This window comes from Aegilops tauschii, chromosome 5 (assembly GCF_002575655.3).
Source record: "Aegilops tauschii subsp. strangulata cultivar AL8/78 chromosome 5, Aet v6.0, whole genome shotgun sequence".
NCBI classification, from domain to species: domain Eukaryota; kingdom Viridiplantae; phylum Streptophyta; class Magnoliopsida; order Poales; family Poaceae; genus Aegilops; species Aegilops tauschii.
The window spans coordinates 156,520,750-156,592,838 of NC_053039.3; positions in this window are offsets into that span (position 1 = coordinate 156,520,750).

Consider the following 72,089-nt stretch of genomic DNA (forward strand, 5'->3'; position numbering starts at 1 on the left):
TGTAGGGCTTGAGGCTGTTGAGCCATGTGCGCGCCGTGCCCTGCAGCATGAGGGGGACGTACTTCACGGCAACGCGCCGATTGCCGTTGGCTATGCTGACGGCCGTGGAGTAGTCGATGAGCCAATCTTCCGGCTTCACCGAGCCGTTGTACTTGGGCGTGTCTCTAGGGAGCGAGAACCCTTTGGGGAAGGGCTCGTCGCGGATGCGGGGGCCAAAGCATGGCGGGCCGACATCGTCTTCTTCTTCTAACGCCAAGGATCGAGCAAGGTGGTCGATCCTGTGGCGGGCGTCGTTCTCGCCGACTCCTTCTCGGCGGCCGAGTCGGTCGCCAAGAGTCGGGTGTGTGATAGGCGGCGGAGTGAGGCGTCTTTCTCTTCGAGGCGGGGGAGGAGGCAGATTTCCTTGGTGTTCAACCGCTCGAGGGCAGCCCTCCGCGTCGCGCTCGATGGTAATGCGAGTCCGGCTGCGGCTGGCAGCCGGCTCCTTGTCTTTCTTCTGGCGCGCGCCGCTCGCAGTCGGCGAGTGGGACGTCGCGGCGTGCTCCCGGCGCGGAGGATGACTATCAGCACGGGCGCCGGCTTCGTGCCGTTCTGCAGCCGCGTCGATCAGCTGCTGGATCCGTCTTGTCATGTAGGGGAGCTCGTCGGCTCCCAGCCCATTGAGCTCTTCCACGGCCGCCTGGGCGGCTCGCAAATTCTCGAGCGGGGTGGCGTAGACGGGGCGATCTGCCCCCAGCATGCTGGCGACGGCCGCGCCGCGCTTCTGGACGAAGCCGGCTCGGCTCGGGCCGCTAGGCGGCGGCGTACCGAAGGCGGCGCGGTCGACTTCGCGCTGGTGGGCCTCGGTGAGGCGTCTCATGGAGGCTATCTTCTGGCCCTCCGCGATGAGGGCAAGGCGGCGTGCCTCCAGGGTCTCGGCGTCGGCGTCGGCCGGGATGGGGACGGAGAGGTCGTGCATTGCTGCTTGCAAGGCGTCGTGGGCATTCTCGCCCGAGTTGGCGACGTGGCTGATGACCAGCTCTTCGGTGATAGCACTGCTGCCGCTGTCAGCTCGAGGGAGGGGGTCGTCGAAGACGACCACGTCGGAGGGGTAGGCGTCAAGCCATGAAGTGTCGGAGTCGACAAGCATCGGGTCGGTGGAGCCAACCGACTCGACATCTGCAGCAGGCTCGCTGGAGACGTGAATCTGGTCGAGGAGGCTGATGAGGCGGCTCTCGGGGTAGTCCGTGCCTGCGTCGGACGCAGTCTCGTCGGAGATGCGAGTCTCGCCGAGCAGATCGGCCAGGCAGCTCGCAGCGCAGGCGTCGTCGACGCCTTGCAGCGCGTCGAGGCAAACGCCATTGGGCGCAGCAGGCTGGCTGCGCTCGCGGGGGGAGGAAGAGGGTTCCCGTCCAGAACAGGTCTCCGGACGACGGTGCACCTGGCCCCATGGTGGGCGCCAAATGTCGGGTGGTTGGTGCGACATATGCCAACGGATGGCTTATCATTGTGGGTGCCAATAAGACATCGCCGGTGCCTGGACACGGGATGAGGCGAAGACATGCATGCCGGCGGATCTTACCCAGGTTCGGGGCTCTCCAAGGAGATAACACCCCTAGTCCTACTCTGCGGGGGTCTCCGCATGATCACTAGATCAACGAAAGGCAGCTACAATTGCTCCTAGAGCTGTTGGGTTCAAGGGAGAAGAAGAACAAGGCTAGCTCTTGCTTCTCTCTATCTCTATGGTGTGTGTGCTGTGTTCAGAAGCTAACCCTTTGCATGGGTGTTCCAGGGGGTTTATATAGGCCTACCCCCCGGGGGTACAATGGTAATCCGACTGGGCGCTGGTCCCAGCCGTCAGTGTCTACGCTCGCCGGCTTCTCCGCCGGCTGTTGGGTCCCGCCGACTGGTGGGTCCCGCCGGCTGCCGGCTTCTTGGTCGACAGGCTGGCCCCACCGCCCAGGGTCTTGTCGGCGGCTGCTTACTGTAGCCTCGCCTCTGATGACGAGGGCTTTGTCGAGGTAAGCGTGGCTACAGTGGGCCGCCTCGGGGGCTCTCACTGTAGCCTTACCTTGTCTTGTCTCCTTAATGGGGCTCCTGCTTCGAGGAAGGGAGTAGCCGGCTTCTGGGGGCCGGCTACGCCCTTGGCCGACTAGGAAAGGCCGGGCCACCTTCACGCCTCTCTCTGGCTGAAGGGGCCCGTGGGCCGTACGGGAGTCTGTCGTGGATGACATTGAGGCTAGCATGGCTACAGTGCCGAGCCGCACGGGAGACGGCCGTCCCGTACGGCCTCCTGTAGCCATGCCCGCCTCGGGCTTCGGGGGTAGTGGGCCGCACTGTGGTGACACCCCGTCTTGTCACCGTTATGTGGGAGTAGCTTTGGTGGTTGTGGTCTCGGCCGGCTTCTTGGAGTCGGCGTTCTTCTTGGCCGGCTTCTTAGAGTCGGCTACCCCGTAGTCGTCCCGGGGAGAGGTTGCTGAGGCTGGGTCGCCTTCCGAGAGTCGGCTTCAGAGGTAGCCGGCCAGGGAAGGCGGCCCAATGCTTGGAGTGTTGGGAGGCCCAAAGGCCTGATAATTTTTCTGAAGAACCACGGGTAGTCGGTTAGGCTACCCGTGGTCATTTACTCCGACAAGGTAGAACCGTCCCGGGGATACTCAATAATTCAAGTAATGTAAATGGTTAGTCCATAATAATATTAAGCATAATCTCCATATGTCACAGGTCATAGATTAAAATCTAGTCTAGCCGTTTCTCCAACCGAAGGCCGTCACTAGATTCTAGTTTAACCGTGTCTCCATCCGAATACCGTTACTATGATCTAGTTTAACCGTGTCTCCATCCGAAAACCGTTACTAGACCCATCTCAGTCTGTAGTCCTTACTCATGAACATGGCTATCCGAATGGATATATCCTCTGCAGAGGGTGTACTCTTTACCCACGAGTAACGGATTTTCTTAGTCCATCGGGACTAATTCCGTCTACGGCCTTTTCATTGAAAACACGCCTGACCTGCACACACCAGCTTAACTTACCGATGTCTGGAATCACCCACGACACCTGCCAAGCAAAACTCTAAGTGGGGAGGCTATAACCTCGACGTAGCATGGGATAAAATTTATATTCGCGCGCTCTAAGGGGTGCCCCCCTCTCGGTCCCAACCGGAAACACCCATGCCCCCGGACCAGGTGGCAAGCCTACCGGATGCACCCGGTATCTTCCACCATGGCCTCTCTGTACGGTGTGTGCTTTGGAAAGGGGTTGACAACTTACTGAACCATACCCTGCCTGCGGTAGGGACAAGTGGTAGTACAAAACAAGTAGTGGAAACTACTAATCAAGGCTCGACCTATGGTCAACTCAGGAGGAGCAAGTATTCTCCGAATGTTTAGCACAACCAATATTTCCCACTAACAGATAAACTCACCACCCATCGAGCCTCACCATGCCATACCGGACATACCCGTCTCAACGAGGAACTAGGGACAAGCTCGTGTCTACCCAAGACCACGACTTTCCCAGCTTCCTTCCGGTATGCATGAGAAGCTCACGAGGATGATCACTAACACCAGCATAACCATTACTAACAACAAAACATCTCCAAAACGCACTCATGCGAGAGAATTTATCGTTACATAAAGATAACGTATACTCCAAGTCCAAGTGGTGTTGTAACCGTACCAAAACACCACACAAAAATACTATGCCAGAGTTCAGAATGCTTGCCTTCAAGAGTATGCAAAGGGTGCACTTTTTGAAAGCCTTCCCTTCTCTCCAAAATCCTATTTTGAGAAATATTCAAATAACAAATATTTCAAACACAGTACAAAAAGTTGTCTCAAATATTTTTGAAATAAATCTTAAAATAAACTAGATGAAATTTGAGAGAGGTAGGAAAAAGAATCAACTCATTTGGAGTTTTATCTTGAAAGTTATAGCCAGTCAAAGATCAGTCAAACTTCTGTTTTTAAATAAAACTAGATAAGAAAACGTTTCGGAAAAAAAATACGCTTTCGCAGCAGAGGAGACGTACTCGGGACTTTGGGCTATCGCTTAATCAGAGAAGACGGGCGCGCGGGTCACTGACAGTGGGTCCAGAGGGCCCACTGGTCAGGTTTGACCGTTCTTCCCTCTCCCTCCTCTTCTCTGCCCGACGGGAGCGGGACTCCGGCGATCGCCGGCGACGAACGGCGGCTCCTCGAGGGCACCTGAGGGCAGGGATGGACCCGCCAGACCGGGGTGGTCCTCTCGGTGGTTGCTGGGTCGACGGTGGTGGAAGGAGTTGCCGGCGGTGAGCTCCGCGGCGGAGGGGGCTATGGGAGTGAAGTCAGTTTTGGGCTCCGGTGGTCCCCGATCGAGGCTGAGGCGTTGGGCGGCTCTGCAAGGACAAGAGGAAGCTAGTGGTGGCGCTGGATGGGCGGGGGAGTGGCTGGCTGCGACGTATTGCACCGGAGCTCGGCGGCGGCCGAACCGGCCGGAGTTGGGGAAGCTGGCCTCTCCCGGCCAATCCACTGCTAGGGGAGAACTAGGGAAAAGTCTGAGGTCGCCTGAGGTCTTGTACGAGCTCGGGGATCCCTTAAATAGGCACCCGGGTTGGACCGCGGCGGCTGAGGATAAGATCGCCGGCGACAGCCGTGCTGTAGCTGCAGGGCGACGTGGCGGCGACGAGCGCGTGCCGACGGGCTTCAGGATAAGCCCGAGCTATTCATATGGGCAGCTGGCACGCTGGTGTGGTTTGGGCGGCGCCGTCCATGGCAGAGGCTCGCTGCTGACGCCGGCGTGCCGCCAAAAGCTCTGCCAGCGGCGCTGTAGGGGCGCCAGGGGTGGCGTGGAGAGTGGGCGAGCATAGTGCGCGGTTCAGCAGGCGAGCAGGGGCCAGGGACGGGACGCGACGAGGGCGGCAGTGCGACGCGGCGGCTCAGTGCGCGCGCGTGCAAAACGTGCGCTCTGGGCGCGCCCAGAGCACGCATGGGACATGCTCGACGAAATGCCAGGGCGGTCTAGAGCGCGAGGGTGAGGCTGTCAATTAACAGGGCTAGGATAGAGATAGCTAGGAGTCTGGTGGACAAGGTTGCTGGGTCATTGGAGCAAGATCACAGTGCAAACTAGGAAATATGCCCAAAACTGACTGTGCACACCAAGTGTTCGACAGAATGCCAAGTGCCTCTAGGTAACTCTTGGAGTGGCCAAAATCTCCAGATCAGGGTCTCCCTGGGTGTAGGTGATGATGGCAAGATCATATGGGCAGAACCAGAAACTTGTTAGTGCAAGTTTTGCAAAACTCCAGTTTTGGACAGAAGGAAAAATGGTCTCATTGCATGCCTTAAAATCCTCCAAAGGGTCCACTCTCCTGGACTTAAGGGTTTTGTAGGGAGGGTTATCAGTAGGAAAAAGCTCATGGGGACTAGAGCAAAATGAAATAGGGTTGCAGTACAAATCACCAAACTGGACCAGAATGGAAAGGAGGTTGATTCACTCAAATGTTTCAAAGAACAACACTGGGTTTTTAGCATGAAGATGAATTGTATGCATCTACTGACATCTCCAAACATTTGGAAGAATTTTTAAAGGAATATTTAAATAGGTTGTAGTGCAAAAATGCCTACTGGACCAGATTTGAAAAGTTGATGTAGAGCTCAAAATCTCCAATAACCAAAAGATATTTTTGCATAAACATGATGTGGAAACCTCACATGACATCCCCAAATTTTGGTGGAAATTTTAAAGGCATTTATCAAATGGTTGCAGTGCAAAACAGGCGCCAAATTCAAAAGAAATCATTTTAAAGGAATAAGGCTCTGAGAAAACAAATCTTGCAATTAAATCCACTGACAAAGAATTGTTTTATTATAAAGAGTATTCAAGTCCAATAATCCTTTTGGAAAGTTTTCTCTTGAGGTAAAAACCCTTAATATCAAAAGGGTAAATCAAGACTAATGGAAAAGTTTTATTTCCTGGCAAAATTTTAATTAGAAAAACAAGGGCAAAATTTTGGGGTGTCACAGGTGTTTGCCGTTGTTGGTGTCTCCAATGATTCGCAACCTCAAAGTCATGAAGATGTTGGTTGATGGCAGGGCTGGAATGAATCTGATTTCCCCTAGGTCATCAGCAAGCTTCAGATACCAGAGGAATAGCTCAAGGTCACGGGCACGTTTCGAGGAATTAATCACGTCAGGAGTCATCCTAAGGAAAGATCACATTGCCAGTGACATTTGGGGGAGAACTGAACTATCGAACTGAGAAGGTTGTGTTCGATGTGGTTGACCTCCCCCTGTCGTACAATGGGATTCTTGGACGCCCAGCTCTGGCAAAATTCATGGCGGCATCCCACTATCACTACTGCAATCAGGATCTTTGTCGTCAGCCAGCTCTTTGTCGTCCGCTAGCTGACAAAAAAGAAGGTCTTTGCCATGAGCTTAAAGAAAGCTGACGACAAAGAAAGAGCGGACGGTAAAGAGGGTGTTTGCCATCAGCCTGCTCTTTGTCGTCCGCTAGCTGACGGCATAGAAGCTTTGCCTTCTAGTAGCAGACGATAAAGAGAGTGGGTGGCGGACTACCGAGAACGACCTAATGACCACTTTCTTTGTCGTCAGACGGCAAAGAAACTGTCCATTTTAACGGCCGTTTCCTCCCGGCCCCACCCCACTATGTAGTCTCTTTGTCATCCGCTCGCAGACGGCAAAGAATTGTGCCATAAGAGAAATAGGGCCGGCGCCTGCACCCCACCCCTCTCTCCCTCCCCTCTCTCTCTCCCACCCTGCTACCCCGCCGTTGCGCCCCACCGCTCTGTCGACCTGGCGCCTCGCCGCACGGCCCCGGCGCCCCACCCCCTGATCCAGTTCTGGATTGTGCCGTGCATCGACCAGATTGTGGACTCCACTTCAGGTTGTGATTTGCACTCCTGTTTGGATGCATACTCTAGGTATCATCAAATCTTCATGTCCAAAGAAGATGAAGAGAAGACCTCGTTCATCACCCCATGTGACCAAGGACAGGTCGACCCTCATTCAGGATTTGGAGGAGACATTTGCTAATCTGCGCAAGACCAACTTGAAACTAAATCCGGAGAAGTGTGTGTTTGTTGTTCCCTCCGGCAAGCTACTTGGGTTCTTTGTGTCCCATCGTGGGATCGAAGCCAAACGCGACAAGATCAAGGCTATCGAGTAGATCCAGGCACCCAGGACAGTCAAGGATGTGAGGCGTCTGATAGGGTGCGTTGTCGCGCTTAGCAGATTCATCTCCAAGTCTGCAGAGCGCGCTCTACCGTTCTTCAAAATCTTGAAGAAGGCAGGGCCCATGAAGTGGACCCCGGAAGCAGATGCAACTTTACAAGAGTTGAAGGCCTACTTGTCGTCTGTGCCCACTTTAGTTGCCCCAAAACCACAAGAGTTGTTGCTGTTGTACCTAGCGGAAACCAATCAAGTGTTAGTGCAGCCCTAGTAGCACAACAGGAAGTAGAGGAGTCAGAGAGTGAGCAAGGCCCGGCCCGGCCGGATGAGGATCAGGACAGAGAAGATCACGACAGTAGGGGCAACCCCAAGGACGAGGTAAGGAAGAAAGGGGTGCATCGCCCAGTGTATTTCGTCAGCTCCCTGATACAGGGGGCTCAATCGAGCTACACTGGCATGCAAAAGTTGATTTTTGGCCTCGTCATGGCCTCAAGGAAACTGCGCCACTACTTCCAAGCCCATGAGATCATGGTTGTCACCTGCTTCCCGTTGCAAAGGATACTCCAAAACCCAGAGGTTACCGGTAGAGTAGTGGAGTGGGGTTTGGAACTGTCCAGCTTTGGCCTGAGTATTGAGAGCACGTCAGCAATTCAGAGCAGGGCATTGGCAGATTTTATTGCAGAATGGACGCCAACCCCTATGAAGAAGTGCTGGAAACAGTTATCCCCGGCAAGGAAGTGCCCCAAGAGTGGATTATGTATTTTGATGGAGCCTTCTCCCCACAAGGTGCAGGTGATGGTGTGCTTCTCGTTGCCCCTATGGGGGAACACCTGAAGTACGTCCTCGAGATGCATTTTAGCCAGGAGGAGGCAACCAACAATACAGCAGATTATGAAGGGCTCCATGTCGGGCTCAGAATTGCCGCGGAATTGGGAATCAAGAAGCTGATCATTCAAGGAGACTCGCAACTTGTGGTGAGACAAAGTCAACAAGGATTACCAAAGTCCATTGATGGAAGCATACGTTGAGGAGGTGAGAAGATTGGAGGAGCGCTTTGACGGATTGCAAACAGAGCACATACCCCGTGCGGAAAACAACATAGCTGATCATCTGTTAAAGTGTGCTGCGTAGAAGCTTCCTTTGGAACCAGGGACTTTTGTTCTCTCTCTTACTCAACCCTCCGTATCCCCAGCAACAACGGCCCAGAAAGGTGGAAGATGGACTCCGGTAAGGCTCTCCCGATAGAGCCTCCCAGGGCTCCTAGCAGGGACACTGCCGGAAACAACTCCCCGTCACTTGCCGGACTGCGCCCTCCAGCCCGGCCAATAGTCCCCGCAAATGAGGAACGTGCCCCCGCTGAAGAGGAAGTGCCGCTAGTCCTTGTTGCCGAGCCCAGGCTCCAACTTGGGCAAGGCACATAGTCCATTTCCTCCAAACCGGAGAACTTCCCGATGACCAAGATAAGGCTGAAAGAGTAGCCCGGAGGGATAGTATGTATCAGTTTTTCGATGACACTCTATACAGAAGGAGGCCCAACGGTGTGAAATTGAAGTGCATCTATCGGGGAGAAGGAATGAAATTGTTGGCTGAAAAACACAAAGGCATGTGCGGCTCCCACATTGGATCAAGGGCATTAGTTGGGAAAGCATTCCGGCAAGGATTCTATTGGCCCACAACCTTCCAAGATGTGGTCAAGCTAGTCACCAAGTGTGAAGCCTGCCAGTTTCATTCCAAGAACATCCATCTGCTTGCACAAGCTCTTCAGACAATCCCTTTGTCATGGCCATTTTCATTCTAGGGGCTCGATATCCTCGGCCCTTTCCCTTGAGCTACCGGGGGCTTTGAATTCTTGTTTTTTGCTATCGACAAGTTTACAAAGTGGTCGGAAGTAGCCGCCGTGAGAAAGGTGACTGCTCATTCAGCTATCAAATTTTGAAAGAATTGGTGTGTCACTTCGGGGTCCCTACCCGGATCATCACCAACAATGGCACCCAATTCACAAGCCGCGCCTTCATGCAATATGTTCATGCCCTTGGAAGCAAGATCTTATTTGCCTCTGTTGCACATCCCAGAAGCAATGGACAAGCTGAGAGGGCGAATGCTGAAGTGTTGCGAGGACTCAAGACGAGAATCTTTGATATGCTACAAAAGTGCGGCAGGCGATGGATCGATGAGCTCCCGGTAGCTCTCTCGTCCCTCAGGGTGACACCAAGCCAAGCTACCGGGCAGACTCCCTTCTCCCTAGCCTATGGGGCAGAAGCAGTTATTCCCACGGAACTCATTTGCGGGTCACCTCAAGTGCTTGCCTACGATGAAGTAGTGCAGGAACAACACCGACGTGATGATGCTGTGCTTCTCGAGGAGAACCGTCTCCGGGTTGCTACAAGTGCTGCACGCGATCAACAAGCCCTACGTCGCTATCCCAGCGGCAGGGTTCATGCCCGGTGTTTTGAGGAAGGTGACCCTATCCTTAGGCTCGTTCAGTCCACCAAGGGTACAAACAATTTGACGCCAAAATGGGAAGGCCCTTACTGGGTAGTTCGAGTCACCAGACCTAGCGCAGTCCGTCTGGAGACCGGAGATGGCATTCAATTGCAAAATTCATGGAATATTGAGCATCTCTGCATGTTCTACCCGTAAGGCACGGCTCTCGGGCCCTGCCCGGCAGCCACCCTTTTGTACAGGACTTGCCTCAGTTGCATGTAACCCCTTGTACAAAGCCAGGCGCAGATCCTGAGCAACAGAGAAAATGAATGAAGCGCTGGGGGCCCCCGACAAGTTGCATGCATGCATGAGCATTTCATGAGCATCGCATGCATAAGCATTTCATGAGCATTGCGTATGCATATAGATAAGGTCGCATCTTGCATCATTTCCATCTGCATAAAACGGCAGGTTCCTGCTGTGAACTTGGCCTTTAAAGGGAGATGGAATGATGAACCTGCACAGGAATCTTCGGCAAGCCAAACAGATAAGTTCTATCTCCTATCCATACATGTTCTGTAAGCAAATGCTTGTGCATAGGAAAACCTCGCCGCTTTTTGAAACTTAGGTGCTCCTAGTCCTTGACTCGAACGATGCTTCGATCAGGATGGTCGTAGTGTCCTTTGACGAGAAAAGGATTGGCGGGGGGCTGACCCCTCATCATAATTTGTGCCCGGCATGCTTAGTCCCCGACAACAAAATAGAGGGTACCGGCAAGATAGCCTGCCGGCGGAAACTCATTTATTTAAAATAAAGAGGCAGTCCACCTTTGCATGGACATATACATGCACGAGTTCCTGGTAAGGTTCATCTTTTTCATTAATATGATGATCAAACAAGTACAGACCTTACAGGACACAAACATGGACTAGAGAGATTACATTATTTGAACAAAAATTTGGTGACTTCGCCTCCGCTGACGGCGAATTCCTTCTGTGATCCCTTCCCAGCGCCATGAGAGAAGAAGGAATGGGGCACGGCCAACAACCGTGCCCCGCACCCATTGCGGGCCTTGACAAGGTGTCGTTCGTGTCGCCTCTCACTAGAATTGAAGCTACGGGCGACCCGGCGACAGGTGCACCGAAGTCGCCACCTCCAGTGCTATCATCGCGCCGCCCGAGCATCCCTCTGGGACCCGTGCAGAGCTCTAAGCTAGGACCCAGGACCTAGCCCCGGGATCTTCTTCTCAGCATAACAAGCAGAAAGCAGAAGATAGAGGAGAAGGGATGAAAAGATGAATGCCTCCGCTCTCCCCTCACCCATCCTTTTATAGGCGAGCCGAGGAAGAGAGTTGGTCCGTCAACGGGCGACCGCCACCCTCCTCCACTATTTCAAGAAGGCCGGGCCCCCGCCTTGATGCTCTCCCGCACCACGCGCCTCTGTTACCTACCCCGCGCGATGCATGTAGCTTACGTGGCTAAGGATAAGGGCGTGGTGGGAAGAGTGAATTAGTAGTTTCTACCCCGTGCGTTAAACTCATTCACGGGCCATTACAAGAGTGGCCCCACCATGATTGGCTTTACACGACGCGCGGGAAAACCGGAAACTGGCCCGGGGCCAAGATTAATGAAGAAGAAAAGAAGATCTCAAGGGGCCAGACACCTCCACGCCTCTACCTGTGGACTTATTAGGGCCTACCCCGACGATGCCCGATGGCACGTTCGGGATAGGCCCGGGGGCTTCTATCGGTGCAACAAACCCTGGATCCGTTGCCTAGACTGTGCACAGGCATGAGAACAAGATCACAACTCCAAGGTCAGAACAAGGCATAAGAGAGATCAGGTCTTCAAGGGACCAAAATGCAGCTCAAGAGACCAAGACTAAACCAGAGAAGCAAGATGCTGCCAAGAGAGAAGCCTCCCTTGCCGGGCAAGCAAGGCTGGCAAGGACGGGGTCGACCCCGAAAGCAAGCCTCCAGGTCGCCCCGGCAGGCCTGCCGAGGCCTACGAAAGCAGAAGCACCTCACCACACCACCTCATAACGACGCAAGTCATCGATCAGTGAGGTGTCAAGCCACAAAGTTACTAAGTGGTAGCCAATTACCACATGGCAGCCACTTCCTACAGGAAATACCTACAAGTGACACCCGTCCTGCACGTGTTGAGCCAGCAGGCGTGAAGCTGGCAAAACAGCCCGGCAGGGCCTGCTGGGCAGGCAACAATGTGACGTTGAGCGGTGCATTTAGTGCTCTCTGTCAGCCTGCAGAGTTTGGTATGATAGCACTGTTTGCTACCTAATTAGTGCATAATGACTGATTTGCCACTGTGGTGACCCATTTTTCTATAAAAGGAGGCCCAACGCAAACGTAGAAACGGTTAGCAAGTCCACCCTTTCACACATTCATTCGCGCATAGCCGTTTTTGCCTTGAGGCAACCCTACCGGGAAAAATGTGTTGCACTCACCACCATTTTTCCACCATCAATCCACCAAAGCAGGAGTAGGGTTTTATGCCTCGCGGAGGCCCGAACCTAGGTAAAGACTGCCTGTGTGATCTCTGTCGTGTTGTTCGACGCTTCTCTGCTCTCTGTGCAACGTGTCATCCCCCCACCGAACCAGCAAGGGACTCTTGGTCCCATAGGTGGCCGTGGTTTCCCACGACATGCATTAACATTTTATTAGTTTAATAGATGGTCAATGTTTGACACAAAATACTAGTAGTACTACTACATTATTTGCGTCGGGTTCCTTGGCTAATGTTTCTTGTTGTTGGAGAGGATGAGAGAAGAGGCATAGGGATACTGTAGATAGGAAGTCTTGGCGATCCATTATTCCCCATCTTGGTCAGAGAGAAGTACTTATTCACCTAGTCAGTGAAGTGACAATACACGCTGTAGCAGATGGGACACTTAATTAGTAAGCTGGACCAGTGTGTTGATGTTACTAAATCATCCTTACCCTGTATTGCCATCATGTTTGCCAGTGGAGCACGCTTCCGCAAATACGCCAACGCACCTCTCTCTTTCATTAGCTAACATATGGGCCCTCTTGAGGTGTCGGATCACGGGTTCAGGCAAACCCTTGTGAGGTTCGAACTCTGGGGTGCGCATGAAGAACTCTCTCTCCCTAGCCCACTCGCTCAACGACCCACGGCCTAGCTCGATGAACCCAAAGAACAAGAGACTCCGAGGTTTATACTGGTTCGGGCCACCGCGTGGTATAATACCCTACTCCAGTGTGGTGGTGGATTGCCTCGAGGGGCTGAGGGTGAACTAATACAGCGGGTGAATAGCCTCCGGAGGAGAGGTGTTCTTGGGTTCGATGCGCTGGTGAGTGTGAGTAAGATCCGAATGATCCGTCCCTTCCTATGGTGGTGGCTATTCCTATTTATAGAGGCCCTTGTCCTCTTCCCAAATGTTAGGCGGGAAGGGATCCCACAATGGCCAAGTTTGAAGGGGGACAACTAGTACAAGCTATCCTGACAAAAGGTGGTCTCCGCCTGCCAAAGGCTCTGGTGGTGATGCTGTGGTGGGCTCCGCGATGACTTCCATCCTGCCATCCTGCTGGTCTCGGTCTTGTTGCACCGATACGGAAACCATGCCTGATGCTATCGGATCTAAGGTTCCGGCAAAACCCTCAAGGTTGGAACACTGAGGTGCGCACGAAGATCTCCCCCTACCGATCCACGCCCTAACCTCGCTAAGATCTCAAGGACTAACTCGACGAACTCGCAACACAAAGGACACAAGATTTATACTGGTTCGGGCAACCATTGTGGTGTAATACCCTACTCTAGTGTGGTGGTGGTGGATTGCCTCTTGGGCTGAGGATGAATAGTACAAGGGGAAGAACAGCCTCCTGAGGTGAGGTGTTCTTGTGCTTGGTGAACTTGTGTGGGTGAGGATTACTCAAGATGAGTTGTCATGCCTCTCAATGAGTTATCTCCTATGGTGGTGGTTGGTCCTATTTATAGAGGCCCTGGTCCTCTCCCCAAATATTGAGCGGGAAGGGAGCCAACAACGGCCAATTTGAAAGGGGACAGCTAGTACAGCTTATCCTGACAAAAGCAGTCTTCGCCTGCAAAAGGCTCTGGGGGTGATGCCGCCTTGGGCTCCATGGTGACCTCCGTCTTTCCGTCCTGTTGGTCTTGGTCTCATTGCACCGATATGGAAACATTTGCTTGACGCCTCGGTACTCCTTGCCTGCGCTTGCCTCCTTAGCACCAAAGAGGAAACAAGGACACTGCGCATGCTGGCGCCCGCCTGGCGCCCGCCTGGTCTCGGTCGTCATGGCTCACGTCACGAGAACCTCGCGAGGTTTGCCTTGCCTTGATCTCTCCGCCCCTCGCGAGCCAACCTGGTGAGGCAGCTCCCGAGGAGGTCTTGTGTCGTCCGCCTCGCGAGGGTCTTGAATGCTTGTTGGTGAAGATGGGCCGTACGGGCCGACTCGCAGAGCCACGCCGTGGGCCGCAGGTAGGCAACTCTGGGGAGCCCCGTTCCCAGAACGCCGACAGTAGGCCCCAGGCCCAAGGCGCGCTCGGGCTTGGCTTCGAGGCGAAGCCAAAGGGCAAGTGCGGAGCGCCGCGGGCCCCAATAGCCTGCGGCCTTGGTCGACGCGTGGCGGTTGATTGGACATGGGCATCTCCGCTTCCCCACGCAGCCTTGGGATCCGCCTGGCTATGCGGCCACCGCAACCTACACGGTTATTCTTCCATCACCAGCGCCATACTCCCCCAATTCCTCTGCTTCCCCGGGACTCTGCTCCTCTTTCCAATCTGACCTAAGCCCTACTCACTCCATCGCCATGGCGCCGAAACAAGCGGATAAGGGGAAGAAATCTCTGTCTTTGGCCAGTGCGCCTCCGGCCGTCGAGCCCGCAGTTGGCCGATTGCTGGTGCTCAACGATGAGGCGATGGGCAAGGTGCGTCCCACGCTCGCCTCCAGTTTCAATGAGTGCGGAAATATGGTGGCTTGGCCTGCGTCTCGTGCTTGCATTGACCGGACAGCCACCGAGGTCCCATTCTTCATCGACGCCCTTTGGGATGGCCTGGTCCCTCCTTTCTCCGCCTTCTTCAACGCAGTGCTTGAACACTATCAGATCTAGATGCTGCATCTTGATCCCCAATCCATGACCCTTCTTGCCGTCTTCGCCTTTGTGTGTGAGGCCATGGTGGGCATTGCCCCTTCCGTGGCCCTTCTCCGCCACTTCTTCTCGTTGCATCTAATTGACCCCCGGCAGAGCTCGGGATGCCTGGGCTTCCAGGCTGTGGCTGCGACGGAAGGTGTGGGGATTGACTTCGAGCTTCCTCCATCCACAAGCGAGTTTCCGAGACGGTGGGTTTTTGTTGATGTCGGAGTGCTCATCCCTCTGGTCCATTCTCCGTCAGCGCCTGCCGTCCCCAACTCCAGTTGGGGCCACGAGAAGCTCGCGAGCCCTTGCCTTGTCTCCGTCTGGCTCAGGCTGAAGAGGCTGAAAGACCTTGGCTTGATTGCGCCTATGGTGGTGAAGGAGTTCGTCCGTCGTCGAGTCGCTCCGCTTCAGCGCCATTCTCGGCCGATGTGGTCCTTGCTCAACAGCAAGGACCATATGAGGCTTCAGGAGTCCGGGCTCCCTCTTGAGATGCGGCAGACGGTGCTTGAGGTCCTGGAGGGCGTTCCATTGCCGGACGACATGCCTGGGAAGAGTTGTCTGTTGTACCGCTGCTCGAATAAGGAGGAATTCGTGGAGCACATGCCTTCCTTTGACGAGTGGGGGCTGCGCCCAGATAGCCTGGTGGGGCCCCGCGAGAACCCCGTCAACGTGGTTCCCCTCTTCGTTGCTGGCGCCGAGCTCACCCCAAGTGTGGATGCAGGGACGCGAGCACCGTCTGAGGCCGGTGGCCCTAGTACCGAGGTGCTGATGCCGCCTAGGCTCCCGAGGCGTCGTCCTCGGGAGTCCGTCATTCTTGTCCTGGGGCGGCAGCTGTGGGGGCGATGTAGCGCGTGACTCCTGAGGCTGAAGCTCCTGAGACCCCGGCAGGCCACTGCGAGATGGCGCCCGACGACTCTCCTCAGCTTGGCACCCCTAAGGCTGTCCCTTCAAGCGCTTCTCCTACTGCACCTCGTGCTGGCCACCATGTCCAACACTTTGGTCGGCTCTGCATGGACTTCGAGGAGCTCCAGAAGAGGAAGGGGTCCCCGAGCGACAGCGGTGGTATCTTCAGGCCGTTGAAGCGGAGGAAGTACATCGCCATTAACGGGTAAGTACTGTATCTTTGTGGCTTCTTGAGTGCTACTTTCCTCCCTGACGTTGGTCCTTCAGGGTTCCTTCCGCCACAGCCGCTGAGTCTCCCGAGAAGCAGTCTCCTCTCTCCTCGTCTCCCCCGCTGACCTTGAGCGCCCCGAGCCTGCACGCCGCCTTTAGTGCGGGGTCGGTTAGAGGGGCGCGCTCGCCTCCATGGCGCCTTGAGCTTACGCCCTCGTCGTCCCTCCTTCACGGCCTTGCCTAGAGCTCAGCGAGCGTGCCGAGGGCTCCTCCTCTTGTCGTGGACGGCGGTTGGATGGCTTCGGTCTCGGGCGCCTCTTCAAGCAGCGGGCCTCGACTCGTCCGGGCCCCTTGCGAGGCCTGGCTGGCCTCCGGGCGTGCGCCAGCCCACAGCCCCCTGCTGGGAGGGGCGTGCCTCTTCAGGCCCCGCCTGCAGCCCCCGCGGTGGAGGACGAGATGGGCCATGCGCTTGAGTTCGAGCATGGACGGAGCGTTGTTCGTCATGAGCTCTTCCAGGAGGCGATGGGCGCGATGAACTGGCTTGGTGAAGAACTCGCGGATGTCGACGCACGCCTCAAGGCTGAGGGTCTTCGGTTGGGGGAGGAGCGGCATAAGTTGAAGGTGGCTATCAACCTCGGGCGTCACCAGCGCGAGCTTGATAACGCGAAGGCTGAAGCTTCTCTCGCAACCTCGCGTGAAGCACGCTCCCGAGCTCTGGAAGAGGCCCGAGAAGCTGACCGCCGCCACGAGGCCGCGGAGAAGCGCACGTGGGAGCTCCAAGCCTGGAAGAAGAGCGGCAAGTGGAGGCGCGCAGAGCCGCCCTTGCGTCGCTGACGGGGACGCCCGCCGAAGAAGAAGAGATCCGGAGGCGCGAGGAGGCGTTGGCACTGGAAGCCGTGGAGCGTAGCCTCGAGCTTGAGCGATTGGAGACGAGGGAGCATCAAGTTGCCCAAGCGGAGGATGCCGTTGGCACACGCGAGGCCAACGCCCGGGAGGAGGTCGATCGCCGGGTGGCCGAGGTTTGCGCGGGTCTTGAGGGTAGGCATGACCTGAAGTTGAAGCTTGCGGAGGCTGAGGCTGCAGGTAGGACCGCTGCCATTAGGCCCAGGCTAGTTGAGGTGGAGAGGCGCGAGGAGGCCACAGCAGCCACCCTGGTCACGGCGCAGGCGGAACTGGCCTCCGCGTGCGCCGAGCTGCTCTCTCTTCAGAAGCGGTTTGCTGACGCCGAGTCTACTGCGCGGTAGAACAGGGAGGAAGTGCTTCAGCGGCGGACGCTGGAGCGCGTGCATGCTCCCATGCTCCAGGACCTTTGGAACCAGGCCAATACTGCCCTGGGCCACATCTATGATGAGAATGCCCCTCGCCCCCACGTGAACGACTACGCCAGCCACCTCCGTCTCTTCGCCGACGTGGTGACGCACCTGGAGAACCGCTCCGAGAGAGCTCGCCTGCTTGTCAAAGAGAGGAGCCGCAGCCTGCTTGGGCGCGCATTCTCCCGTGTCTTCAGCCATCTTCAGAACACCTACCAGGACTTCGACTTTGACGCCGCCATTGCTCCAGTCCCGGAGGCCATCCGGGGCGACCTGGCGCGGTGGGTGGAGGATAACGTGGACAGGCTGGTCAGGGCCTTCTCTTCTGACGACGACGCAATGGTGGTCACGGCGGATGAAGGCGACGTGGTCGATGCCGGTGTTGACAGCGCCGGAGGAGGTGATGGTGATGGTGGCGATGGTGGCAGCGATGCCAGCGGCGCGTCTGAAGGCGATGCAGCGAGTGACATGTTCGACTGATCCCCGCGTTTCCCAGCTGTTTGTCCTGCACGCAGAGGCTTGGGCGTGGCCCTAGAGGTTGTAAGAGCATTTTGAGAGGGGGATCCCCTCGTGTAAACAAACCGCAGCCTTTATTCTTTTATGTCAAGCTGAGTGTGCACCTTTGTGAATCCATGAGTCTGGTGGCAAGTTTGCTGTCGTGGCTTACCTTAGCCGGGGTAGGCCCCGAACTGGATCGTGAGGTCGTGAGCTCTCGAGGAACTCCGGAAGAGTCTGCTGATTCGCTCGAGAGGGCCTCGCGAGAATTATGTGCTGATCGTGGTATCGATGCGCGCGGCGCATGTGCGGCGCCCAGCCCCGCTCGCGAGGGGCCCGCAAGGCGGAGGCAGCGACCGTGAGCTTCGAATTAAGGCAAGAACCAGATAGCAATAAATCGCTCGAACGAGAAAAAGGCACCCCCCGCGCGCATCAATGAAAATTCAACTTCAACTTAAATCCAAATCCAGAAGGCAAGGCTACAGAAAAGGGATCCAAAGCAAATGGGCACGTCCGGCGTCTAGTCTAGTCTTCTTGTCTTCGAGTCTTCTCACCAGCGCGGAGCTAAGTGCTGCCACTGGGACATGGGAGGGAGCACTCGAGGCCCGAGGGCAGCACTCCTGAGACTCCGGGGCGTGTACAGCCCCACTCATTATTACGTGAGAGTGTCACGGGCGGAGACCTTCATAGGCATGAGCCGTACTTCATATCGCCAGACGAGGGCCCCGCCTTGCGCCTCCCTCGGCCACCGTTGGGGGTGACCGGAAACAAGGACGGCACCAAAGGGGCAAAGGGGATGCCAGCGGCACCCTCGGCGACCACGGGTCCTCTGCCGGGGGTAGGCTCTGAAGCACCTCCCCGGCAGAGGGCCTACCTCCGGGGGACGCCTTGCTCCGCGCGGCGCTAGGAAGGGCCTTCGTCCCGGCTTCCTTCCTGCAGTCCCCAGCGTGCCCCCCTGGCGGGAGGGAGGCCGATGAGCTGGGACCATCATATGTTGTTGCGACCTGATCCTCCTGTGCACCATGGTTAGCATAAGCCTGCTCCTGAGCAATTAGTGGTACCCTGTAGCTATTGTCGCCGGCGCGGTTGGTGAGGCTTCCGGAGGGCTCCTGAAAGGTGCCGGCTTCTAGCACCTCCTCCTCCCAGCCTGGCTCGAGGAACGAGCCAGGGTCATCTTCCAGCATGTATTCCTGGTCCACCATGCGGGGCACGTAGGCCTCTGAGGCCGCCGCCTCGAAGACCTCGTCGTAGTGCCCCACGCTCCATGTCGCCCGACCTAGCGTTCCGCCTCGAGGATGGTAGGGTTGCATCCCGCCCAGATCGTAGGTGGCAGCGCTCGTGCCCGCACCCACCGGAGGTGGCACGGGCGCGAGCGGGCGTACAGCTCCGCTGGTTGCGCCGGTGTCGATGAAGCCTGGTGGTGCGCCTGTGGGCACGCGGGCGCGGCGTGGTCCGCCATGCGACCCGTCCGCAGCTTGTGGCATGAGCAGAGAGCCGAAGGGTGGCGCTCCTGAAGCCGCGGCGTCCAAGAGCTCGGCGACGCGCTCTAGCAAAGCATCCCGGCCGCTCTCCATTAACCGGCATCGCAGCAGCTCTCGAGCCACTGTGAGCGTGGCCCTCATGTTTTCCTGCTCCCGTCGGGTGTGCGACGCCGTGGCGGCAGCGTGGCTTGAGGCCCTCGCGGCCGCTCGCACTTGTCAGGGAGTAAGAGCAGAGGGCGAGTGACCGCGCCGCCCACTGATGACCCACAAGTATAGGGGATCTATCGTAGTCCTTTCGATAAGTAAGAGTGTCGAACCCAACGAGGAGCAGAAGGAAATGATAAGCAGTTTTCAGCAAGGTATTCTCTGCAAGTACTGAAACTATAGGTAACAGATAGTTTTGTGATAAGGTAATTTGTAACGAGCAACAAGTAACAATAGTAAATAAATTGTAGCAGGATGGCCCAATCCTTTTTGTAGCAAAGGACAAGCCTGGACGATTTCTTATATGAAGGAAAACGCTCCCGAGGACACATGGGAATTATCGTCAAGCTAGTTTCATCATGTTCATATGATTCGCATTCGGTACTTTGATAATTTGATATGTGGGTGGACTGGTGCTTTGGTGCTGTCCTTACTTGGACAAGCATCCCACTTATGATTAACTCCTATTGCAAGCATCCGCAACTACAAAAGAAGTATTAAGGTAAACCTAACGATAGCATGAAACATATGGATCCAAATCAGCCCTTTACGAAGCAACGCATAAACTAGGGTTTAAGCTTCTGTCACTCTTGCAACCCATCATCTACTTATTACTTCCCAATGCCTTCCTCTAGGCCCAAACAATGGTGAAGTGTCATGTAGTCGACGTTCACATAACACCACTAGAGGAGAGACAACATACATCTCATCAAAATATCGAACGAATACCAAATTCACAATACTACTAATAGCAAGACTTCTCCCATGTCCTCAGGAAAAAACGTAACTACTCACAAAGCATATTCATGTTCATAATCAGAGAGGTATTAATATGCATAAAGGATCTGAACATATGATCTTCCACCAAATAAACCAACTAGCATCAACCACAAGGAGTAATCAACACTACTAGCAACCTACAGGTACCAATCCCAGACTTGGAGACAAAGATTGGATACAAGAGATGAACTAGGGTTTGAGAGGAGATGGTGCTGGTGAAGATGTTGATGGAGATTGGCCCCCTCCCGATGAGAGGAGCGTTGGTGATGACGATGGCGATGATTTCCCCCTCCCGGAGGGAAGTGTCCCCGGCAGAACAGCTCCGCCAGAGCCCTAGATTGGTTCCGCCAAGATTCCGCCTCGTGACGGCGGAGTTTCGTCCCGAAAGCTTGCTTATGATTTTTTTTTCAGACGAAAGACTTCATATAGCAGAAGATGGGCACCAGAGGGACACCAGGGGGCCCACGAGGTAGGGGGCACGCCCAGGGGGGTAGGGCGCGCCCCCACCCTCGTGGCTAGGGTGTGGGCCCCCTCTGGTATTTTCTTCGCTCAGTATTTTTTATTATTTCCAAAAATAACTTCCGTGGAGTTTCAGGACTTTTGGAGTTGTGCAGATTAGGTCTCTAATATTTGCTCCTTTTCTAGCCCAGAATTCCAGCTGCCGGCATTCTCCCTCTTCATGTAAACCTTGTAAAATAAGAGAGAATAGGCATAAGTATTGTGACATAATGTGTAATAACAGCCCATAATGCAATAAATATCGATATAAAAGCATGATGCAAAATGGACATATCACCCACGCCCCGCGGTGTTTGGCGGTGCGCGTGCCGCTCGCACTTGTCGTGGAGTAAGAGCAGAGGCGAGTGACCAAGGAACCCACGCCCCGTGGTGTTTGGCGGTGCACGTGTCGCCTGGGGCGCGGGGTTGAGGTCTTCTTGGGCAGACGGCGCCACCCGGGCCGGCCAGGCCACCCAGCGGTCGGTATTGGCTCTTGAGTCGCCGGACATCGGAGCCGCGGAGCACCGAAGGATCAACGAGCGGATCGACTGGTGGAAGAAGAGCTCCGGCGCACCCCTACCTGGCACGCCAAATGTCGGATCTAGGGCTGCGGCAAAACCCTCAAGGTTCGAACATTGGGGTGCGCACGAAGATCTCCCCCTACCGATCCACGCCCTAACCTCGCTAAGATCTCAAGGACTAACTCGACGAACTCGCAACACAAAGGACAAAGGATTTATACAGGTTTGGGCCACCGTTGTGGTGTAATACCCTACTCCAGTGTGGTGGTGGTGGATTGCCTCTTGGGTTTAGGATGAACAGTACAAGGGGAAGAACAACCTCCTGAGGCGAGGTGTTCTTGTGCTTGGTGAACTTGTGTGGGCGAGGATTACTCAAGATGAGATGAGATGCCTCCAAATGAGTTATCTCCTACGGTGGTGGCTAGTCCTATTTATAGAGGCCCTGGTCCTCTCGCCAAATACCGAGCGGGAAGGGATCCAACAACGACCAATTTGAAAGGGGACAACTAGTACAGCTTATCCTGACAAAAGCAGCCTTCGCCTACAAAAGTATCTAGGGGTGACGCCGCCTTGGGCTCCATGCTGACCTCCGTCTTGCCATCCTGTTGGTCTTGGTCTCGTTGCACCGATATGGAAACCTTTGCTTGACGCCTCGGTACTCCTCGCCTGCGCTTTCCTCCTTAGCACCAAAGAGGAAACAAGGACACTGCGCGTGCTGGCACCCACCTGGCCGCGGTCGTCATGGCTCACGTCACGAGAACCTCTCAAGGTTTGCCTTGCCTTGATCTCTCCGCCCCTCGCGAGCCAACCTGGTGAGGCCGCTCCCGAGGAGGTCTTGCATCGTCCGCCTCGCGAGGGTCTTGAATGCTTGTTGGTGAAGATGGGACATACGGGCCCGCTCGCAGAGCCACGCGGTGGGCCGCAGGTAGGCAAGTCTGGGGACCCCCATTCCCAGAACGCTGACAGATGCGTCAGGACTCCTCGCCTACACTTGCCTATTTAGCACCAAAGAGGAAACTGGTACACTACGCCCGCTGGCGCCCTCCTGGCCTTGGTCGTCACGGCTCACGTCATGTGAACCTCGCGAGGTGTCCCTTGCATAGATATCTCCGCTCCTCGGGAGCCAGCCTGTCGGGACCCCGATTCCAAGTCACACCAATCTAGCATGTAACACCTCATATCACTTTGCGGCCTCACGCACGGTACTCCCACGGGTGTCACCTTACCATGGCCCGGGACCGTTTGCGCCTTTTGGCTCACGTATATGACAATGTCGCTAGCATCCATATGACAGAGAACCCGGGCCGACATGGCTAGTCGTGAACCCAAAGCGGCACTAACGTATGGGGACAGGCATACATGAATCAACATCGAACGTGTCGGTCAGCAGCGTGCGAATCCGGGCTATAGCACTGGGCTAACAGGACTCCGGGAACCCGGGCTATAGCAGGCTAGGCAGGACTCCGGATGTCACCGCGTGACATTTCCCCGAAGGGACAGACACAGGAACGATATGAAACACATGCCGGCCAGTCAAGTGTCCAGAGTAGTAGTGCTGGGCATGCAGGACTCCGGTGAACCGGGCTGTAGCGGACTACTATGGCTCAAGGAGGCACTAGACTACATTTCCCCATAAGAGAGGCTGCTAAGGATAGACAACTAGATTGTCGGATCCCACACATACCAAGCATTTCAATCATACACACAATATGCTCGATATGTGCAAATACAACATGGCATCACAACAAGACTCTACGACTCAGAGTATTTATTCATTAGGCTCTGAAGAGCTAGATATTACAAACATGGGTCTCATGACCCAACATTCAGAGCATACAAGTCAAACACATGCGGAAGCTTAACATGTCTGAGTACAGACAACTATAAATGAAAAAGGCTGAGAAGCCTGACTATCTACTAGATCCTGCCGAGGGCACAAGATCGCAGCTGAGGTAACAAGCTAAACGTCGAAGTCCACACGGAACTACTAGCGAGACTGACGTCTCTCTGCAAAACATAAAATGAGCAAACGTGAGTACAAATGTACCTAGCAAGACTTACATCAGAACTATCTACATATGCATCAGTATCAAAGGGGGTGGTGGAGTTTAACTGCAGCAAGCCAGCTTTGACTCGGTGGCTATCCTGAACTACGACTGCAAGTAACTCTTTTGAGGTGGCGCACACGAGTCCACAAATTCACCATATCAATACTCCACTATGGATCCGCTCCCGTCTCCCTACGAGAACGCCATCCATAGCACTCACGCTTATCTTGCACATTTTAGAGTATCCACTTTCACTTGTCTATGAACTGTTATAGGCAACCCAGAAGTCCTTTACCGCGGACACGGCTATTTGAATAGATCATATTAAGCCTGCAGGGGTGTACTTTGTCACACACGCTCTCGCCACTTACCACCATGTACACATCGTGTACCTCGGCAACCTTCAAGCGGAAGCCTGGCGAGGGAGTCGGCCACGACCTGACTAACCACACAAGTCTCTAGTCCAGGTTTATCGCCTATTCGGGTTCCATCCGCAAGGAGATCCGGCCGGGGTGTCGCTCACGGCCCCAAACGATGTGTGCAGGGTTCCCGAGCCCACCATCCGGGTGCCACTCGGTACACCAGGCCACGTGTGCCTAGTCTGTCCCAAGCCCACCTGTACCGGGTGCCACTTGGTAGACTACTAACACTACCTACAAACACCAGAAACTAGTTGCAACTCCTGGACAGAGATCAAGTTGATTAATAAGTCAAGAGGGGTCGGGTTACCGGAACCCAATGTGTGGTAGTAACTGTTCATGGATCACAAACAGAGAACTCAGTTCCTGAGGACGTCTTCAATGAGACAACCCGCCATGTACTCCTACATGGCCTCTCACCGCTACCTTTACCAAATCGTGTTCACACCCTTAGCTCTCACACAGTAGGACATGTTCACCATGTTCCAATTCATTCCCGATGAATCAGACCTGACACAACTCTAAGCAATAGAAGGCATGACAAACAAGCATGAATGAGTAGGCACATCAGGGCTCAGACAACTCCTACTCATTCTAGTGGGTTTCATCTATTTACTGTGGCAATGACATGTCATGCAGAGGATAAAGGGGTTCAACTACCGTAGCAGGTAACAGATGAATCGTTGTTGTCCTAATGCAGTAAAAGAGAGCAGGAGCGAGAGAGAGGGTTTGTATCGGAATGGACAAGGGGGTTTTGCTTGCCTGGCACTTCTGAAGATAGCAAAACTCTTCATCAGTGTCATCGATCAAATCGTCGGAACGTCGTCTACTGAGAGGGGACAAACACCGGCAACAGAGAGGAAACACAATCAATGCAATGCAACAATATGATGCATGAATGTGACATGGCAATATGCTGTGAATTGAGCTAATGCAGCTAGCAACAAGTGCAAGGGAGTCCATTTGAACCAAAGGTTCAAATGCAAACTCTAGTTTGAGCATTTAAAATGCCATTTGAATGTTTTCACTTATACAGCAGGTATAAGTTGTTTTTTCATGCATGAAAGTAGCATAAATGGATAGATTGGATTTTTCTGATAATTGTTCATATATAACTTGTTTGATTTGGAGCTACGGTTGAATTTCTATGAATTTTAGAAGTTTGCACTATTTTCTGGAATTTCCTAATAAACTTAAATTCAGAAAGTGTTTTACTGCGTCAGCATGACATAGGTGTGACGTCAGCAGGTCAACTGGGTTGGCCAGGTCAAACCTGACCTGTGGGACCCATACGTCAGTGTCTCAGGCTGGTTTGGATGGATGACAGGTGGGACCAGTCAACGCTGACTTGGCCAAAGTCAAAACTGACACGTGGGGCCACTAGGGTTAATCTAAACTAAACAGGAAATAAATCCCGAGGTTAATTAGAGCGTGAGGCCCAGTGTCAGTGGCACGGGGCGGTGTTTAGTGGCTGATTAAGCCAGCCACATCAGTCGGCCGCGGACTAGCCGCCGGCGACGTCAACAAACGGCGGAGGCACGCCGGAAGCGCTACTCCGGCGACGGTTTGGTGCGCGGGGGGGCTCTACGGGTTCCTGGCGTTGTGGCGCTTCTAGTGGTGGCGACGGGTGGTGCCGGGGTGGCCAGAAAATGGCCGGCGACAAGCTTTAGCGGCGGCGGGGCTCGGTGAGGTGCGGCGTTGCGGCTAGAGCTCACGGGCGAGGGGTCTGAGCAAGGCAGCTACGAGGGGAGGTGCTCCGGAGCACGCCTGTTGCAGGGGGCAACGAGCGGGGCACGGGGAGCACGCGGGCTGCAGCCATGGCGGAGCAGAGCTTCGGCCGGAGGTGGAGCCGTGGCTAGGGAGCGTGGAAACGTCGGGGAAGAGGGATAGTCGACGGAGGAGCTCACAGTGATCACGAGGAAGGGTTCGGCTTGCTCGTGGATGAACTGGGGCAGACGAATCGGCCGGCGGCATCTCGGATGCCCGAGGTTGAAGACGATGGCAGTGACGGCAGAGCAGGCCTCCCGGCGAGGTGTAGTTCGCTGGAGAGGGCGAGGGTGTCAAGGCAGAGCCTCTGGACTGCTCAAGGGGACGAGGGAGAGGCGATGGCCGCGGTGGTGCTAGTCGGCGGTGACAGGAGTGTTCGGTGAGGTGGGGGAACGGCGAGGGAGAGAGCCAGGGGAGAGGGGGAGGGCTCGAGGGAGAGGCCGAGGGGGTTCGTGGCGTCGCCAGACGCGAGGGGGAGGCAGGAGGTGGCAAGCAGGGGGTGGCGCGGCTCCGCGGTGCGCTCTCCACGCAGCTGCCTCACCTTCTGGCAGAAGGTCGAAGAAGCTGCTGCGCTGGCTGGGCTGCACAGTGTTGGGCCGGCTGGAGCGCCAGGTAATTCCTCTGTCTCTCTTTTCTTTAATTGTTTCTGTTTTCTATTTTCTGTAATTGTGTTTGGCTTTATTAAAAATGCCAGAGCATTTCCAAAAATTCTGAAAATATTTGTGGGCACTGTTGAAATTATTCCCAGCAGCCCTCAACTAGTTTCAGAATTATTAAAGCATTTAAAATATTTATAGGATTTAAATGCCCCAATTCAAATACAATATGAGTTAATTCAAAAATCCAGAAATGACCTAGAAATATGTTTATCATTTTTGGCAGAGGTTTTTACCTTTATCAGAAATGATGAACATTTCCAAAGGCATTTTGGGATCATTGAAAATATTTCATTGTGATCCTAGTTGGATTTCATTTGGTGCTAGGGTTTGAACATCCCCATTTCAAGTTTAGGCAAAATTTAAACATGATGCACACATGAAGCTAGCCTAGTGCATAGCAAGGCTAGGGATGTGACAACTCACCCCCACTAAACAAAAATCTCGTCCCGAGATTCAAGCGTAGGGTAAGATGAAAGGGGAACGCAAACTAACATAATCTTCACGATCCAATTGTTCTTCTCAAAGATGTTGATTCATTGCATCATCTTGATCTTGACATCTTTTCTTTCGAGAGCTTCATCCAACTATGATGACGGAAGAGAGGAAAACTCTACAGGATCGATCTTCTTGAAGATCGGGCACTCAAGATCAACTCATGGAGTGAGACGTTGGAAGAACTCTTGAGTTGAGACACTGGATGGAAAGAAAACAGATGAAAAAGGTTTCAAGTAGCGAGGAGAAATTGACATGACTCCATAACAGAGCACCTTAGGAAAGGTGACTCGTAGAATTATTCCCTGAAGTGGCAAAAAGAATTACTTTTGATACAAAGATCGTTGAAACTCTTCATACCAGCGTAAGGCAATTTACAAATGATCGTTTGAAAGAATTCAAAATAAGGGCACACTCAATTTGGAAAGGAAACTATGGTTATAGAACAACTCGGCAAATGGAAGGCACATTCCAGTTGATACCAGGGATATAACCTAGTGACTGAGCGTGCTTTCAAGAACTTGAGCATTTCCATATTCATCAAGGTTTTACCAACATCCGTGCCGAGGATCCTGGCAACACATCATACTACCATGATGCATGGTGATGGAGGATGCAGGTGCAAAGGAGGGCAACACTTTCTCAGATTTTTCCTTAGCAATGCCAAAGAAGCAAATCTGGATGATCGACCGAGAGACATTTAGCACTCCGCTTCTAATGTTCTCCTTGATGTTCTAGCTACCATTGTCATGCTTAAAAGCTCAACATGGCCATCAAGTAAAGGTCGGACTTCGGGAGCACAAGAATCCATAAGGAAAACTACGGAAGTAAATCCTACGAAATCCTTATGGGGAGGTGGCCAACTTTCTCAATCAAGATACTACAATAATAGGTCTTCCAGCTGGGTGTGTTGGCCACGACATCCACTTACCGGTAACAGAGAGACAATTAGTATAGTTCTTGGGAAACGTTCAACCATCACATCTGCCTGAGATTCAGATCTGGTTGGTGTCGGGATATTCCAGACTCATCTAGTCTAGAAAGAAAAATGAAAGTCTGCAACGCAATTCGACGAGATGACGTTGCGAGATTCTCGGGGAATGAGCTACGATAGCAAGCTCCAAAACATGAGCTGGTTCTGCTAGAAAGCTGTGATCACGCTATCCAAGACAAGCATGACCACGTGGTAGTCTTATAATAAAACACTATCGAGTTCAGGTGGGGAACCATCATCGCGGATAACGAAGTCCTTGCATAAGTCATATGATTAGCTCTTATGAAGGAACTTCTTCTCCTTGAACAAATCAGTTAGTGGCTTGAGGTGCTAGGGAATACATGTGGAGTGGAGGTAATTAATCTACTAAACCATGGTATACTTTGCACATGCATGACTGACTTGGGACGATTCCAGAGGAAGCAAAACTAACTTTCTCAAATTCACTGCGGCAACTTGCACCTAATGCACGTGAACTTGGAGAAAGTCACTTCTTACACCAAACATGTATTTCATAAACGGGACATGAAGATAATGCTTACAAAAGTTTCCAACACTAGCTTGATGTTCAACATGAATTAAGGAGGAGACAAGATGCTGTTGATGGGCTCAATAGCAACTCATCGGAATTCCCATATCACTGGACTTCCACCATCATGTGAACACGGTGATAGCATTGGTCAGACCAAAAGATGTAATGGTGTATGCTCGAGAGATCAACCACGAGTAAGACAACATCACGAACATCGTTGGTTCTAATTTGACTTGACGATAGCCCATACTCAAGTCAAAGTTTTGACAAGGCAATAGATCCAACAACTGATCACGAGGACCAATCGATGGAGATATCATCTTTCTTCAACACACACACACAAAAGAGATATCCCTTACCATGAACTAAGTCAGACAAGCTTTATCTTCCAACTCTCCAAGTTGTTGTTTAGCTTAACCAAATAGCTCAGGGGTATCCAACACAGATTCTTGGAGAAAGAGTGGTTTATTGGAAAACCATTTGATCACGAGCTCAACATAGCGGTCAAGTGACAACCTGGTGATACTTCCGAGAAGATATTCGGAAAATCACGAACCACCGATATGTCACTAAGCTCGAGAACAATCTTGCTTTTCAGGCAAGACGATATGATCAAATAAGCAAGGATTGACAAAATCCTAACTCATTGATTGAAGAGTGCACCAGAGATAAGGACTAGGTAGCACAATCTATCTTAGAATGATGATTCAATAACCAACACGCTAAGAATGAGAATATTGTCCATTTACTACCAAGCAACGAGGTTTCTAGCAGTATTGATTTCACACATCACGATTCACTTGTCGGCATTCCGGTTACAATAACACGGGAACCGAGGAATTAACAATGATGGTAAGAGGTATTACTACGTCAAGAATTCATAAGAGGTGGTGCAATTCTCATGACATTCTTGACATAAAGATGGTAACACTCCAAGGTAGAACAGAACAAAAACTGGATTGGCATTTTGATCTGTGGAATACAACTACTTTGACCCAATCCTAGATATGGACGAGGTACCAGAGTTTGTTTCTCCTAGTCATTCCGGAATAGAATGGCTTGACAGACCACAAGAATAATAGGCATCGATGAACACGATCGCACACATACCCTTGACTACCAATTGATAGATGAAGGTCGGAATACAGCTAAAGAGGGACAACTCAAAAGAACATATGATTATCTGAGTTGTGGATGCATGGATTAGTATGTCGAACAAGTTCAACATATTTCTTCCGGATAACCCATGCAGAAGGAGAAGGACTGGCAGATTCACAATCTGAATGGAGAACTCGTCATGAGCACTCTGGTTGTGATCTTTCGGTTCAAGAGAACTTCTGCCATAAGCAGTTCATGGTATTGGAAGAACGATATACCACGGACCTCGAGGACTAATGCAAAGGTTACTAGTATCCTAAAGGTACGAGCAACACTATCAACACGAGGTAAGTAGAGTGAATCTTGGGTCAAGGACCCAAGAGTAGGATACCTACTACTAAATGGCATCACGGGATGCTTTCGAGAATAATGGCCAGAATCGTCACACCGGGAACACAAAACATGGCTAGATTACTAGGTGACTCCCTAGAACACCTAGGGTCATAATAATAGCTCCAACATATATACCGAGGCAATAGAGTGCCTCAACGCACCGGTAGTGTGCTTAATCTGGCCCAAAGGGACGCAAAAACAGAGGGAAAGGATTTTGCAAATGCATCAGATTGTTTAGAAACCTCGGATGACTCGGACAGCATAACGGCTGTAAATGCTCAAAAGATTTGAGACATCCTACAAAATGGTGGTATAACCACTCAACATCACAATATAAAGATTCCGAGACCAACTATGATCACACGAAAGTAGTAGAAACTGAACAGAGACTTAAATCCAACAGTCCTATGAGTCTACGGATTAGTAACACGTGATCCTGATAGAAAGATGAGAAGCCTAGTTCTTAATCCCCGTAGAAGAGAAGAGGTTGACTCAGATCAGAAGGCTATAAGGTAAAGGAGTAAAAAGAGCCTTACGTTCCCATCCACAATAAATTCCCTTATATAACTAAAGCATTTCTAGACTCAACTTCGACCAGTTTGGCTTCGTAAACCTACAGGCAGTCAGGCTCTGATACCAAAGCTGTCGGGACCCCGATTCCAAGTCACACCGATCTAGCCTGTAACACCTCATATCACTTTGCGGCCTCACGCACGGTACTCCCACGGGTGTCGCCTTACCATGGCCCGGGACCGTTTGCGCCTTTTGGCTCACGTATATGACAATTTCGCTAGCATCCATATGACAGAGAACCCGGGCCGACATGGCTAGTCGTGAACCCAAAGCGGCACTAACGTATGGGGACAGGCATACATGAATCAACATCGAACGTGTCGGTCAGCAGCGTGCGAATCCGGGCTGTAGCACTGGGCTAACAGGACTCCGGGAACCCGGGCTGTAGCAGGCTAGGCAGGACTTCGGATGCCACCGCGTGACATTTCCCCGAAGGGACAGACACATGAACGATAAGAAACACATGCCGGCCAGTCAAGTGTCCAGAGCAGTAGTGCTGGGCTAGCACAACTCCGGTGAACCGGGCTGTAGCGGACTACTATGGCTCAGGGAGGCACTAGACTACATTTCCCCATAAGAGAGGCTGCTAAGGATAGACAACTAGATTGTCGGATCCCACACATACCAAGCATTTCAATCATACACACAATATGCTCGATATGTGCAAATACAACATGGCATCACAACAAGACTCTACGACTCAGAGTATTTATTCATTAGGCTCTGAAGAGCCAGATATTACAAACATGGGTCTCATGACCCAACATTCAGAGCATACAAGTCAAACACATGCGGAAGCTTAACATGTCCGAGTACAGACAACTATAAATGAAAAAGGCTGAGAAGCCTGACTATCTACTAGATCCTGCCGAGGGCACAAGATCGCAGCTGAGGTAACAAGCTAAACGTCGAAGTCCACACGGAACTACTAGCGAGACTGACGTCTCTCTGCAAAACATAAAATAAGCAAACGTGAGTACAAATGTACCCAGCAAGACTTACATCAGAACTATCTACATATGCATCAGTATCAAAGGGGGTGGTGGAGTTTAACTGCAGCATGCCAGCTTTGACTCGGTGGCTATCCTGAACTACGACCGCAAGTAACTCTTTTGAGGTGGCGCACACGAGTCCACAAATTCACCATATCAATACTCCACTATGGATCCACTCCCGTCTCCCTACGAGAACGCCATCCATAGCACTCACGCTTATCTTGCGCATTTTAGAGTATCCACTTTCACTTGTCTATGAACTGTTATAGGCAACCCAGAAGTCCTTTACCGCGGACACGGCTATTTGAATAGATCATATTAACCCTGCAGGGGTGTACTTCGTCACACACGCTCTCGCCACTTACCACCATGTACACGTCGTGTACCTCGGCAACCTTCAAGCGGAAGCCTGGCGAGGGAGTCGGCCACGACCTGACTAACCACACAAGTCTCTAGTCCAGGTTTATCGCCTATTCGGGTTCCATCCGCAAGGAGATCCGGCCGGGGTGTCGCTCACGGCCCCAAACGATGTGTGCAGGGTTCCCGAGCCCACCATCCGGGTGCGACTCAGTACACCAGGCCACGTGTGCCTAGTCTGTCCCAAGCCCACCTGTACCGGGTGCCACTTGGTAGACTACTAACACTACCTACAAACACCAGAAACTAGTTGCAACTCCTGGACAGAGATCAAGTTGATTAATAAGTCGAGAGGGGTCGAGTTACCGGAACCCAATGTGTGGTAGTAACTGTTCATGGATCACAAACACAGAACTCAGTTCCTGAGGACGGTTTCAATGAGACAACCCGCCATGTACTCCTACATGGCCTCTCAGCGCTACCTTTACCAAATCTTGTTCACACCCTTAGCTCTCACACAGTAGGACACGTTGACCAGCTTCCAATTCATTCCCGATGAATCAGACCTGACACAACTCTAAGCAATAGCAGGCATGACAAACAAGCATGAATGAGTAGGCACATCAGGGCTCAGACAACTCCTACTCATGCTAGTGGGTTTCATCTATTTACCGTGGCAATGACAGGTGATGCAGAGGATAAAGGGGTTCAACTACCGCAGCAGGTAACAGATGAATCGTTGTTGTCCTAATGCAGTAAAAGAGAGCAGGAGCGAGAGAGAGGGTTTGTATCGGAATGGACAAGGGGGTTTTGCTTGCCTGGCACTTCTGAAGATAGCAAAACTCTTCATCAGTGTCATCGATCAAATCGTCGGAACGTCGTCTACTGAGAGGGGACAAACACCGGCAACAGAGAGGAAACACAATCAATGCAATGCAACAATATGATGCATGAATGTGACACGGCAATATGCTGTGAATTGAGCTAATGCAGCTAGCAACAAGTGCAAGGGAGTCCATTTGAACCAAAGGTTCAAATGCAAACTCTAGTTTGAGCATTTAAAATGCCATTTGAATGTTTTCACTTATACAGCAGGTATAAGTTGTTTTTTCATGCATGAAAGTAGCATAAATGGATAGATTGGATTTTTCTGATAATTTTTCATATATAACTTGTTTGATTTGGAGCTACGGTTGAATTTCTATGAATTTTAGAAGTTTGCACTATTTTCTGGAATTTCCTGAATAAACTTAAATTCAGAAAGTGTTTTACTGTGTCAGCATGACATAGGTGTGACGTCAGCAGGTCAACTGGGTCGGCCAGGTCAAACCTGACCTGTGGGACCCATACTTCAGTGTCTCAGGCTGGTTTGGGTGGATGACAGGTGGGACCAGTCAACGCTGACTTGGCCAAAGTCAAAACTGACACGTGGGGCCACTAGGGTTAATCTAAACTAAACAGGAAATAAATCCCGAGGTTAATTAGAGCGTGGGGCCCAGTGTCAGTGGCACGGGGCGGTGTTTAGTGGCTGATTAAGCCAGCCACATCAGTCGGCCGCGGACTAGCCGCCGGCGACGTCAACAGACGGCGGAGGCACGCCGGAATCACTACTCCGGCGACGGTTTGGTGCGCGGGAGGGCTCTACGGGTTCCTGGTGTTGTGGCGCTTCTAGTGGTGGCGACGGGTGGTGCCGGGGTGGCCAGAAAAAGGCCGGCGACGAGCTTTAGCGGCGGCGGGGCTCGGTGAGGTGCGGCGTTGCGGCTAGAGCTCACGGGCGACGGGTCTGAGCAAGGTAGCTACGAGGGGAGGTGCTCCGGAGCATGCCTGTTGCAGGGGGCAACGAGCGGGGCACGGGGAGCACGCGGGCTGCAGCCATGGCGGAGCAGAGCTTCGGCCGGAGGTGGAGCCGTGGCTAGGGAGCGTGGAGACGTCGGGGAAGAGGGATATTCGACGGAGGAGCTCACAGTGATCACGAGGAGGGGTTCGGCTTGCTCGTGGATGAACGGGGGCAGACGAATCAGCCGGCGGCATCTCGGATGCCCGAGGTTGAAGACGATGGCAGTGACGGCAGAGCAGGCCTCCCGGCGGGGTGTAGTTCGCTGGAGATGGCGAGGGCATCAAGGCGGAGCCTCTGGACTGCTCAAGGGGACGAGGGAGAGGCGATGGCCGCGGTGGTGCTAGTCGGCGGCGGCAGGAGCGTTCGGTGAGGTGGGGGAACGGCGAGGGAGAGATCCAGGGGAGAGGGGGAGAGCTCGAGGGAGAGGCCGAGGGGGTTCGTGGCGTCGCCAGACGCGAGGGGGAGGCAGGAGGTGGCAAGCAGGGGGTGGCGCGGCTCCGCGGTGCGCTCTCCACGCAGCTGCCTCGCCTTCTGGCAGAAGGTCGAAGAAGCTGCTGCGCTGGCTGGGCTGCACAGTGTTGGGCCGGCTGGAGCGCCAGGTAATTCCTCTGTCTCTCTTTTCTTTAATTGTTTCTGTTTTCTATTTTCTGTAATTGTGTTTGGCTTTATTAAAAATGCCAGAGCATTTCCAAAAATTCTGAAAATATTTGTGGGCACTGTTGAAATTATTCCCAGCAGCCCTCAACTAGTTTCAGAATTATTAAAGCATTTAAAATATTTATAGGATTTAAATGCCCCAATTCAAATACAATATGAGTTAATTCAAAAATCCAGAAATGACCTAGAAATATGTTTATCATTTTTGGCAGAGGTTTTTACCTTTATCAGAAATGATGAACATTTCCAAAGGCATTTTGGGATCACTGAAAATATTTCATTGTGATCCTAGTTGGATTTCATTTGGTGCTAGGGTTTGAAGATCCCCATTTCAAGTTTAGGTAAAATTTAAACATGATGCACACATGAAGCTAGCCTAGTGCATAGCAAGGCTAGGGATGTGACACAGCCCAATGAAATTGCCCCAAGGGAGGTCTTGGTGTCGTCCGCCTCGCGAGGCCCGGCTCCGCGCGAGGGTCTTGAGCTGCTGCTACTGAAGCTGGGCCGTACCAGGCCGTTGGTGGAGCCACGCCACAGGCCGCAGGCAGGCAAGTCTGGGCATGCCCGGTCCTAGAACGCCGACAGTAGCCCCCGGGCCCAAGGCGCGCTCAAACTTAGATTCGAGGCAAAGCCAAATGGCAAGTGCGGAGCGCCGCGGGCCCCAACCGCCTGCGGCCTTGACTGACGCGTGGCGATTCATGGGACGTGGGCGTCTCCGCTTCCCCACGCTGCCTCGGCCAACGGGACCAGCGCCATCTCAAGAGCCGGGAAGAAAGTCGAGGGCTTCAGGAACAAGTGGATCCTAATGGACGCCAAGTCCTCCTCCCCTCGGCTGGTGCTGCCGACGGGGAGGCCCGTGCCTCATGATGGGTGGGGCAGCGTGAAGCTTACTGACCCGCGGGCGTAGAAGATGTTGGGGAGGATGGCAGCCGACCTGAAGCCTGATGATCCAAAGGCGGAGAAGCTGAAGGGGGCCATGATCGTCAAGGTGTTCCTGTCGCAGCGTCTAGCTCCGCTCCAGGCGCGCTCACGCCCCTTGTGGAAGCTCTCGGACGAGGGAGGCAATCTCTTCCTGCGCCCTAATGCTTTGTCCGATGAAGAGCTGGACAAGGTTCCCCACCTCCTGGTCGCGGAGGATCATGGGTATCCGCCTGATACCCATCTTCCGTTGTACCGCCCAGATGGGGCAAAAATCGCCGCCGCAATGCCCATTTTCAGCGAGCGCGGGATTGAGCCGCTGGCGCCTACCGGGGCCCCAGTGGCGGAGGCCCCAGTGATGGTGTCCTCCGGAGAGTCCGGCGAGGAGGAGAGGCCTGCTCGGAGGCTACCCTGGAGGGGGCGGGGAAGACTTCTCCTCTTCGCTTGGCGGATCTCCTCCGCACCTTCCCTGAGGACGACGAGGCCGGCGAGTATCCGGTGAGGGAGTCACCGAACCCCGCCGGGGTCACAACGAGGTCCGGGGGCACTGTCGGTGTCAAAACCGACGGATCTCGGGTAGGGGGTCCCGAACCGTGTGTCTAGGATCGATGGTTACAGGAGACAGGGAACACGATGTTTACCCAGGTTCGGGCCCTCTCTAGGGAGGTAATACCCTACTTCCTGCTTGATTGATTGATCTTGATGAATATGAGTGTTGCAAGAGTTGATCTACCACGAGATCGTAATGGCTAAACCCTAGAAGTCTAGCCTGTATGACTATGGTAATGAGTATATCCTTTCCGGACTAACCCCTCCGGCTTATATAGACACCGGGGGGATGTAGGGTTACATAGAGTCGGTTACATAAGAAGGAATCTTCATAGCTGGTCGCCAAGCTTGCCTTCCACGCCAAGGAGAGTCCAATCCGGACACGGGTATAGTCTTCGGCCTTCATGTCTTCACAGCCCATCAGTCCGGCCCATGGATAACAGGACGGACGCCCGATGACCCCTTAGTCCAGGACTCCCTCAGTAGCCCCTGAACTTAGCTTCAATGACGAGGAGTCCGGCGCGCAGATTGTCTTTGGCATTGCAAGGCGGGTTCCCTTCTACCCGAACTCCAAGATAGTCTCCGGATGCGATGATAGTATCCATACCTGTCACACACACCATACACAACCGCAGAGAGAATATAATTTTGCACGAGTTCCATCCGCTGACAACTTTTTGTAGCACGACATTATGTCTGACCGGTCATAATTCCAAACCATTTTTGTGTTCGACGCCCCACGTCCTGAGACGCGGTTGCCATTGGCACGTCTTGTCAAAGCAGAGATCGTGTCCCCTTATGGCGGGATTCTCATCAATGCAGGCATGGGTAACCCAACCGTGCCGTTTATACGGCCCGTGGGAATAGGCGAATTCTAAGGCCAGTGGGGAGGCGTTCAATATTCACTGCCTTTATAAGGGGATAAGGATTCCCTCTTCCTCTCTCACACCTTCTCTCTGTCTCCGCCCTTCCAATCTCGAGCTCCAGCGCCCAAGCTCTGATCTCCTTTCCACTCAAGCTAGCACTCAACCATGTCCGTATCCGGAGGTCAGGGCAAGTGGATGGTCTCTTCCGTCAAGGAGGAGGACATTACTGAGCTTCGGGCGGCCGGATATTTGGCGAAGGAAATCGCCCACCGTCTGCCGGCCGAGGGACAAATCGTCCCCACGCCGAAGCCCAACGAGAGGGTGCTTTTCGTCCCTCAGTTCTTCCGCGGACTAGGGTTCCCACTCCACCCTTTCGTCCGCCTGCTGATGAATTATTACGGGATAGATTTCCATGATCTGTCCACGAACTCCTTCCTCAACATTTCGGCAATTATCGTCTTGTGTGAGGCTTTCCTCCGCATTCAACCCCACTTCGGGCTATGGCTCAAAGTCTTCAACGTGAAGCCGAAGGTGGTGGATGGCCAGCACACGGAGTGCGGGGGAGCCATGGTGAGTAAGCTGTCCAACATCTCCTGGCCGAAAGGTACTTGCGTGGAGACAGTAAAGGAGTGGCTGAAACAATGGTTCTAACTCACAGAACGCCGCGGCACCACCTGGGCCGCGGCTGCCGAATTCCGCTCCGGTGCTCCCATGCGACTCACCTCCTGGGTCGAGAAGAGTCCGAACTGGTGTTCTCCCGATGAGCTAATAGCGCTGCAGACGCGCGTTCAGAGTATGATAGCTAAGAACGTCAAGCTTGTCGATGTAATCCAGGTGATGCTAGTTCGTCGGATCCTCCTGTGCCAGCACAGAAGTCGCCCTCTATGGGAGTTTAATCTGAAGAAGCACCAAACCCTGGAGAGGCTCTTCGAAACCACTCACGAAGGTGCTTGGAAGTTGCTCTTTAAGGGCAACGAGAAACCGACGGCCACAGATTCAGACCGTGGGCATGATAGTAAACACCTCGCTAGCGAGGTATGTTATTTTTGACGTATCCCCTACTTAATTATTTCGAGGATGATGTCTGAGTTTATCATTGCTTCATTGGTTTCTCAGGATTGGATGGAGAGGGCGAAGCGGATCCAGTGTCCGGCTCTGCTACCTGAAGAACCGGTCATCCCACGTCTGGCGAAGATGCTGGTGCTGGTGCCATATAAGGCGCCAGAGAAGAAGGCCAAGGGGGCAAAAGTGGCCTCCGTCGCAAGGGCACTTCGGACGTGATGTTCGAAGACGAGGAAGCCCATTCCTCCGTCCCTAAGGACGACGACGAGGAAGAGGAGCAGGAGGTGGAGAAGAACCCTCCCCCCAAGGAGAAGAAGAGGGGGGCCTCCATGAATCTGGAGGCGAGAACGCCCAAGAAGGGGGAGGGCGCCCCTGCGGTCAACACCACGTGGGACGTTGACAGTAGTCCGGAGCGATGCCTCAGCACTAAGCCTCAGGCCGCATCGTAAGTACTATGACTCTCGTACATAAGTGTACCCGGCATCTCCTTTTTATTGTTTGACGTGGTTAATTGTGCCATTGCAGTCCAGCCCGTGGCAGCATCCAGCGATCCTCATCTGGAGGTTCGTTGGATCCGACGGAAATGGCCAGTATGTCGTCGCCGCCCGCTTATTCCCCTGAGGCCAAGGATGACACCGAAGTGTTGTCCCGGAGGACCGCTCCGAGCCGGGGATGGGCCCAGGACGCTGTCCAGGAGGCGCCGCAAGGAGAGACCTCCGCTGCCGGACACATGGGGGAGCAAATCCCCATGGAGACTGGCGAAGAGGGACGTATTCAGTTCGGCCCTCAGCCAAATATGATTCCGGGGACCGATACGGCCCCAGAATCTGGCGCGCGCCTTCCTTTGAAGGAGGGGAGTGCGCCAATTCCACCGATGGCCCCTGTCCAACCAGGGGCACCGGATAACCTGATGGAGGCACTACGAGGCGCCTCCATTGTGGACGAGCACCGTATCCTTATGGGTACGGTGATCGAGAAGGTTCAGTCCGTCAAGAGCGGACTAAACGAGGCATGCAACAACCTGTTGACAGGTTTCGAGGCAAGTCACGTAGAAAGAGAACACCCCGTGCTGACAGTAGCCCCTAAGACACTGTCCGGTGTTTGGAAAGAAAGGCTGGACAGAGGATCAACCCTTTGTAGGAGACTAATTTTGTAATTAAACAGGCGTCGCTGTTGGCTGCAACCTCGCATGCTGCTGAAGTCTCTGAACTGAAGCAGAGGTTGGCGTGGACGAGAACGAGCTTGGCGAGGTGAAGATTCAGCTCCACAAGAAGCAAGGTGAGTAACGACTTGCTGTGTATTCGGAAAGAGTAAGTGATGAGTATTGACCGGAGTGTCATAATATGTGTAGGGGCGGCGACCGAGGTCGAGGCCCTGAAAAATTCCCTGATAGAAGCCGAGGGGAAGGCTGTCCAGCAGCAAGCCACCCGTAAGAAGCTCAAGGCCCGGGTCGGCGAGATCTAGCAGGAGCTCCAGGATGCGGTGAAGAAGTGTGAGGCTTTGGAGCGCGAAGCGTCGGTTCGAGAGACCGAACTTACCAAGGCGCGCCAGAGCGTGAAGACCACACAGAATGAGGCCCGGGGCGCTCTCCAGGAGATCCAGGAGGCCAAGAAGATCGCAGCGGGTAAGGCTTTTAACATGCAAAGCAAGTATGCGGAGAAGAAGTACCTTTTACTAACCCGGATTCGGAGTTGCCCAGGGGCTTTTGCGGATCTCCCACGCAGCGTGTCCGATGCTGCGGAGTTCTTCCGAGCCGGAGAAGGGAGTTCCACGGAGAAGCTATTCTGGTCGCAGTATGTTGTGCCAGAACATCCGGTGCCCTTTGCCGATCAACTGACACTACAAGAAATATGTCAACTAGTGACCTTCTCTCAATGACCCCGGCTGAATTGGTCGTAAATTCACGGCCATTTCGCTTGGAAGGGCTCAAATCCTGAAATTTCCTTACACCAAATGGTCATAAAGCAGACAAGAGTGCTCAACGACCTTCTTCTACCTGATTACGACAATATAAATGGTCATGAGGTTGTGAACGTGGATGCATTGGTACTTAAGGTGTCGCTCAAGCTGGGCTTGGGCCTCGGTGGAACGAGGCCACCTTCTTTTTAAAAAAAAATTGTGTGCCATGTAGGCCTCGACCCATCCAGGAAGAAATGTGGGATGCCCTCATATTACTCAAAAAGAACATATATTCGGCCCAACGAAAATGGGAAAATAACAAGTTTTTCATTAGAATAGGAAAATAATGAACTCCTTCCTGAATCTTGCAATTTGGTTTAGCAATTACAAAATTAAACATGTAATTCAAAAAAATGTTAATGTTAATACGTATTTAAAAAAATTTAATCACGTGTTTAAAAAACTAAATGTGTGCATTTGAAAAGTTTCATGCATATAAAAAATGATAATCATAAATAATATTAGATATGTATAAAAAAAATTCATGTGTATGCAAAAACAATCATCAGTACGTATATGTGGAAATTTTACAATATATATATATATATATATATATATATATATATACGGAAAAGTAGATAACAAAACAAGATTTTCTAAAAATCTTAATCATGTATTTAAATTTTTCTAACCCATATCAACAATGTTTTATATGTATACAAAAATGTACAATGTGTAAAAACAAATATAGACATCAAAACCTATGTATGAAAAGATATTTTTTATTGGGAATACATGAAAATATGTTAATCATGTATTTGAAAAAAGTTAAACATATATAAACAATATGTACAATGTGTCTTACAAAATGTAGACATGTGTTCAAAATATTAGACATCAAAATATTAATTAAAAATGTTAATGATGTAACTAAAAACCGTTTAATATCTATAAAAAATGTTTCTAGTGTACACAAATTTGTTCATAAAATGTGGTCTATTATTCTTGAAAAATGGAGAAATTGTTTTACAAGAAATATTTGTTAGGTTCTTCACAAAAAACTCATTTTGGGAACTCGAAAAATGGAAAATGAATATGCGGAAATTTGTCTTTTTCACGAGAGGTGGATAAAAAACTTTTTACACGCAACCATTTGGTCAATTGTGCATTAAATATGGCCTAATATTTTAGAAAATTCATTTGGTCCAATTTTGTAACAATTATTTGATAGGTTCTTCACAAAAAAACTCATTTTGGACGCTCGAAAAATGGAAAATGATTTTTTCGTCCAAAGAAAATGAAAACTTCCTTAGGCAAAATTGTTTGCCATTCCAATATGCACCCTTGTGCACAATATGATATCATCTGAACAAACTATTCCATGAATGTGGCCATAAGATTGAGCATTTGCCTTGAAAGCCATTGATCTCAAAACATGATAGCTCATTTCTGAGAACATTTTTTTAAAATATTTGCCGTATTACAAGTTTATTATTTTTCCTGGAAACTTGGCCACATATAATGACACAATGCGAAGATTTTCCATTTTTTGAATTTTTTTGAATTTTTTATGCTCGTTTCAAAATGCGGTCAAAACGGCGGGCTTGACCGTTCCTAGCTAGTGGTTGAATCTTGGAAAACTTTTGATGTTTCTCTGATTAAATAGATATTGATGTACCTAGAAATGATTTTTGAAAAAAAATAAAGAGCAAACTACGAGGTAGCTGTAGTTCAAATTTGACCCGCTTCCATCTAAATCGGCGGAAATTTGTCCTTTTCACCGGAGGTGGGTAGAAACTTTTGACACCCAACTATTTGGTCAATTGTGCATTAAATATGTCCTAATATATTATAAAATTGATTTGATCCAATTTTGCAACAAATATATGGTAGATCCTTCACAAAAAAAACTCATTTTGAGCATTCAAAAAATGGAAAATGAATTTTTCGTCCAAAGAAAATGAAAACTCCCTTAGGCAACATTTTTTGTCATTCCAAGATGCACCCTTGTGCATAATATGATATCATTTTAACAAACTATGCCATGAATGTGGCTATAAGATTGATCATTTGCCTTGAAAGCCATAAATCTTCACACATGATAGCTCTTTTTTGAGAACACTTTTTTTAAAATAATTGCCGTATTACAAGTTTATTATTTTTACTAGTAACTTGGTCACATGTAATGACACTATGCGAAGGTTTCCCAATTTTTTAATTGGGAAATGAATTTTTTATGCCCGTTTCAAAATGCGGTCAAAACGGAGGGCATGCCCGTTCCTAGCTTGTGGTTGAATATTGAAAAACTTTTGATGTTTCTCTGATTAAATAAATATTGATGTACCTAGAAATGATTTTTGAAAAAAAATAAAGAGCAAACTACGAGGTGGCTGTAGTTCAAATTTGACTCGCTTCCAGCTGAATCGGCGGAAATTTATCTTTTTCACCAGAGGTGGGTAGAAACTTTTGACACCCAACTATTTGGTCAATTTTGCATTAAATTTGTCCTAATATATTATAAAATTGATTTGATCCAATTTTCCAACAAATATATGGTAGATCCTACACACAAAAACTCATTTTGGGCATTCAAAAAATGAAAAATGATTTTTTTGTCCAAAGAAAATGAAAACTCCCTTAGGCAACATTGTTTTTCATTCCAAGATGCACCCTTGTGCATAATATGATATCATTTTAACAAACTATGCCATGAATGTGGCTATAAGATTGATCATTTGACTTGAAAGCCATGAATCTTCACACATGATAGCTCTTTTTTGAGAACACTTTTTTAAAATAATTGCCGTATTACAAGTTTATTATTTTTACTCGTAACTTGGTCACATATAATGACACAATGCGAAGGTTTTCCAATTTTTAAATTTTTTTTGAATTTTTTATACCCGTTTCAAAATGCGGTCAAAACGGCGGGCATGCCCGTTCCTAGTTATGGGTTGAATATTGGAAAACTTCTGATGTTTCTATGATTAAATAGATATTGATGTACCTAGAAATGATTTTTGAAAAAAAATAAAAAGCAAACTACGAGGTAGCTGTAGTTCAAATTTGACCCGCTTCCAACTAAATCGGCGGAAATTTTTCTTTTTCACCAGAGGTGGGTAGAAACTTTTGACACCCAAGTATTTGGTCAATTATGCATTAAATATGTCCTAATATATTATAAAATTGATTTGATCCAATTTTGCAACAAATATATGGTAGATCTTTCACAAAAAAACTCATTTTGGGCATTCAAAAAATGGAAAATGAATTTTTCGTCCAACGAAAATGAAAACTCCCTTAGGCAACATTGTTTGCCATTCCAAGATGCACCCTTGTGCATAATATGATATCATTTTAAGAAACTATGCCATGAATGTGGCTATAAGATTGATCATTTGACTTGAAAGCCATGAATCTTCATACATGATAGCTCTTTTTTGAGAACACTTTTTAAAATAATTGCCGTATTACAAGTTTATTATTTTTACTGGTAACTTGGTCACATGTAATGACACAATGCGAAGGTTTTCCAATTTTTTAATTTTTTTTGAATTTTTTATGCCCGTTTCAAAATGCGGTCAAAATGGCGGGCATGCCCGTTCCTAGCTAGTGGTTGAATATTGGAAAACTTTTGATGTTTCTCTGATTAAATAGATATTGATGTACCTAGAAATGATGTTTGAAAAAGATAAAGAGCAAACTACGAGGTAGATGTAGTTCAAATTTGACCCGCTTCCAACTGAATCGGCGGAAATTTGTCTTTTTCACCAGAGGTGGGTAGAAACTTTTGACACCCAACCATTTGGTAAATTGTGCATTAAATATGTCCTAATATATTATAAAATTTATTTGATCCAATTTTGCAACAAATATATGGTAGATCCTTCACACAATAAACTCATTTTGGGCATTAAAAAATGGGAAATGAATTTTTCGTCCAAAGAAAATGAAAACTCCCTTAGGCAACATTGTTTGCCATTCCAAGATGCACCCTTGTGCATAATATGATATCATTTTAACAAACTATGCCATGAATGTGGCTATAAGATTGATAATTTGACTTGAAAGCCATGAATCTTCACACATCATAGCTCTTTTTTTAGAACACTTTTTAAAAATAATTGCCTTATTACAAGTTTATTATTTTTACTGGTAACTTGGTCACATGTAATGACACAATGCGAAGGTTTTCCAAAAAAAAAATTGAATTTTTTATGCCCGTTTCAAAATGAGGTCAAAACGGCGGGCATGACCGTTCCTAGCTAGTGGTTGAATATTGGAAAACTTTTGATGTTTTTCTGATTAAATAGATACTTATGTATCTAGAAATGATTTTTGAAAAAATAAAGAGTAAACTACGAGGTAGCTGCAGTTCAAATTTGACCCGCTTCCGGCTGAATTGGCGGAAATTTGTATTTTTCACCAGAGGTGGGTCGAATATTTTGACACCCAACTATTTGGTCAATTGTGCACTAAATATGTTCTAATACTTTATAAAATTGATTTGATCCAATTTTGCAACAAATATATGATAGATCATTCACAAAAAAACTCATTTTGGGCATTCAAAAAATGGGAAATGGAATTTTTTTCCTGTTTCGGTGATGGAAATGGAAAATGGTCTAATATTTTTAAAAATTGAGGTGGTTCAATTTTGCAACAAAGATTTGGTTGGTTCTTCACAACAAAATCAAAATGGAAAATGCTTTTTTCATGCAAAAAATACTTATTTCAATCAATTAAGACCATTTTAGATGGTCATAAGATTGACAAAGCGTTACTACGTTTTGATTGGTCCATAGGCATCTCACGCGGATCACGCATCCAACACCGTCGGATACTCCCCGATCCGACGGCAGCCCTCACCCCCTCACGACCTCACCCTCTCACCCCACGTAGCCCAATCACCCACGCACCCACAACCCCTTCTCTCCCACGCACCCACGGCTGCCAACCCTAGCCCTCTCCCTCCCTTATATCTCAATCCATCGCTGCCCCAACCCTAGCCCAACCCAATCCGCCGCCGTCCTCTTCTCCAGTCGCACTGGCTACCTCCAACCTCATCGCCGGCAGCCCCTCCCCTCTCCTCCTAGATCCACTCGGGCTACTCATGTCATGGCCATCCTCTCTCTCCTCTCTCTCCACCGCACACCACTCCTCTCTCTCCCCCATGCAACGAACCCTGGCGCTCCCTGATCCAGATCCCTCCCCTCGCCGCCATCCACCGCCGCTCGCCGCCGGCCTCGACCCCCTCCCTCCCCTGCCCTCCGAACACTATCGCATGCCAGATCCACTACAGCCCCCACCCTGGCCTCTCTCTCCCGTACTGCACGCCGCTGCCACACATGGCACCGTGCAGCAAGGGGCTCGCATCGCTCCGACCAGATCCGATTGGCGCCTCCCTGGCCTCGGATCAGGCCTGCATGACACCGGGTGCCACCACCGCCACCACCGGGAGGCATGGATTCATGCGTGCTCCGGTTGCGGGTTCGTGTCCTCAAGGTCTCCTCTCTGCGCCTCAGTCCCGATTTGGTTTGCTCTCTCCCCTGCCCTGATGCGGCCGGTTCTCCATACACAGGTGCACAAGAGACCTCGTCTCCACTCCAAGGCCATTCGTGCTGCCATAGATTGGCGTGCTCGCATGTGTTGGCTGGACGGCGGCGACACTGACCTCCTCCGCCGGGTCTCCCAAGAGGCCGTGCATCCTGCCGTGACCACCTCTACTGCGCGACGGTGGTGGCCGACCTGCAATGCGACCGCTGCATCGCCAGTAACCTCTTCGGCGAGCACTTTACCTCTGCCTCCCTCCTCTACCTAGATCCCGTGACTGAGCCACACTCTGTAGCATGTCGATTACTGCTTGTATGGCCATGAGGAATGAAATAATTTTGCAGCTAACAATTATAGTTTCGTCTTGGAGGAGTTGTTGCACCACTAGTTGTTTCTATTGTGTTTCTATTGTGTGCCATGAGGAATGAAATAATAGCCTGCATGCTGTTCCTTAGGACATTAAGCTACGTAAGGATAAACTGACATAAGTATGCTAGTCTGAAGGGTCGATAACTCACATTTGTTTCTGAATTTAGTTGGTTTATCTGTCTGTGGTCCTCATGTATTAAATGACAGCCAAAGGTATCCATCTATAGAGGCTTATCAACTAACTGTTGGACCATGGAGGCTTATAGTGCGATGAAAGCCAAATGTATCTAATTAGCCAGTCGACAGGCTAAAACAACTAGCTATAAAATGACATCAAGTTCTGGTTTACATGCTATTCTCGTCGTTCATGCCAACAGACCTTTTGCTGTAGTGTTTAGAGTAGATTGAGTTTGCTAGCCCTCCTTTTTGTTTTTGTTCTTATTTTGGACAGATGCTTGGGGTGCATACTTTCTAGAATCTGTATTTGGATTTGCAGTTCGCGTTGTCGAAGAAAATTGTCGATTGTTTGATTGATGTTCTGACTTTTATGTGGACCAATCGTCCATTCTCTAAATCATTCTTTTAATCCTGCTACCCTTTTTGTATCCATGTGTTTATCTTGTTTAAGCATTAATGTATACTTTTCTTTCAGCAATGGCAACACAAGCAGGAACCTCGGCTACTCCTCGTTCAAGTCCCCAAGTGGTAGGGTTCTCTGTTCACGGGAGTCACCATCTAGGCATGCTTGCTGCTTCACCAGAATGTTGCATTGTTCTTTAGCTGTCGATTGTCTGTGTAGATTGACTGTATCGAGTTGAGGGCTTGAGGCAGGCTGTAGGTGATTAGAACAACCACCTGTTAAGTAAGATAGGTTGTAGTGTATGCTCTGAACATAAGCTTGTGCTGCTGCTAGTGTAGCGTATGCTCTGAACACAAGATCCTTTACTTGCTCTGGTTTGGTTAAGACTGATGATGCCGTGGATAAGAAAACAATTTAAAAGGTCTGTTGAAACAAGGTGGAAGCATGTTCTTTCTTGCAACGTACCCTAAACCCCTAAACCCTTTTTATTTGAACTTGTTAGTTATGTTCTGGAGTCTGGAATTTTTGAATCAATATCTATCTGATTAATGTATGCCTTGTTTTGTTTTTTAGTTTGTTGCAAAACATATATGTGGTGTATCTGATTAGATATGTTGTAAAAGAATGCTTGTCTCTGACACTGTTATTCTTATGTTGATATATGTGCCCAGTTTTGTGTGTTTTGAATCAATATCTATCCAATTAATTACTGACCATGGTGAGCTCGCTTTGACCCTCTTTTGCTCTGTATTGGTCCTGGTATATGAAAAGCAGGTCCTTTTAAATGTTTTGCTTCCTTGGTTGCATTCTGCTGTACACTCAAAACTATTTTCAATTTAGTGACAAGCAAACAATAAAATAGTCAAAAGGCTTTTATTTAATGTGCTTTTCGAAAATGAAAATGTGTTGTGATGTTCTCCTCTTTCTATTGACATGTATGTTGAGTAATATCAAGCCATAATTATTTTCCCTCCAAGACATGCTCAAATGTGGTCGCACGTACAGATTTGTGTGGCTGAGGTACATTTTGAAGATGAGATACGTATATATGGAACTCATGTAAGGGAATTAGAACTAGAGAAATATATATGTACGGGTACCTCCGCTATTGGAAATACCAACTATACAATCATCTTTTTAATTACTACGCATCATATGGATTCTGTAGTGTATTAATCTCACTGGGTAGAGTGGCCTACTTGCACACTTTTATTGACTCGTTGGTTGTTGATTACTTTCGAGCGAGTAGCACATGTCTCAAGCAACTATAGTATTCCTTTCCCTGAATTGCTCCCTTGTTTTGTTGTGGCCGTATGCTCCGTAGTCAATGATGCGTGTTGTATACATATTAAAACCAAAATTGGAGTAGTTTCAGTTGTGCATATTAGAACTGAATTATGCTCTGTTTTGCTGTAGTTGTATGCTCTTATTGCTGAATTGTTTAGTGGGTTGTACAAACTAAACTTGTCCAGTCAGTTTGCTATGATGTATTGTATATTACTGTACTTAAGACGTCTTGTAGAATTTGGGCCTCAGCACTCTGGAATTTGGTTGTTGTTTGAGATTAATCTTTCCGAGCCATAGAGTGGGTTCAAGGATGGATCTGCCCATTCATTGTGCAGAGGATCTTCTAATTTACCACTTGTCTACTAGTACATTAGTTATCATTACCTACATGCTCCCTTCTCTGCAAAGTAAAGACTAAAGAGGTTCCTTAACTTCAAAGTGAAGTTATGACAGCAGTTTGTATTTCCTTTTGCTACCACATGTCCTTTAGTCTTTAACTTTCTGATGCTGCTTTCCTTCATCATGCAGGCATGCCCCGATGCTCCCCTCGCTCTGGGCACCCAATGCCAGGCAGGCCGTGGATGCCCCGGACCTCAAGGCCGGCCGTGCTACAACATCTGCTCCTGCCACGGCCATGCTCAACTTCGCTCCAGTTCAGTTGCCGCGGGTGAGACACTTGCCTCCATGCTTGGGTGATTCTACCTGCTCACTTAGTATCATACTTGAATCTATGAACGAATTTCACAAGTTTGGATGCATGATAGAACTTGTGGTGAACCTGTTACAGTGATGTTCATTGACGACCTGCACTTGTACCAATGTATCATGCTCCTATTTGGCAATTCAGTTTCACATTGCATGTGGATCTTAAACTTATACAATAAGCTTAGTTATTTGCATATGTAAAATATGTTGACAAAGTGTTATGTTGGATTACCGCCTCATGTTGATGGCATTGTCTCTAAACATTTAATAATGTTTCTTTTTGGTGATCTGGATCAGGATCTAATGTTGTTTAGGCTGCTGCTGCTGTGACGGAAGACTAGAAGAGGCATTGAGCTGCGCACCACAGATTTAGTTGATGTTGCACCATGTTTTGGGGCTTGTGTGTCTGATTTTGCTTGTAAGCACACTTGTATGTGCTTGTGTATCGTGCTTGTGTATCTGTTTGTGCTTGTTTAAGTTGATGTTGGACGAGCGGACTTGTATGTGCTGTTGTGTGTATTTGGCTAAATGATTCCGAATTTAATCATTTAATCAAGAGAATTATTGAGTGTTTGTTGTTCACATGTGTAAACTGGAAATCAGTGATAAAAAGACCAAATGTTCTATTGGACCAAATAATATATGGGCTCTAAAAAGGCTACGGCCCAAATAATAGTGGACTAGAACATTGTTTATTTCTGGAAAACCTGAACAAAAAGGCTTAATGAAATGGTCCGCAAAAGGGCCATGGCCCAGAAAATCAAAAGGCCAAATTGTTGGGCTTGGCCCATGAAGTCGACCAAAAATTCACAGGAAAAAAATATAGAAAGGCTGAATTGTTGGGCTTGGCCCATATAGACACTGAGTTGGACCGGGCTGAATCTTATCCACGTCAGCTTGCCACGCTGGATCCTATGTGGCCTGGGGATGCTGCCAGTGACCAAAAATTTGGTCGTGGAACCAACGACCTTTTCCTTCTCACAGAGAAGGTCGTTAATTTCAGTTTACGACCGCTAGCTTTTGACCTTCTGTTTTTGGTCACAAAAAGGTCGCAAATGAAAAACAATGACCTTTCAGTGACCAATAGTGGTGGTCACAAGTTGACATATTTCTTGTAGTGTGAAACAGTTGGTCGAGCTGCATAGGGTGGCCGAACTGGCCATGAAGGATTTAACAATCCGGCTGTGGCCAGCCGAAGCTATACCTAGTAGTTATTTTGGCCTCGTGAAGCGGGTGATGGAGGCTTGTCCATGGCTAGACGTCGCCAAATGATCAGTCTACATCGAAGGTGCCCGCATGGCCTTCGCTCGTTGCAAGATGTGGTGGGCGAAGATGGACGCCGTCGAGGTGGCCAGGGGGCCGCCGGAGGGCAAGTTGCACCGCACACCCGAGCGATATTTTGCGGATGTCCTGGAGGGATCTCGACTTGTAGCAGCGCAGTGCGGGCAGGACAGTATTTTCGAAAGAATACATTTGTTTTTGTCTTTGCCTTGTATGATGAAAACAAATCCGGTTTGTAATATAATGTTTGTTATGTTTTGATTGTTTCCTCCTGTGCGGCCCTGTTGTATGGAATCTGAGGGTTGGCCAGTCGTCGGCTTCTGCCCTCACGTAGGTAGTACGGAGGTGTTCGGGATGGAATCTGAACAATCTTTATCCAATTATGTGGTCCTTGAAGGAGTTGTTTAGCGCAACGAACCAGGCAATCAGACTATGCGGCTTAAACTCGCTCACTTAGCCATAGGAGTTTTATAATAAAACATAGGCGCGGCCCCTGGTATACGAATCAGAGTGCTGTCTGCGTCTGATCGGGAAGTACCGATCCTTCCGGAAATGCGGGAAAAAATCTCCAACGATTTGTGACCTCCGAACAGCTGACCGGCTCTCGCCGCATCATGACAGTCAGTTTTCGGCTTTCTCTACTAAGGTGCTCATCCAGTTTAGCCCAGGGCACAACCGCAGTAGTTCTCCCTTTACTACCCTAGCCGATGTAGCGGAACGTAGGGTAGCAAGCACAGGAGCCGGGCAACCCAACTATTGACCAAAGACATGATTCGGAGCCAATGCATATAATGCTAAATTCGTGGTGCCAAACTTATCTTTAAGAAGTGTTCGGACTTTGTTGCCGTATTATGGGGCGATGAGAAGCCCCTGGCGAATATGAAACGTACCAAAGTGCACGGGTGCGAGAATACAAGTAGTTAATGGCAGAGGAAAACAGAAAGAGAGCAGAGGTAGTATCTGGGGCCTCTTGACTTGGGCCGTGAACTATTTCCATTATAGTTGGGTTAAAGCGTCAAAGCGCATTTATACAGATAGTGCGATAAGCAACCGGCTATTTAACATGCCATAACCAGAGGGGAGCTGCATTCGGGTACTCAAAACAGGTAGAGTAACCGTTGGATTGTCCTCTAGAGCTTCCCCTGTATGCTTGTGCTCTGTGCCAATCTGGTGTACTTGTCCTTTGATAGGACCGGTAGTCAGACCATCGAAGGAGGCCTGTATAAAAGATACCTGAAAGAAAAGAGAAGGAAAAAAGGAATAGTAAAGATACCAATGAGTCCGGGATCGGTGTAGCCGAACTACAAGCTAGTTGTGCCTTCGTCGATGCCCATGGGATTTTGAGTGCGTAATTATGTACGCGTGGTGCGGATGCTACTACCTTATCGGGACTGGGACAGAGGCTGAATTGCTAATCGAGCTCTTGACGAGCCGAACCGTCCTGTTGCAGTGTGGTCCGGACTCTCTTAGTGATGTCCAGGGGCTCGGCAGCGGGATTACGGTTCTGCTTGAGAAGGCCGCTCTGTACCTCTGCTGCTAGGGCGGCTATGTGCTCCTCTGTTCGGAGGGAGCGTTTAGTGTTGCCATTGACTGTTATGACGCCACATGCACCGGGAATCTTGAGCTTGAGATAAGCATAGTGTGGCACTGCGTTGAATCTAGCAAACGCAGTTCATTCGAGCAGTGCGTGGTAGCCGCTGCGGAAGGGGACGATATCGAAGATTAACTCTTCGCTTCGGAAGTTGTCCGGAGAACCGAAGACCACCTCCAGCGTGATTGAGCCTGTACAACGGGCCTCTACGCCTGGTATGACTCATTTAAAGGTAGTCTTTGTGGGTTTGATTCGTGAGGGATTAATGCCCATCTTCCGCACTGTATCCTGTTAGAGCAGGTTGAGGCTGCTATCGCCGTCCATTAGGACTCATGTTAGGTGAAATCCGTCGATGATTGGGTCGAGGACCAGTGCGGACGAACCGCCATGGCGGATACTAGTTGGGTGATCTCGACGATCGAAGGTGATGGGGAATGACGACCACGGATTGAATTTTGGGGCGACTGGCTCTACCGCGTAGACGTCCCTGAGTGGGCGCTTGTGCTCCCTTTTGGGGATGTGCGTAGCGTATATCATGTTCACCATTTTGACTTGAGGGGGAAATTTCTTCTGCCCCCCAGTGTTCGGCTGCCGGGGCTCTTCGTCCTCGTCCTCACTTTGTGATCCCTTTTCTTTGTTCTCGGCATTTAACTTGCCAGCATGTTTGAGAACCCAATAATCTCTGTTGGTATGGTAGGCTTGTTTGTCTCGGGTGCCATGTATCTGGCACGGACGATCGAGTATGCGGTCCAGGCTGGATGGTCCCTCACTGTTCCTTTTGTAGGGCTTCTTCCGTTGGCCGGACTTGGAGCCGCTGAATCTGGCGTTAACTGTGGTGTCATCGGTGTTATCGCCATTGCTTCAGCGTTTGTGTCTATTGCGCCGGAGCTTGCCGGTGCTGTTCTTGGCCTCGGAGGGGCCTGCCTCGCTGGCTATGTTTTTGCTACGAGCAAGCCAGCTGTCCTCACCCGCGCAAAAGCGGGTCATGAGTGCTGTGAGGGCTGCCATAGATTTTGGCTTTTCTTGGCCGAGGTGGCGGGCGAGCCATTCGTCATGGATGCTGTGTTTGAAGGCTGCTAGGGCTTCGACATCCGGACAGTCAATGATCTGGTTCTTTTTGGTTAGGAACCTAGTCCAGAATTTTCTAGCTAATTCTCCGGGTTGTTGGACTATATGACTTAAGTCATCGGCATCTGGTGGCCGGACATAAGTAACTTGGAAGTTTTCAAGAAAAGCTTCTTCCAAGTCCTCCCAGCTGCCGATGGAATTTTTAGGCAGGCTATTTAACCAGTGTCTAGTTGGCCCTTTTAATTTTAGTGGGAGGTATTTGATGGCGTGGAGGTCGTCTCCTCGGGACATATGGATGTGGAGAATAAAATCTTCGATCCACACTGCGGGATCGGTTGTTCCGTGGTATGGTTCAATATTGACGGGCTTGAACCCCTCGGGGAATTCCTGATCCAGTACTTGATCTGTGAAGCAGAGACGGTGTGCGGCGCCTCTATATTGGGCCGCGTCGCAGCGCACCTCCGATGAAGTCCGTCTGCAGTTATCGGTCCGGGCATGACTAGGTTTGTCACATCCGAATAGGTAGCCGTCATCCCGAGTCGAGAAGCGTCCTCGCGATCTGTAGATTGATCTGGTGTGTCCTGCTCTACTGTCCAAGTCCTGCCGAAGGTCGTATGTATGGTCCCGAGCTGTTTTGTCTCTGTTTTTACGAGGCGGTGGGGCGGGCTGTTGTTCGGCCTGAATTCCCGTTTTATCCCAACCGCGTGGTGGTCGGTCTGCCGCACTATCCCGACCATGTGGTGGTCGTTCCGCATTGCGTGAGGGAGGTATGGGCTCCGGTGCCTCCTCATCGAACTGAGGTAGCAGTCTGCGCTTCAGGTAACTCTTGGCTGGGCTCTTGAGGCCCTATTCTTCGGCTGCCAGGACATCAGTCCATCTGTCAATGAGTAGGTCTTGATCGGCTTGAAGCTGTTGCTGCTTTTTCTTCAGGCTTTTGCAATAGCTATTAGCTGGCGCTTGAAGCGCTCCTGCTCGAGGGGTGCCTCAGGCACGATGAAATCCTTCCTGCCGAGGCTCTCCTCATCCTCGGAGAGTGGACGATAACTATCGTCATCCGGGTCACTGGGCATGGCCTATTTATCAGGGTTAACTTGCCCATTGCCTTGTTCTTCCTGTTCGGATGCTACTCCAACAGGGTCTTCATTGTTTTCGGCGTCGTCCGGTGTGCTATTTTCTCTGGTGCTAGTGTTGCCATCTTTTGAGAGGTGTGGCTTAGAGCGGCGTTTAGGGCGCCGGCGCTTGGACTGTGTCTCAGAAGGTTTATTCGCGACTGGATCTTCTTTGTCATCATCGCTAGCTTTTTTAGGTGTGTCAACCATGTACACATCGTACGAAGAGGTGGCCGTCCAACGTCCGGTGAATGGCGGGTCTTGGCCTTGCTCCTTCTCGGCAGCTTCGTCCATACCGTCGATGTCTTCGGAGCCATAACCAAGCTCGTCGGTTAAGTCCTTGATAGTGGCTATGAAGTGGGTGGCGGGTGGGAAGCGAAATTCCCCATCATCAGCCTCTAGTTCGAACCGAACATAGTTCGGCTGTGAGTCCTCCACCAAGGACAGGTTTTTAATGAATTTAGCACATCGCCCAAGGGCGAGTGTTGGAAGACGTCTGCGGCGCTAAACTCGAAGATCGATGACCGATCCAGCTCGGTGTCTGCAGGCGTATGCGGTTCGGAATTTATAGCCGGAAGCGAGTCCGGAATTCCGTTGACGCAGATATTCCCTGGTGTTGAGTCTGTGTGCGGATCCAACGCCGCGGACTCAGTGGCTTCGGATGGTGCCATCTGCTCCGGATCTAAGGCCGTAGCAGTTACAGGAACCATCTCCTGAATCTGGTCCGATGACAGATTTAAGTCATGTTCATCGGAGTGAGGGGGAGCGATCGCCGCAGTCTCAAATCCATTGAAGATCGAGTCTCCATGGATATCCGCGACGTAGTTCAAGCTTCCAAATCTGACCCAGTGGCCAGGGGCATAGCTATCGATCTGCTCCAGATGGCCAAGCGAGTTGGCCCGCAGTACGAAGCCGCCAAACATGAAAATCTGTCCGGGGAGGAAGGTTTCTCCTTGGACAGTGTCACTATAGACGACCGAAGGGGCCATCGAACCTTTCATCGACGGCACAGTGGAACTCTCAATGAAAGCACCAATGTCGGTGTCAAAACCGACGGATCTCGGGTAGGGGGTCCCGAACTGTGTGTCTAGGATCGATGGTTACAGGAGACAGGGGACACGATGTTTACCAAGGTTAGGGCCCTCTCTATGGAGGTAATACGCTACTTCCTGCTTGATTGATCTTGATGAATATGAGTGTTACAAGAGTTGATATACCATGAGATCGTAATGGCTAAACCCTAGAAGTCTAGCATGTATGACTATGGTAATGAGTATATCCTTTCCGGACTAACCCCTCCGGCTTATATAGACACCGGGGGGATCTAGGGTTACATAGAGTCGATTACATAAGAAGGAATCTTCATAGCTGGTCACCAAGCTTGCCTTCCACGCCAAGGAGAGTTCAATCCGGACACAGGTACAGTCTTTGGCCTTCATGTCTTCACAGCCCATCAGTCCGGCCCATGGATAACAGGCCGGACGCCCGAGGACCCCATAGTCCAGGACTCCCTCAGGCACCCCTCTGAAGAAACTGCCGGCCGGGGTCCCGAAGAAGAACCGATCGGCGTTGATCTCCTGAGGCGATGCTTCTGCTCTGTCGCCAGCTGGTGCTGCTGCGGGTCCAGCCGCTGTGCCCTTGGCTGCCCCTGGGGCTCGCGTGCCAGTGCCCCAGCCCGCGAAGCCTCCGGGCTTGGTGCTTCAGAAAAGGCTGAGGGAGTATGCCGCCATAGACCAGTAAGTGCTTCATCCTAATCCTTCATTTCTGTCCTTGCCGTAGTTTCTTGATGTTTCCCTTTGCATTGATAGGCCGACGTCGATGGTGTAGAAGAAGAAGGGGGCGACCGTGACCCCTGAGGCCCAGCAGCCAGCTGCTGCCGTGCCACCCCCGAGACGGAGGGATGGCGATGCCTCCCGAGCCTCCGCGTCTGGGTCATCCTCACGAGACCTAAAAGCCCGCCCTCGGGACAAGGCGATCTCCACAGCCAAATTGGCTCCTGAGGCCTCCGCCCCCAGCTCACATGCTGAGGTCGCAAAGGCTCAGGAGTCCACGGCTCCTTCTGCTGCCGCAAATCTGCAGACCCTAGTGCCGATGTCGTCTCTTCCCCCTTCCGTCACAACGTTGGGCCGTGATCCCTCTTCTTCGCCTGATGCCCTGGAGGACACCCTTCTCGCGCTGACCCAGCTTCATAATGACCTTCAGGGTGCTGACCGCCGGCTGGCGTCGGGGCAACTAGAGTTGGTCGCAGGGTGGCTGCGATCCGATGCGTCCGATCTGGCCGCAGCCGCCAGCGAGGCGGCGTTGAAGGATGCCTTGGCTGCCAAGGAGCGCTTCCGGGTGGCAGAGGCCAAGCTGGAGACCCTGCGTGTCACATCCCTAGTTCTGGTTTGCTCTAGGCTAGCTAGTCAGGTGTGCATCATGTTTAAGTTTCAAATGAATTTGAAATGGGGATTGCCTAAACCCTAGCATTAAAGGAATTCACTAGGTTCAACTAAAATATTCTCAGTGACTCCAAATGGCTTTCAAAAATGTTCATCATTTCTGGGAAATGCTGGAAGCAATAACCAGACGTGTTGCACATTTTTCCATGACATATTTGGGCTCTGAATTAAATCATATAGTATTTGCATTTGGGCATTTAAATGCTATTAAATATTTTAAATGCTCAAATAATCATAAACTAAAATGTCTACTATTGGATATATTCTAAACAATAGCCATGATTAGTTTCATGATTTTTGGAAATGCCCTGGCATTTTTAACAAAGCCCAGAACAAAATAATAAAATAGAAAACAGAAACTAAATTAGAGAAAAGAGAGGAAGAGAGTTACCTGGGCCACTTACCTGGCCAGCCCAGCCCACTGGCCTGGTGCCAGTCATCGCCTACCTCTGCCAGTAGGCAGAGGAGGGAGACAGCGCACGCGCGCGCGAGGAGCCACGCCGTCACCTGCTTGCCGCCGAGCCGCTGGACGCGTGGATGAGCTCCTCCTCGTCACCCCGCACCCCTTGGAACCCCCCTCGCTCACTGCCTCGTCCCCATCCCCTCTCTGATTCTCTCCCCTGCACCGCCCGAACGCCGCTCGCCGTCGCCGTAGCTACTGCCCTCGCCGAGCCCCGTTGCCATGTCCCACTGGTCCGCCGTCGATCACCGCTTCACCAAGCCGAAGGACGCACCCGCGGGACGCCTGAAACGACACCACCGTCTTCGTTTCCACCGCCGGCCGCCGGAGATCCCCCTCGATGCTCTGCTCGCTCCGGTGCCTCCCCGAGCTCGCCGAGGCCACCGCTGCACCCGCTGTGAGCTTCTGTGTCGTTTCCCCCTCTCCCCTTGCTCGTTTTCTTCCTCTAACATCGATGCCCGTCGGAGCCGAGAGCTCTTCGCCGCCGGCCATGTCGCCGCCGTGGCCACCGTCACCTATAGCCGCAACTGAGCGTGTCACCGTGCTCAGCACGCCGTCAGGAGTCCCTAGCACTCACCCACTGCTCCTGCCGTGCTTCGCCACACCGAAACCGCCGAGACCCGAACTCCGGCCGCCGCAAACCTCGTCGCCGGCGCTGCTCCCGGCCACCCCAGCGCCCGCAACCGCCACCGTTGGATGCGCAACTCCGCCCTCATCCCGTAGCTGTGCTCCGCGCGCCAAACGGCGCCCCGTAGGGCAAACCCGCGGCTCGCCGCCGCGTCTGGCCTCGCCGGCGTCTAAACGCCGGTGAGTTGACCTCGTTTGACCAGGCTGACCCCCTCCCCTGAGTCAATGACAAGTGGGGCCGCCTGATAATTAACCTGGGTTTACCTTTAATTAACTCTAAATTGGTTAGTTAATTAACAGTGACACTGACGTGCGGACCCCACCATCCAGGTTTGACCTGGACCGCCCAGTTGACCTGCTGACGTCGCTGTGACGTAATGCTGACGCTATAAATCATTTTCTGGATTTATTCTTATACAGAAAATTCCAGAAAATCCTATAAACTTCTAAAAATCATAGAAAATCAACCGTAACTCCAAATGAAATAATTTATATATGAAAAATGATCAGAAAAATCCAATCTATCCATCTGTACCATTTCCATGCATGTTAGAACAACTTATGACTACTGTTTAGGACAAATCATGTAAATGGCATTTGAATTTCCACATATGAAGTTTGAATTTGAACCTAAGGTTCAAACCAACTCCAGTTAATATGTTGCTAGTTGCATTAGCTCAAAACGCATTCATATTGCCATGCCATGATCATGCATCATATTGTGCATTGCATTGATTGTATTTCTTCTTTGTTGCCGGTGTTTGTCCCCCCTCAGTAGACGATGTTCCGACGTTGTGATCGTTGACACTAATGAAGACTCAATGCTATCTTCAGAAGTGCCAGGCAAGCAAAACCCCCTTGCTCATTCCGATACAATCCCACTCTCTCGCTCCTGCTCTCTTTTACTGCATTAGGACAACAACGTTTCAACTGTTACATGCTGCGGTAGTTGAACCCCTTTCCTCTGCATGACCTGTCATTGCCACAGTAAATAGATGAAACCCACTAGCATGAGTAGGAGTTGTTTGAGCCCTGATGTGCCTACTCATCCATGCTTGTTTGTCATGCCTGCTATTGCTTAGAGTTGTGTCAGGTCTGATTCATCGGGAATGAATTGGAATATGGTGAACATGTCCTACTGTTGAGAGCTAAGTGTGTGAACACGATTTGGTAAAGGTAGCGGTGAGAGGCCATGTAGGAGTACATGGTGGGTTGTCTCATTGAAACCGTCCTCAGGAACTAAGTTCTGTGTTTGTGATCCATGAACAGTTACTACCACACATTGGGTTCCGGTAACTCGACCCCTCTCGACTTATTAATCAACTTGATCTCTGTCCAGGAGTTGCAACTAGTTTCTGGTGTTTGTAGGTTGTGTTAGTAGTCTACCAAGTGGTACCCGGTACAGGTGGGCTTGGGACAGACTAGGCACCGTGGCACGGTGTACCAAGCGTAGATCCATCCGTCGAGGTGGGCTTGGGAACCCTGTTCACATCGTTTGGGGCCGTGAGCGACACCCCGGCCGGATCTCCTTGCGGATGGAACCCGAATAGGCGATAAACCTGGACTAGAGACTTGTGTGGTTAGTCAGGTCGTGGCCGACTCCCTCGCCAGGCTTCCGCTTGAAGGTTGCCAAGGTACACGACGTGTACATGGTGGTAAGTGGCGAGAGCGTGTGTGACGAAGTACACCCCTGCAGGGTTAATATGATCTATTCGAATAGCCGTGTCCGCGGTAAAGGACTTCTGGGTTGCCTATAACAGTTCATAGACAAGTGGAAGTGGATACTCTAAAATGCGCAAGATAAGCGTGAGTGCTATGGATGGCGTTCTCGTAGGGAGACGGGAGCGAATCCATAGTGGTGTATTGATATGGTGAATATGTGGACTCGTGTGCGCCACCTCAAAAGAGTTGCTTGCAGTCGTAGTTCAGGATAGCCACCGAGTCAAAGCTGGCTTGCTGCAGTTAAACTCCACCACCCCCTTTGTTGATACCGATGCATATGTAGCTAGTTCTGATGTAAGTCTTGCTGGGTACATTTGTACTCACGTTTGCCTATTTTATGTTTTGCAGAGAGACGTCAGTCTCGCTAGTAGTTCCGTGTGGACTTCGACGTTTAGCTTGTTACCTCAGCTACGATCTTGTGCCCTCGGCAGGATCTGGTAGATAGTCAGGCTTCTCAGCCTTTTTCATTTGTAGATGTCTGTACTCAGACATGTTAAGCTTCCGCATGTGTTTTGACTTGTATGCTCTGAATGTTGGGTCATGAGACCCATGTTTGTAATATCTGGCTCTTCGGAGCCTAATGAATAAATACTCTGAGTCGCAGAGTCTTGTTGTGATGCCATGTTGTACTTGCACATATCAAGCATATTGTGTGTATGGTTGAAATGCTTGGTATGTGTTGGATCCGACAATCTAGTTGTCTATCCTTAGCAGCCTCTCTTATGAGGAAATGTAGTCTAGTGCCTCCTTGAGCCATAGTAGTCCGCTACAGCCCGGTTCACCGGAGTCCTGCTAGCCCAGCACTACTGCTCTGGACACTTGACTGGCCGGCATGTGTTTCATATTGTTCCTGTGTCTGTCCCTTCGGGGAAATGTCACGCGGTGACATCCGGAGTCCTGCCTAGCCTGCTACAGCCCGGATTCCCGGAGTCCTGTTAGCCCAGTGCTACAGCCCGGATTCGCACGCTGCTGACCGACACGTTCGATGTTGATTCATGTATGCCTGTCCCCATACGTTAGTGCCGCTTTGGGTTCACGACTAGCCATGTCGGCCCGGGTTCTCTGTCATATGGATGCTAGCGACACTGTCATATACGTGAGCCAAAAGGCGCAAACAGTCCCAGGCCATGGTAAGGCGACACCCGTGGGAGTACCGTGCGTGAGGCCGCAAAGTGATATGAGGTGTTACAGGCTAGATCGGTGTGACTTGGAATCGGGGTCCCGACAGCTTTGGTATCAGAGCCTGACTGCCTGTAGGTTTACGAAGCCAAACTGGTCGAAGTTGAGTCTAGAAATGCTTTAGTTATATAAGGGAATTGATTGTGGAAGGGAACGTAAGGCTCTTTTACTCCTTTACCTTATGCCTTCTGATCTGAGTCACTCTCTTCTCTTCTACGGGGATTAAGAACTAGGCTTCTCATCTTTCTATCAGGATCACGTGTTACTAATCCGTAGACTCGTAGGATTGTTGGTTTTAAGCCTCAGTTCAGTTCCTACTACTTCCATGTGTTGACAGTTCATCCCAGAACCTTGATATTGTGATTCTGAGTGGTTATGCCACTATGTTGCAGGATGTCTCAAATCCCTTGAGCATTTACAGCCGTCATGCTGTCCGAGTCATTCCAGGTTTCTAAACAATCTGATGCATTTGCAAAATCCTTTCCTCTGTTTTTGCGTCCCTTTGGGCCAGATTAAGCACACTATCGGTGCGTTGAGGCACTCTATTGCCTCGGTATATATGTTGGAGCTATTATTATGACCCTAGGTGTTTTAGGGAGTCGCCTAGTAATCTAGCCATGTTTTGTGTTCCCGGTGTGATGATTCTGGCCATTATTCTCGAAAGCATCCCGTGATGCCATTTAGTAGTAGGTATTCTATTTCTGGGTTCTTGAACCCAAGATTCACTCTACTTACCTCGTGTTGATAGTGTTGCTAGTTCCTTTAGGATATTAGTAACCTTTGTGATAGTCTCGAGGTCCATGGTTTATCATTCTTCCAATACCATGAACCAATATGGCAGAAGTTCCTTTGACCCAAAAGATCACAACAAGAGTGATCTCGATAAGTTCTCCATTCTACATTGTGAATCTGCCAGTCCTACCTTTCTGCATGGGTTATCTGGAAGAAACCTGTTGAACTTGGTTCGACATTAATCTATGCATCCACAACTCAGAAAAACATATGTCCCCTTGAGTTGTCCCTCTTTAGCGGTATTCCGACCTTCATCTATCAATTGATAGTCAAGAGTATGTGTGCAATCGTGCTCATTGATGCCTATTATTCTTGTGGTCCGTCAAGCCATTCTATTCTGGATGGCTAGGAGAAACAAACTCCAGTACCTCGTCCATTTCTAGGATTGGGTCAAAGTAGTTGTATTCCGCAGATCAAAATGCCAATCCAGCTTTTGCTCCGCTCTACCTTGGAGCGTTACCATCTTTATGTCAAGACTGTCATGAGAATTGCACCACCTCTTATGAATTCTTGACGCAGTGATACTTCTCGCCATCATTATTCATTCCTCGGTCCCGTGTTGTCACAACCGGAATACCGACAAGTGAACCGTGATGTGTGAAATCAATACTCTGAGCAACTCGTTGCTTGGTAGTTAAAGGGCAATACTCTCAATCTTAGCGTGCTGGTTATTGAACCATCACCCTAAGATTGATCGTGCTACCTAGTCCTTACTTTTAGTGCACTCTTCAATCAATGAGTTAGGATTTTGTCAATCCTTGCTTATGTGATCATATCGTCTTGTCTGAAAAGCAAGATTGTTCTCGAGCTTAGTGACATATCGGTGGTACGTGATTTTCCGAATATCTTCTCGGAAGTATCACCAGGTTGTCACCTGACCGCTATGTTGAATTCGTGTTCAAGTTGGTTTTCTTATAAACCACCCCTTCTCCAAGAATCTGTGTTGGATACCCCTGAGCTAGTTGGTTAAGCTTAACAACTTGGAGAGTTGGAAGATAAAAGCTTGCCTGGCTTAGTTCATTTTAAGGGATATCCTTTTGTGTTGTGTGTTGTAGAAAGATGATTTCTTCATCGATTGGTCCTCGTGATCAATTAATGGACCTATCATCTTAACCAAACTTTGATTTGAGTATGGGCTATTGTCAAATCAAATCAGAACCAACGATGTTCGTAATGTTGTCTTACTCGTGGTTGATCCCTCGAGCATACACCATTATATCTTTTGGATCTGACCAATGCTATCACCGTGCACATGATGGTGGAAGTCCAGTGATATGGAAATTCCGATGAGTTGCTATTGAGCCCATCAGCAGCATCTCGTCTCCTCCATGATTCATGTTGAACATCCAGCTAGTGTTGGAAACTTGTGTAAGCATTTTCTTCATGCCCCGTTCATGAAGTATATGTTTGGATGAAAGTAGTGACTTCCTCTAAATTCACATGCAATCGATGCAAGTTGCCGCCATGAATTCGAGGGAGCTTGTTTTTGCTTCCTTTGGAATCATCCCAAGTCAGTCATGCATTCGTGCGAAGTATTCTATGGTTTGGTAGATTAATTACCTCCATTCCATATGTATCCCTAGCACACCAAGCCACTAACTCACTTGTTCAAGGAGAAGGAGTTCCTCCATAAGAGCTAATCCGGACTTATGAAAGAACTTCGATATCCCCGTTGATGGTTCCCAACCAGAACTCGGTAGTGTTTCATTGTAAGGCTACCATGTGGGCATGCTTGTCTGGGACAACGTGTTCACATGTTTGTAGCAGAACTAGCTCATGTTTTGGAGCTTACTACCGTAGTCCATCTTCCGAGAATCTCGCAACGCCATCTCGTCGATTTGTGTTGCAAACCTTCATTTTCTTCTAGACTCGATGAGTCTGGAATATCCTGTTACCAACCAGATCTGAATCTCAGGCAGATATGATGGTTGGAACATCTCCCAATAGCTATAATAATGGTCTTCGTAACCCGGTAAGTGGATGTTGTGGCCAACACACCCAGCCGGAAGACCTATTATTGTAGTATCCTGATTGATAAAGTTGGCCACCTCCCCATAAGGATTCCGTAGGATTTACTTCCGTAGTATTCCTTATGGATTCTTTTGTTTCCGAAGTCCGACCTTTTACTTGATGTTCTAGATATCAAACCATATCTATGAATGGGATATGCTAGTGCATCAAGGAGAACATTAGAAGCGGAGTGCTAAATGTCTCTCGGTCGATCATCCAGATTTGCTTCTTTGGCATTGCTAAGGTAAAATCTGAGAAAGTGTTGTCCTCCTTTGCACCTGCAACCTCCATCACCGTTCATCATGGTAGTATGATGTGTTGCCCGGATCCTCGGCACGGATGTTGGGAAAACCTTGATGAACATGGAAATGCTCAAGTTCTTGAAAGCACGCTCAGTCACTAGGTTATATCCTTGGTATCAACTGGAATGTGCCTTCCATTTGCCGAGTTGTTCTATAACCATAGCTTCCTTTCCAAATTGAGTGTGCCATTCTTTTGAATTCTTTCAAACGATCATTGTAAATTGCCTTACGCTGGTATAAAGAGTTTCAATGATCTTTGTATCAAAAGTAATTCTTTTTGCCACTTAAGGGAAGAATTCCACGAGTCACCTTTCCTAAGGTGCCCCGTTATGGAGTCATGTAGATTTCTCCTCGCTACTTGAAACCTTTGTCATCTGTTTTCTTTCCATCCACTGTCTCAACTCAAGAGTTGTTCCAACGTCTCACTCCATGAGTTGATCTTGTATAGCTCGATCTTCGAGAAGATCAATCCTGTAGAGTTTCCCTCTCTTCCGTCATCATAGTTGGATGAAGCTCACGAAAGAAAAGATGTCAAGATCAAGATGATGCAATGAATCAACACCTTCGAGGAGAACAATTGGATCGTGAAGATTGTGTTAGCTTTTGTGTCCCCTTTTCCTCTTACCCTACGCTTGAATCTCGGGACGAGATTCTTGTTTTAGTGGGGGTGAGTTGTCACATCCCTAGTTCTGGTTTGCTCTAGGCTAGCTAGTCAGGTGTGCATCATGTTTAAGTTTCAAATGAATTTGAAATGGGGATTGCCTAAACCCTAGCATTAAAGGAATTCACTAGGTTCAACTAAAATATTCTCAGTGACTCCATATGGCTTTCAAAAATGTTCATCATTTCTGGGAAATGCTGGAAGCAATAACCAGACGTGTTGCACATTTTTCCATGACATATTTGGGCTCTGAATTAAATCATATAGTATTTGCATTTGGGCATTTAAATGCTATTAAATATTTTAAATGCTCAAATAATCATAAACTAAAATGTCTACTGTTGGATATATTCTAAACAATAGCCATGATTAGTTTCATGATTTTTGGAAATGCCCTGGCATTTTTAACAAAGCCCAGAACAAAATAATAAAATAGAAAATAGAAACTAAATTAGAGAAAAGAGAGGAAGAGAGTTACCTGGGCCACTTACCTGGCCAGCCCAGCCCACTGGCCTGGTGCCAGTCATCGCCTACCTCTGCCAGTAGGCAGAGCAGGGAGACAGCGCACGCGCGCGCGAGGAGCCACGCCGTCACCTGCTTGCCGCCGAGCCACTGGACGCGTGGATGAGCTCCTCCTCGTCACCCCGCACCCCTTGGAACCCCCCTCGCTCACTGCCTCGTCCCCATCCCCTCTCTGATTCTCTCCCCTGCACCGCCCGAACGCCGCTCGCCGTCGCCGTAGCTACTGCCCTCGCCGAGCCCCGTTGCCGTGTCCCACTGGTCCGCCGTCGATCACCGCTTCACCAAGCCGAAGGACGCACCTGCGGGACGCCTGAAACGACGCCACCGTCTTCGTTTCCACCGCCGGCCGCCGGAGATCCCCCTCGATGCTCTGCTCGCTCCGGTGCCTCCCCGAGCTCGCCGAGGCCACCGCTGCACCCGCTGTGAGCTTCTGTGTCGTTTCCCCCTCTCCCCTTGCTCGTTTTCTTCCTCTAACATCGATGCCCATCGGAGCCGAGAGCTCTTCGCCGCCGGCCATGTCGCCGCCGTGGCCACCGTCACCTATAGCCGCAACTGAGCGTGTCACCGTGCTCAGCACGCCGTCAGGAGTCCCTAGCACTCACCCACTGCTCCTGCCGTGCTTCGCCACACCGAAACCGCCGAGACCCGAACTCCGGCCGCCGCAAACCTCGTCGCCGGCGCTGCTCCCGGCCACCCCAGCGCCCGCAACCGCCACCGTTGGATGCGCAACTCCGCCCTCATCCCGTAGCTGTGCTCCGCGCGCCAAACGGCACCCCGTAGGGCAAACCCGCGGCTCGCCGCCGCGTCTGGCCTCGCCGGCGGCTAAACGCCGGTGAGTTGACCTCGTTTGACCAGGCTGACCCCCTCCCCTGAGTCAATGACAAGTGGGGCCACCTGATAATTAACCTGGGTTTACCTTTAATTAACTCTAAATTGGTTAGTTAATTAACAGTGACACTGACGTGCGGACCCCACCATCCAGGTTTGACCTGGACCGCCCAGTTGACCTGCTGACGTCGCTGTGACGTAATGCTGACGCTATAAATCATTTTCTGGATTTATTCTTATACAGAAAATTCCAGAAAATCCTATAAACTTCTAAAAATCATAGAAAATCAACCGTAACTCCAAATGAAATAATTTATATATGAAAAATGATCAGAAAAATCCAATCTATCCATCTGTACCATTTCCATGCATGTTAGAACAACTTATGACTACTGTTTAGGACAAATCATGTAAATGGCATTTGAATTTCCACATATGAAGTTTGAATTTGAACCTAAGGTTCAAACCAACTCCAGTTAATATGTTGCTAGTTGCATTAGCTCAAAACGCATTCATATTGCCATGCCATGATCATGCATCATATTGTGCATTGCATTGATTGTATTTCTTCTTTGTTGCCGGTGTTTGTCCCCCCTCAGTAGACGATGTTCCGACGTTGTGATCGTTGACACTAATGAAGACTCAATGCTATCTTCAGAAGTGCCAGGCAAGCAAAACCCCCTTGCTCATTCCGATACAATCCCACTCTCTCGCTCCTGCTCTCTTTTACTGCATTAGGACAACAACGTTTCAACTGTTACATGCTGCGGTAGTTGAACCCCTTTCCTCTGCATGACCTGTCATTGCCACAGTAAATAGATGAAACCCACTAGCATGAGTAGGAGTTGTTTGAGCCCTGATGTGCCTACTCATCCATGCTTGTTTGTCATGCCTGCTATTGCTTAGAGTTGTGTCAGGTCTGATTCATCGGGAATGAATTGGAATATGGTGAACATGTCCTACTGTTGAGAGCTAAGTGTGTGAACACGATTTGGTAAAGGTAGCGGTGAGAGGCCATGTAGGAGTACATGGTGGGTTGTCTCATTGAAACCGTCCTCAGGAACTGAGTTCTGTGTTTGTGATCCATGAACAGTTACTACCACACATTGGGTTCCGGTAACTCGACCCCTCTCGACTTATTAATCAACTTGATCTCTGTCCAGGAGTTGCAACTAGTTTCTGGTGTTTGTAGGTTGTGTTAGTAGTCTACCAAGTGGTACCCGGTACAGGTGGGCTTGGGACAGACTAGGCACCATGGCACGGTGTACCAAGCGTAGATCCATCCGTCGAGGTGGGCTTGGGAACCCTGTTCACATCGTTTGGGGCCGTGAGCGACACCCCGGCCGGATCTCCTTGCGGATGGAACCCGAATAGGCGATAAACCTGGACTAGAGACTTGTGTGGTTAGTCAGGTCGTGGCCGACTCCCTCGCCAGGCTTCCGCTTGAAGGTTGCCGAGGTACACGACGTGTACATGGTGGTAAGTGGCGAGAGCGTGTGTGACGAAGTACACCCCTGCAGGGTTAATATGATCTATTCGAATAGCCGTGTCCGCGGTAAAGGACTTCTGGGTTGCCTATAACAGTTCATAGACAAGTGGAAGTGGATACTCTAAAATGCGCAAGATAAGCGTGAGTGCTATGGATGGCGTTCTCGTAGGGAGACGGGAGCGAATCCATAGTGGTGTATTGATATGGTGAATATGTGGACTCGTGTGCGCCACCTCAAAAGAGTTGCTTGCAGTCGTAGTTCAGGATAGCCACCGAGTCAAAGCTGGCTTGCTGCAGTTAAACTCCACCACCCCCTTTGTTGATACCGATGCATATGTAGCTAGTTCTGATGTAAGTCTTGCTGGGTACATTTGTACTCACGTTTGCCTATTTTATGTTTTGCAGAGAGACGTCAGTCTCGCTAGTAGTTCCGTGTGGACTTCGACGTTTAGCTTGTTACCTCAGCTACGATCTTGTGCCCTCGGCAGGATCTGGTAGATAGTCAGGCTTCTCAGCCTTTTTCATTTGTAGATGTCTGTACTCAGACATGTTAAGCTTCCGCATGTGTTTTGACTTGTATGCTCTGAATGTTGGGTCATGAGACCCATGTTTGTAATATCTGGCTCTTCGGAGCCTAATGAATAAATACTCTGAGTCGTAGAGTCTTGTTGTGATGCCATGTTGTACTTGCACATATCGAGCATATTGTGTGTATGGTTGAAATGCTTGGTATGTGTGGGATCCGACAATCTAGTTGTCTATCCTTAGCAGCCTCTCTTATGAGGAAATGTAGTCTAGTGCCTCCTTGAGCCATAGTAGTCCGCTACAGCCCGGTTCACCGGAGTCCTGCTAGCCCAGCACTACTGCTCTGGACACTTGACTGGCCGGCATGTGTTTCATATCGTTCCTGTGTCTGTCCCTTCGGGGAAATGTCACGCGGTGACATCCGGAGTCCTGCCTAGCCTGCTACAGCCCGGATTCCCGGAGTCCTGTTAGCCCAGTGCTACAGCCCGGATTCGCACGCTGCTGACCGACACGTTCGATGTTGATTCATGTATGCCTGTCCCCATACGTTAGTGCCGCTTTGGGTTCACGACTAGCCATGTCGGCCCGGGTTCTCTGTCATATGGATGCTAGCGACACTGTCATATACGTGAGCCAAAACGCACAAACGGTCCCAGGCCATGGTAAGGCGACACCCGTGGGAGTACCGTGCGTGAGGCCGCAAAGTGATATGAGGTGTTACAGGCTAGATCAGTGTGACTTGGAATCGGGGTCCCGACACTGCGCAATGAACACGCTGCCGAGGCTCGCCAGCACGGGGCACGGGAGGAGAAGCTGTAGGCTCGGGAAGACGTAGTCGCCGGTCATGATGCCGAGCTGGAGCAGTGAGCGCGGCCGCTTGGAGGTGCTGGAGAAGATGGTGGAAACGGAGAAGGCCTAGCTGGAAGTTAAGGCGAAGGTTCTTGCTGAAGATCGCGTGGCCTTCAAATCCCTTGAGCTAAAGTCCCGCGAGGCACTGCGAGAGCTCTACGGGAAGGGCTTGAAGAAGCCGTTGGCGACCGATGAGGAAGGCCCCGCCAAGCTACTCCCTCATCTCGTCACTGCGCTCGAGGGCGTTGTTAATGGGATCGGCCCCATGGTGGAGGGGGAAGCTCGCGCGCTCTCCTCCTTGGCCATGACGCGCGTCTTCAGCCACCTCCACCTTCGCGACCCGAGTGCCGACCTTGGAGCTCTGCTTGAACCTGTGGACAAGAAGCACTGTGCAGCTGCTGCCAACACCGTGAAGGACTTGGTGGAGGCGCTGCTGGAGAAGTTCCTCGCCATCGACCCTGTGCCTCCGGCCGATGGTGCCGCCGATCCCACGAGTACGGCCGATGACACAGGCGACGGCGACGCTGCCGACGGGGGGTGGGGGCGCTCCCTGACAACCCTGCCCGAGGCTAGAGAGGAGGCTTGCTGGTGGTGCTCCTTCCCCTTTTTACTTCCCTGCGATATGCACCGTGCCTTGTGGAGTCGTCAAAACTTCTGTTTGGTATTTAAGGAATAACATGTCTTTTAATAATTTGTTAAGATTCCGTGATTTCCTTTCCGTTCGCTTGATGTTCTACGTCGGCAGGGCCCGACCCCGCGCATACCTCAGCCACCAATGGGTCGTCCGGATCACCAGGACGAGACCAAGGGGTAAGGGGCTACGTGACCAGTTAGGCTCCTAAGTCGCGATGCTCAGGAGTCCCCCTTGACGCACAAACGGCCTACGAGAAGGATATGCGAAAGTTGGCCTTGGTGTTCTGCGTCGGCAGGGCCCAACCCCGCGTGTACCTCAGCTGCCGTTGGGTCATCCAGATCGCCAGGATGAGACCAATGGGTGAAGGGCTACGTGGCCACTTAGCCTCCTGAGGTGTGATGCTCAGGAGTCCTGCGAGATGGTTAGGTGACCTGCACCGAATGAATCCCCTGAGGTGATCACATGAGAAGGCCAGACACCAACGACCCCAGGAGGTGATCTGAGCAGGACCGGCGCGCCAGACGGAGCTCAGCCGTTGGGTTTATCGATGCTGCAGGGACGGACCTGAGCACAGACGCAGTGCCCAGTCTTCTCATGCGAAAAATGCTGAAGACAGATAGCCGCGGCGCGGCTCCCGCGGTGACGAGGCACCGTGTTGCGTGCCCTAGCTCATTCGCCCGTGATTAGCTCATGCGCAGGCCAAGCAGCAAGGACCATGGAAGGTGACGTACACGGGAGCAGGCCCACGAGCCAGAGCTCAGCCTCTTGGGTTTAGCGACACAGCTGGGACTCACCTGAGCACAGACGGTGTATCGGTCCTTAATCATGAGGTGGTCGCAGGTGGGTTTGCAAGGGCAAACGACGTTCATGGCATCGAAGTGCCGAACATGCAAGTGATAATCATAAGGCGACCCATAGGAGGAGGCAAGCTAGTTCAAATAGATGCAAGAACGATACATGCCACAGGGACTGACCCATGCGGCCTGAGGGTGATGCAGCCCGAGGGGCGCCCCCAACAAAGTAAGCTAAAGATGCAAAAGGATACACGTCGCAGGGACATGCCCGTGCGACTTGGGGATAGTGCTGCCCGAGGGGCGCCCCCAACTGAATGAACCGGAAAGAGTCACCTGGTACCGTTGCTGGAGAGGTGTTGAAGTGGCTGGAGACGCGTGCTGAAGGAGTTGCTCCTCATGAGTCACCTGGGTCCTGAGCCTCGCGAGGGTTCGAGGGCCCGGGCGGCCCATGAAGAACCATCGCCATCTCTGCCAGGACAGCGTGATGCCTGGCGTCCTGAGCCGCCAGAATGCTCCGCAAGTGGTGCTGGAAGGTGACAGCTGCGTTCGGCAAGCCGAATGGCATGCGAACATAGCTGCGAGGTGGACCTTCGCACCGACCAACGCACGATGGCCAGAAACGCGCCTGAGATGCCGCCCTGTCGAGTCTTGGAATGTCGATGCAGACGCGCAGCTTGTTGTCCTCGCCAGGACGAGGAGCGGCGCCAGGTGGTGGGCGGCGGTCACCACGCATGGCTCTTGCCTCTTGAAGCTCCTTGGTCGCCTTGGTGATGAACTCCTAAGCACCAGGCACTCCACGCCTTGTGCCCTCTTGAGGGAACCATGCGGTGAAGCATGCCTCCACATGGTGCCCGAGCGCCTCCCTCGTGACGTTGACTAGGTGTGAGGCTCTCCAGAAGAGAGCCCCCAAGCCCAGCCTGAGGAGGGCGTCGGGCGCGCCTTCCTATGCGAGAGAGGGAGGCGCCCCATCTGCCGGCGCAGGTCCTGAGGTGGTGCCGCTGGAGACGCCGCTCTCCTGAGGCCCTTGGTGGAGCAGCTACTTCTTCTTCTTCTTGGGGACGACCTCAGGAGGTTAGACAGTGCCTTCGTTATCTGGGTCTTCGGCCGCTTCAGCCTAGTAAGCACGCACGAGGGAGCACACCGCGTCCTTTTCATCGCAGGCGACTATGATGACGGAGCAGCTCCCTGGCATCATGAGGACGTTGTAACCGTGATGAGTCACTGCCATAAACTTGGCCAGGGTTGGATACCCAAGGATGGCATTGTACGGTAGGCGGATGTGGGCGACGTCGAAGTCGATGAGGTCGGTGCTGTAGTTGTCGCATTTGCCAAAGGTGACAGGGAGGTAGATCTGCCCAATCGGGGTAGTGGAGCCGTCGGTTACTCCCGAGAAGGGCTTTGTAGGTTGTAGCTGATCATACGGCACTTGCAGGCGGTCAACGTCTCAACGGATAGGACATTGCACCTTGCGCCACCGTCAATGAGGGTCTTGGTGACTTGGACGTTGCTGATGATGGGTGAGCAGAGCATCGGGAGGGCGCCGGCAGTTGCCGCGCACTTGAGCTGGTCGGATGAGCTGAAGGTAATGGTGCACTTGGACCACCTGAGCGGGCGCGTGGCCTCGAGTCTGAGGAGGGCCGCGTTGACCTCGCGAGCAAATAGCTTGAAGATGCACTGAGAGGCTGGGTCCTGAGCGCCACCCAAGATGCAGGCGATGGCGCGCGGCTTCTGGAAGCCCCCAGCCCCCTCGTCCTGGTGATGTTCGTCGATCCTCCTCAGTGGTGGTGGTAGCGGAGGGAGGCCAGGCTTGCCTTGAGGATGGTCCTCACGAGATTGGTCTATCCAGACACCCTCGCGAGGCTGGTCCTTCTAGTGGTCCTCACGGGGCCGGTCACGCCACTCCTGGCGGGGGCCGCGGTTGTCTCAGCGTCCTCCAATTCGTCCACCTCCTCGGCCGTAACCCCAGTCGTTGCGCACGGGGCGTCAACGGAAGCGCCCATCACGGATGGCCCTGAGCTCCTGATAGTCGTTGGTGTTGTGGATGTGTACGTTGTGGAAGGCGCCGAACGGACGGCTGCCTGATACGTCTCCGTCGTATCTACTTTTCCAAACACTTTTGCCCTTGTTTTGGACTCTAACTTGCATGATTTGAATGGAACTAACCCGGACTGACGCTGTTTTCAGCAGACTTTCCATGGTGTTAATTATGTGCAGAAACAAAAGGTCTCGGAATGACCTGACTCTCCACGGAACATCTATTTGGAAAATAAGAAAAATACCAGAAGAAAAATCCACGTCAGGGGGCCCACACCCTGCCCACAAGGGTGGGGGGCGCGTCTGCCCCCCTAGGGCGTGCCCCCCCTGACGCTCCACCGACCTCAACTCCAACTCCATATATTCACTTTCGGGGAGGAAAAAATCAGGGAGAAGGATTCATCACGTTTTACGATACGGAGCCGCCGCCAAGCCCTAAAACCTCTCAGGAGGGCTGATCTGGAGTCTGTTTGGGGCTCCGGAGAGGGGGATTCATCGCCATCGTCATCATCAACCATCCTCCATCACCAATTTCATGATGCTCACCGCCGTGTGTGAGTAATTCCATCGTAGGCTTGCTGGACGGTGATGGGTTGGATGAGATCTATCATGTAATCGAGTTAGTTTTGTTAGGGTTTGATCCCTAGTATCCACTATGTTCTGAGATTGATGTTGCTATGACTTTGCTATGCTTAATGCTTGTCACTAGGGCCCGAGTGCCATGATTTCACATCTGAACCTATTATGTTTTCATGAATATATGTGAGTTCTTGATCCTATCATGCAAGTCTATAGTCACCTACTATGTGTTATGATCCGGCAACCCCGAAGTGACAATAATCGGGATCACTCCCGGTGATGACCATAGTTTGAGGAGTTCATTTATTCATTATGTGCTAATGCTTTGTTCCGGTACTCTATTAAAAGGAGGCCTTAATATCCCTTAGTTTCCATTAGGACCCCGCTGCCACGGGAGGGTAGGACAAAAGATGTCATGCAAGTTCTTTTCCATAAGCACGTATGACTATATTCGGAATACATGCCTACATTACATTGATGAATTGGAGCTAGTTCGGTGTCACACTATGTTATGATTGTTACATGATGAACCGCATCCGGCATAATTCTCCATCACCGATCCAATGCCTACGAGCTTTTCACATATTGTTCTTCGCCTATTTACTTTTCCGTTGCTACTGTTACAATCACTACAAAACACCAAAAATATTACTTTTGCTACCGTTACCACTACTATCATATTACTTTGCTAGTAAATACTTTGCTGCAGATACTAAGTTATCCAGGTGTGGTTGAATTGACAACTCAACTGCTAATACTTGAGAATATTCTTTGGCTCCCCTTGTGTCGAATCAATAAATTTGGGTTGAATACTCTACCCTCGAAAACTGTTGCGATCCCCTATACTTGTGGGTTATCAAGACTATTTTCTGCCACCGTTGCC